The following is a 65,968-nucleotide window of genomic DNA, read 5'->3' on the forward strand; positions in this document are numbered from 1 at the left end:
TCTGTGTTTGGGCTGTTCCATTGCTGCCCAGGGGTGGGCGGGCAGGTGGGTCCTTCCAGCTGCTACAACCCTTCTCCAGTTGCCTGGGCAGATGGTGGGTGGTGAAGCAGACTGCCTCTTGCCAGCTTGCACTCTTTGTGCAACGGCAGGTCTGGGAGTGATGGGAATGTCGGGGCAGGCAGAGGTGGGTCTGCCCCCCCACCCAGCCAGTTCCCCAGAGCACGGGCTGGCAGGTGGTTGCTCCGCCAGCATTTCTGCTGGCTTTGTGGAGGCAGCACCCGTTCTCCTGCCCCGCAGAGCAGCAGATGCATCACTCTGGCTCTGGACGCTTACTTGGGCTGCCTTTGGCCCAGCGCTCCCTGTTGCTGACCTGGAGCCTAAGCTTGTTATAAGCCTCTGGAGATTTGGGGGGCTTTCTGGGCCAAACAGAAGTTGGGATGAAGAAGATGGAGCTTGTTCTCTTGTTCGTTATCTTCAGGATTGGGATCGGCGCTTGGTCTCCCTGTTCCCCGATTGTCAGGTCCTCCCCAGTGGCTCCTTCCTTCTGGATTCCCCTGCTCCTTGCAGTTCCTTGCCGTGCGGCTCTTCCTCACTTCTTCCCTCCCATTTTCTTTGCTCAGGACCACACTTTGTGGCTGTCAACAACAAGAATGAAATTGTGGTGACCGACTTCCACAACCACTCTGTGAAGGTGAGAGGGGCCGGGTCCTTTCCAGGTGATCTTGAGGTCTGGAAGGGGAACTATGCTATTGCCGTAAGGAAGGCTTGGTTGGGGCCCTCAGCTGCCCCTCCCCCCTCCAGAGCAATTCCCCTGCCTTGAGAAGCCTGGGGGAGAGGACCTTTGGGCCCCACCGGCTCTGGGGAGACACCCTGCCTGCCGGGAGGGGAAGCTTTCCTCCCAAAGCCAGGCACAAAGCCCCCTCCCACCTTTGGTTCCTTTGCAAGCCCCCCCCCAATTCCCCAGCAGGCAACTGGGGGCCGGGCCGGGCCAGGCAGTCCCTCTTGCAGTGCCATGGCGGGCCTGGGAAGCTCGGCCAAGCCATCTTCCTTCCTCTCCTCAGGTCTACAGCGCGGACGGCGAGTTTCTCTTCAAGTTTGGCTCCCATGGCGAGGGGAACGGGCAGTTCAATGCCCCAACGGGCGTGGCTGTGGATTCCAATGGGAACATCATTGTGGCCGACTGGGGGAACAGCCGGATCCAGGTGCTTGTTGGGAGCTGGGCAGCTCACTCTCTTCCTCATCCGCAGCCGGCCTGGGGGCCGAGGACACCTGAGGTGGCTCCAGGGCCAGGCAGGAAATCAGGGCTAAGCCCGTTAACTGAAGCGGAGGCTGCACTTGTCTCTTTTGGGGCCCTTCACGGGCTGCCGAGCAGGTGGTTCTAGTGATGCAGCAGCGTCTCTCAAGCTACAGGGAGGAAGGCAGTGGCTTGAACCCGTGGCTCTTGCTCCCGAGGAGAACGCAGCCACTGGCGCTCCTGCCGCTTGGCCCTTCGTGCCTGAGCGTGGCCAGTGTGTGTGGCATGGGGCTCTCCTTCTGCCACCACGCAGCGACACCTGACTCCTGCCAAATGGGCTGGAGCATGTTGCTCTGGGGGGTGGGGTGGGAGCGGAGGACCCCTCCTCTCAGGCCCAAGCCTGACTACCTTCCACTGGGTAGCCTTTCCTGCCCCACCCGAATGAGCCTCATTGCTTCTGAGATGTAGTGACCGCTGGGATCCATGGCCATCTCGTCCCGCGAGATCGGCTGTGTGGGTAGTGCCGTCTCCCGACAGGGTTCACAGCCCCCTGCTCTCTTCCAGGTCTTCGACAGCTCGGGCTCCTTCCTGTCCTACATCAACACCACGGCAGATCCGCTCTACGGGCCACAGGGCTTGGCGCTCACCTCGGACGGACACGTGGTGGTGGCTGACTCGGGCAACCACTGTTTCAAGGCTTACCGCTACTTGCAGTAACCCTGGCGGGGCAGGCTGGAAGAGGGGGGCTACCTGAGTTCCTTCTGGCCCGCCTGCTGGACTATGCGCTTGGGGGCGGGCTGGCCCTCCGAGGTCATTCTCCCCACACCAGATTGGGGGCTCTGCAGCTGTGTGTGAAGGTGCCAACAGCCACAATGGCAGCTATGCAGCACTGGGACAGCTTCCAGGGAGTTGGGGGGTGGTCCCATAGTTCCCCCAAAAGCTGACCTTTTCCCCCAGTGAGGGGGGGAGAGCCTCCCTTTGGGCAACCCACCGCTTGCTTTAATGGCTATGCGGGGCCTTGCCCAATGCCCCGAGTAGGAATCCCTTGGAATCTCCTGGCTCTCCCCCAGATTTCCCCCTCCCTTGTTTTTTTTCTGCACTTTATCATTGCCCAGAAAGGGGACCAAAACAGCTCCCCCTCCTCTTAGCAAAGGCTGGCCGGTCACCCAGACCAGCTGCAAGGACCGGGAGGCAGACGGATGACCCTTTGCCCGGCTCCAGAGACCATTTCTGCATGGCCTGCAGAGACCAGCGAAGCCAACAGAGGCTTCCAGTGGGGGACCCAGATGACCTCCTAGGAACTGGAAGTTGGAGCTCCACTGAGAAGGCCGGGCCCCACCCCAATGGCCATGGGGAGGGGGTGGCTTTACCCACCCACCACCCTGTCTCCATTTTCCCTTCTGGGTGAAGTTCTGGGCTAGCCGGGATTCTTGTTGCAAAAAAGCCCTTTGGCCAATCTGGCACCCCTCTCTACTTGGAGCTAAGGGGGGCAGGGGAGCAGCCAGAGGCCCCACAGGGCTCCTGTGCTTTGGGGGTCTGGGTGGGGGAGGAAGAGCTGTTCTGCACCGGGTTGAAGGGATGCAGCATCGGTTTCCCTGGCCCCCTTGGAAGTGCTGCCCGCCCCCACCCTGCCCTGCAGCTGAGCAGCCCAGCCTGGCTGAGGATGCCCGACCCAGCCCAGTTGGTCTCCCAGAGTGCCAGCTCTGCCCTCCTACCCCTGGCTTTCTACACGCCCCTCCCCACTGGCTGAGCAGAGGCAGCCACGTGCTAATGGAATTATGTACAAATAAAGTATTCTGAAAATAAACACCCTCTCTGTCAGCTCTGGGGCGGCGGCTGTTGGGGGGGAATAAGGGGGACTGCAGCTGCTGCTTGCCTAGGGCCAGTCTGCCCGCTGCTGCCAGAGCCAGTGGGGGGAAGGGCCGAAAGCCGCTTCCGCCTGAAGACCCCCTGGAACAAATCCTGCCCTGCTGGGATCCTAGGAGGATGCTCTCGCCCCCCGCCCCCCCCTGCCCGGGGGTTTCCCGCTCTGCACTGCCGGCTGCCTGCCACGAACAAGGCCCCAGCTGGACAACCTCCCGGGACGCGTCCTGATCTGAACCGGCGGCCCCCTCTGGAAGGCGGTGGGGCCTTCCCTGGCAGGCGGGGCCCTCCGGTGACGGCCAAGTATTCCGAGGGCGCCTGCACTCTTTGCTGTCCGGCTTATCGGCGGCTTCGACCCGCTCAGCGGCCAGGCCTGTCAGGGTTTGGGGGCTGCAGGCCCTCCTCGATCAACCACTCTGGCCACCAGCTCCGACGGCCGCCCCTCCCACCCCCAGAAGAGGGCCTGCCGCCCGGGTTCACAGTCCCGACATTCTTCGTGTCCACGTGCCCGCATTTTGCCCGCCGGGCAACCGGTCGGCGAGCACGGCCGCTCGCCGCCTCCCGGGTCACGTGGCTGCGGCCGCAGACCGGGGTCGCCCTCCGGACGCCCAGTGCGGACCGCGGGCTCGCTTTGACGGCCTCTGCAAGAGAGGCGGGAGAACCTGGCCGGCCATCCGGTGCTGACCTCGGGAACGGCCGTCATTCCGGGCTCCGTTACAGTCGTAAACCGGGGACCGGCTCTGCCCGGCCGCGCCGCTGACCCGGGGCTTCAGGGCCCGCCCGGAACGCCCCGCCCGGGTCCCCCATCGCCGCCCGGGACAAGCCGGCAGCGGCCGTGCCCGAGACGCGGCTGCCACGGGGGGGGGGCCGTCCAGGCACCGCGCGCGATCGGCCGGGCTGCCTCCCAATCACTCCCGCCCCTTCTCCCCGGGCCGCCTCGCCGCTCCCGGGCTCCGCTCCCGCCCTCGGGAAGGCCCGCCGAGCGGCCCCTCCCGAGCGCGGAGCCCCGCCGCCCCCGCCCGGCCACACCCGAGAGCGAGCTTGAGCGACGGTCGCCCCCGCCCAGTCTTAGGAGCGCCGCCCCCTCGGGGTCTGGGGAGGGAAGGGAAGGGAGCAACAGCGACTTGATTGGCCGCCGCCGCCTGACGCACGAGGGGGCGTCCCAAGCCGGGTGGGGCGGGAGGCTCCCGGGGAGTCGCGCAAGCGTTTCCGGGCTGTGGTTAAAAGGAGGAGCCTCGAATCCGCCACGTGGCTGGACCTTCAGAGGGCGGGGCCTGTGCTGCTCTCCTCGCGGATTCCGGCTCCTCCCCCAAGGCCGCTCCTCGACGGGGGGCGGGGCTCTGGGCAGACCGCTTCGGGGAAGGGGGAGGGGCGGCCTTCCCAGTGCGCTAGAGCCCCCCCTCGCTTCCCCTCCCCTTCGGAGCCCCGGAGAGACGCGGGGAGGGCGGGACCCCGAGCCAGGCCTTTCTGACGGGGAGCTGGTTTCACACGACCCGCTCGCCCTCCGTCCTGCTCCGGCAACCTGCTGTGGCGTGGAAAGAAGCCCACTCCGGGCTTCGTGAGAGGGAGGGGCTCGTGGCGCCCCCAGGCCCGTCCCCTCCCTGCCTTCCGTGGCTGCGGCTCCTTTTGAACCGTTGCATCTCCCCACCCCACCGGCCCCTTCGCCGCCTCCCGTTCCGGTCGGGCCAGAGTCCCCTCGGAGCCCCCGCTGCTCTCCCGCCCAAAGCACCGCCGGACCCCCCTGCGGCAAAGCCCCAAAGGCGGCACCGCGACCAGCCGAGAAGACCCCCCCCCCCGTCTCCCCGGGGAATCTGACGCGTGGCTCTGGGGGATGCGGCCCGATCTCCCCGGAACCCCGGGAGGGGCTGGCAGATCTGCCCCGGGGGGGGCGCAGGGCTGCCTTCTTGCACGGCTCTTTGTCAGACTCCGGCAGCCCCCGGTCCGCTACCCCAGCTGGTGTGGGCTCGGCGGAGCTTCGGTCTCGGCATAAAACGGGTTAGTCAGAAGTCGAGGCTGAGTTGGGTCTCCCTGAGAAGCAGCTGGGAAGGATCAGGCCCACCAATCGCTGCCTGGTGCCTCCTTCCCGGGGGAGGGGGAGGGGGGTTACGGGAATTCCTCCCGTTCCGTCCAGAGATCAGAGCAGTTCGTGCCGGAGGAAGGCAAATATCCTCCCTATTTGCCATAGTGGGGGAGGGGGGAATCTGGGGCAGCGCCAGCCTGACTCGGACTGGCAGGACTGGGGAGGGGGCGGCGGGGCCGACGGAGCGCCGGCCTCTCCTTAAAAGCTGGAACCTCTGAAAGGGTTTGAGAAATGGGGCCTTGCGTTCTGCTGGGGCCTGAAAGGTCACAGAACGGCAAGTGGGCTTTGGAGTCCTTTGGAATTTCCAAGGGATGTGGGTGTGCATTTGTGGATGTGGTGGTGTGTGCGATCTCCAGCCCCACTGCTGGAGTGGCCCAGGACACCCCCACGTGAGCCTGGCAAGGCTGGTGCTCCCCAAAGGAAATGGCACAGGTGGGCAGAGGTCTCCTTTCCTTGGGAATGGTAAATGAGCAGAGTGGGCAGTGGGGTTGGTATTGTTAAGGAATTTGTTGTGCAGAGGTCTCCTTGTGCTACCAAAGAGTTGCACAGACAAGGAAGGGCACTGAGAGCAGTAAAAGTCACACAAGAATACACTGAGTTATAAAAACAAAGTAGTTTACTTTTGAGGTGGTGTAAGAACAAAAATGCACAGTCAAAAATAAACAGTCCAGGTCATACACAATAGCAACAGTCCAAGGAGTAATCCAAACTACAAAGACTTCTTACCAGTCCAGAGGTCAATACACAGTTCAGGTTTACAACAGTAGTAAACCAACAGCAGAGCAAAAACAGTAATAGTAGAGATCAGTGAATTCAGAGAGAGAGAGAAGCTACGTTCCTAGCTTCCTCTTATGGCCATGAGCACACTTACACACCCATTGGCCAATTAACTTCTTAAAGTCATAGCATTATGGTTAATATATTTTCAACCCAACATTGTAGGCTAACACCATATGCCTAACATTCTCCCCTTTGGGTAGAATAATATATAACTCTTACAATCTTATGCACATTCTTTCACAATTAGCATTGTGTTTCACAGCACTTTGTACCTTTGTAAAATGGTCTGCAATATTTACATCAGATGAACAATACTCTAGCTGTATTAAATTATCTTTGACACATTGTCTGACATTTAAATAACGAAGATCAGTATGTTTAGATCTTGTTCTTACTGCAGCATTATTAGCCATCTTTATCGCAGCTTGATTGTCCTCATACACAATAAATGGATCATTTACATCTAAACCCATATCTAACAATAATTGTTTGTACACTAGCAGTTCTGTACATAACACTGATAGACATGAAAATTTAGCCTCCATTGTAGACAAGCTTATGTGTTTCTGTCTAAGACTTCAACTCCCTGTTTATTGCAGCTTTCCATGATGCCTGTTCCTTTTCAGGATACATCCTGATCTCATCATAGTTAGATGGCTCTACACTAACTTGACATATTATACTGGCTTCATAGCGATCAGGTGGATGTCTGATGCGCGTTGAACGCCAAGGAATTACAGGGTTTTGAGTTTCTGACTCCTTTCCTTCCTCTGATTCCTCTTTTATCTCCCCTATCTCCTCTTTATCTTTTATATTTACAGGAGATGCATTATCATTACTAGTTACGTTATCAGAGGAGTTCTCAAACACTAGAGGATCAGTATTAACAGTTACTTGCTCTAGTCTATCCCAACCAACGTGCTCAAGGAATTTTGCACATGCACTGTTATATACATTAGTTGTGCCTCGTTCCCAGAAACGATAGGATCTATGGTTAGCTTCGTAACCTACAAAGTATAATTGCCTAGCCCTATGTTGGCCTTTACTCCTGAGTTGTGCAGGAATGTGGACCCAAGCTGGGGTGCCAAACGTGTGCAGGTAATCAAGGTTTGGTTTTCTACCATGCCATATTGTATATGGTATTTTACCAGTAGAAGTATTAACAACTATATTCAGAACATGGTTTGCACATTTTGCTGCCTCCCCCCACAGTCTATCTGTTAAGCCTGAATCTCTTAACATGGTTCTAATCATGGCTTGTAACGTTTGCCCACGTCTCTCAACAAATGCATTATGTTGAGGCCTATAGGTGGCTGGACGTTTATGCTCAATGCCAGCTGATTCTAGCATATCAACAAAGCGCTTGTTTGTGAATTCAGTACCATTATCAGTAATTATACACTGAACCTTTCTCTTTGTTTTTCTCTCCACAAACTTCAGCCAGTTTGCAAATTGTTGGAAAGTGTCTGCCTTTGACTTAAGCAGATAACAAAATCCATATCGAGAGTAGTGGTCAAGGATACTCAAAATATAACATGACCCTCCTAAACTTGGCTTCATGGGTCCAATTAAATCAGCAAACACAACTTCCAAAGGAACAGTTGTTTTGAAGCCGTTTAACCTGTTTGCAGGAGTTGCCTCACTCTTTTCCTGACTACAGGCATTGCAATTCAAATACTTACTACATGGCTTCAGTTTAATTCCTTCTACTAACTCAACTGTTTTACATAGTGAGTTAAAGTTTACATGCCCTAACCGCCTATGCAATAAATGTATGCACTCATCATGTGGCTTCTTGTTCTCACATATCGAGTTAGCTTTAACTGTACTAACCTGGTTACTTGTGAGAACGAATAAACCATTTTTCAAATTAGCAGTTACACAGGTTCCATTCCTCTCAATAGTGCATTGCTCCCCTCTGAATGTTACCACAAACCCAACTTTAACCAATTCCCTTACAGATAACAGGTTGAATCTTAGCTTAGGTATATATAACATAGGTAACTGTTCATCAATGCATGGACAATAGGAATTACCTTCACCAGAGGCCTTCATCCTCCAACCGTTGGCCAGTGAAACATATTGGTTGCTGTTTTTCATATTAACAAACCTCTTTTTCTCTTTAGTAATGCATTGTGAAGCCCCACTATCAACAACCCACAATTCATTGTTTCTGGATGTTGGTTCACCAGAAATAGCCAAACCAATGCTCTTTTTAGCCTTCCCACTGCTATTCACATTCTGTTTTTTACCCTTTCTACAGAATTTGGCTATATGCCCTCTAGCCCCACAAGAATAACATTTCTTGACGTTGTAAGCAGTGGTAAATGGCTGCTCCTCTTGTGGCTGTGTCTCTCTCAGCTGGTCTCTGTCACGCCTCCTTCTGGACTCTTCAAGCAGTCTCCCAGTAATGTTAGTCAATGTCAGTTCCTCTCTGGTCAGGACTTCCAAAGAAGAAACATACTCATCATAACTCTCATCCAAAGATGACAGAATAATGTAGACCTGATGCAACTCTGAAAAAATTTATTTATTTATTTAATTAAATTTTTATACCGCCCTTCTCCCGAAGGACTCAGGGCGGTGAACAGGGCATATCTTAAAACTACAAAAGTACAAAAGTTAAAAAAGAATTAAATTATTGCCCACAATAAAAACAATAAAATATATATATAAATATTAAAACCCTAAGTAATTCCCCATCAGGCCAGGCCTGCTTGTTCAAATAAATGGGTCTTTAACCCGCGCCGGAAGGAGCGGAGATCCGGTGCCATCCGGAGCTCAACCGGCAGCTGATTCCACAAAGCCGGAGCGCCCACAGAGAAGGCCCTCCCCCTGGGGGCCACCAGTCGACATTCTCTGACTGGAGGCACCCTGAGGAGGCCCTCTCTGTGGGAACGCACGGGGCGGAGGGGAGTCGACGCCGGCAGCAGGTGGTCCCCGAGGTATTCCGGACCCATGCCATGTAAGGACTTAAAAACCATCACCAAATCAGCTCCTTTTCATGAAGCTCTTGAAAAGTTGCCTTCATGTAATTTAAATGGGTCAGCATATCTCCATTCTTCTGCAAACGAGCCCTAAACAACTTACGTGTAAGGTGTATATGTGCACCCACACTGTCACGAACATAAAGCCTTCGCAAAACGCCCCAACACCTAGCAGCAGACTCCTCACCACGAATATGGACAAGCTGCTGGTCATTCAGTGTTAGTCCAATAATGCAAAGTGCTTTCTCATTGTTTCGTTTAAAGTCGTCTATCTTCTTTGCATCCTCTTCGTCATCTGGATCCCAAGCAGTAGTATCTGGTGGGTTATTTACAACAGTCCATAGTCCTTCCTTGCGCAAAAGCAAGCAGCATTTCGTGGACCAGGAAACATAGTTTGTCCCATCCAACCGGGTTATCCAGGAGATGCCTGACAACAGTTCCTGTGCCATTTTACACCAAATAGCTAACACAAACTCAGCTAGGAATACTGTGTGTACTAACTCTCAGTACAGGCCTGGGCCCATAACCAGTGTTAAGGAATTTGTTGTGCAGAGGTCTCCTTGTGCTACCAAGGAGTTGCACAGACAAGGAAGGGTACTGAGAGCAGTAAAAGTCACACAAGAATACACTGAGTTATAAAAACAAAAAGTAGTTTACTTTTGAGGTGGTGTAAGAACAAAAATGCACAGTCAAAAATAAACAGTCCAGGTCATACACAATAGCAACAGTCCAAGGAGTAATCCAAACTACAAAGTCTTCTTACCAGTCCAGAGGTCAATACACAGTTCAGGTTTACAACAGTAGTAAACCAACAGCAGAGCAAAAACAGTAATAGTAGAGATCAGTGAATTCAGAGAGAGAGAGAAGCTACGTTCCTAGCTTCCTCTTATGGCCATGAGAACACTTACACACCCATTGGCCAATTAACTTCTTAAAGTCATAGCATTATGGTTAATATATTTTCAACCCAACATTGTAGGCTAACACCATATGCCTAACAGGTATCTTTGCAGGGAGGGGGCAGCAAAGGATCCTCTGTCCTTCCTCTTCCTCTTCCTCCCCACCCCACCCCCAGACCAGGGATGGGCACAGAGAGGCTTGCACAACCTGGGACAGTCCTGGGGATTTCCCCATACTTGGGAGCCGCGCTCAGCTCCTGCCTCCTCCATCCACTGACACCCCCAGCCGTGTTATTTTATTTGGCAGCTTCACTTTGTGTGTGCGTTTGTGTGTAACGCTATGTACTGTTTCCTCATTCTCCCTTCAGAGCTTCTGGGAACCCTGCTTATCATCTGTAAACAGGAATGTGTCTTACCTTTTAGCATTAGTCTGATCTGTGCATTTTGCAGAAATTGGATTAAAAAAACCCGCCGTCTTTAATTCCCCCCTCTAAATCTGCGGGTTTGGAGCAGCAGCGTCTCCAGAATTTGTGTGGTGTGTCTTTGCCCATTTTTCTAAACACAACAAATGTTTCACTGCATTTAAGACTGTAACAATTAGGGGGGAAATCCCCCATTCCTGCAGTGGAAGGTGGTCCTTGGATGTATTCCCCCCTCCCCCGGAAGAGGCTTTAGAAAAGTTGCTACGGAGAAACTATAAGTGCCCAGGAACCAGGAACGTTGCAGAGCGGCACACTCACATTACAGGCAGTTCTCAACTTAAAACAGGTCACTTAATGACCGTCCAAAGTTACAATGGCCTTGAAAAAAATGATTGCGACATCCACACGGTCACGTAATCAAAATTCAGATCCTTGGGAACCGCTTCATATGTATGACGGTGGCCACATCCTGGGGGGGGCACGTGATTCCCTTTGGTGACCTTCTGACTAGCAAGGTCAATGGGGAAGCCGGATTTACTTAACAACCGTGTGACTAACAACTGCAGTGATTCATTTAACAACTGTGGCAGGAAAGGGAATCTGCTTTTGTGGGTGCAGCACCACCCTGCGCCCCGCTTTTCTGCAGTCTTTTTCCCTTGTGCAGACCATTCTTCCTGGGCCAGAGGTGTCCCTGGTCTCTTCTCTCCCTGCTGAGGACCCCCACGCTTGTCCCTGCCCAAATTTCATTCTGCCCTCGCTCTTTGGCTTTCGCTTCCGTCTGGCAGGGCGTGCGCACTCCCACCCCAGCGCGTGGGTCGAGCCATTAATAATGATCCTGAGAACCCAGGACTGACCGTGAAGGGCTTGAGGAGGAGGATGGTTGGCAAAGTATAGATGGCCATCCTAATAAAGACATCACCTCCCGGGGTCTGAAAGGGTCTTTTTAGTAATTTTGGAGGCCAACATTTTGCCTGTCACTAAGGGGTCCCTTTAAATTTGGTTAGCTTTCGTCCAGTACTTCTTGTCTTGTTCTCCAAAGCGCTGGAGGGCAGGACAAGAAGTAACAAGTGGCAGATCAGCAAAGAGTAGAAGTAAGGAGGAATTTCCTGGCAGTGGGAACAATCCACCGGTGGAAGGCCTTCCCTCCAGATGCGGTGGGTGCTCCGTCACCGGAGGCCTTTAAGAAGAGACTGGGCAGCTATTTGTGCAGAATGGTGTGGGGTCTCCTGCTTGGGAGAAGTGGGTGGGTGGGGTGGGGTGGACTAGACTAGAGGACCTCTGACGGGCCCTTCTGTTATTCTGTAACAACTCTTCTGGCTTTGAAGAGATTTCTGGTTGAAAACTTGCAAGGTTTCGGCCACATGGCTGCTTTGGGCCTGAATCCTTCCCTGCTCTGAGCAGACAGCCAAACAACCCCCTCCAGGGAGGGTCCGCCATCCAGGGGTTGTGGGGGGGGCTCACTTTCTGGAAGCCTTCAGCTTGACAGCCAGCTTGAGAGGAGCAAGGGAGGGGGGGAACATTCCTGACCCTGAGCCCTTGTCTGCTGAGTACACAGAGCAGGTACACAGAGCCTGTCCCTCCGGCTCTTGCCCGGGCCCAGCTGGGGAAGGGACAGGCGGGCAGGATGTCTCTCCCCACTTCAGACCTGCCAGATTCCCACTCAACAGCCCAGCCCAAGCAAGCCCCTGGGCCTCCCCCCACAGCTGCTTCCCCCAAAGTTCCACATCTGCCCCTGTAGTAGCAGTGGGGTGTCTCTGAACAGGGGGGGGGGCTCAGTTTCACCCAGGCCATTGAGAGATTCCCAGCAGCCAGGTTGATCTTTTTCAGGGAGGGGGCGGGGGGGGGAGGAATGACTCCTGGGGGTGTGGCATTGATTTTAGCAGCAGATCAAACTCAACTCTTTAGCCTGGAGTGGCGGGAAGGTGTGGCGGGGCTGCCATGACGGGGTGCAAGGGGTTAAAGTGGGTGGTCCGGCTTAGGCAATGGGCTGGGTGGTTTCCTCAGTTGGGAAACGTCCAGCTGCCCCTATATAAGCGGTGGGCACCAGGCTGGGCTGGCAGCACAGCATCATGGGTGGCCTCTCTGCAGCTCTCTGCCTCAGCTGGGCCCTGGCACTGGTGGGCGCCCACCCCCTGTGAGTGGCTGTGGGCCAGGAGGGCACGGGGGAGGGGATAAGCCCAGTCCTTGGAAGGGGCCAGAGGCTGGGCTCTCTGCCTTGGTGCTGAACAATGGGATTTGTAGTGGGGCCCTTGAGCTAGGATCCTACCAGGGATCCCTTCTGGGTCTTGGGCTGTGGGAGGGCATGCCCTGAAAGACCAAACCCTAACAGGGATTTTTCTGGCAGGGGACACGGTGGCAACAGGACAGCTGGCACCTGGCATCATCTGGGCTCGGAGCCTGAAGCCAACAGCACTGGTGGGTGGGCTTCCCTCTGGGTGGAAGCAGACCCTGCAAGCTGCTCTTCCTTGGGGTCCCATCTGGGAAAGCCTGCTTCCCCCACTCTCTCTCCTTCCCTGGTGGGTGGGGGAAGGGCAGAGTTTTTCCCTGGGGACCCCACTGCACCCCCACCCTGAAGTCTGGGCCCACTTCAGCCAGGGGAGCACTAAGGGATGGCCAGAAGACCCGGGGGGGGGGGGCTAGGAGGAGGGCGCTTTAGTCACCTTCACCCTCAGCCAGGGGAGTCTTCCAGGCCTGCAGATGGGGGGGGAGGGCTGAGTGGGGGGGGACTGTTGTGGAAATGAGCCTTCTCTGCAGATTAGGAGGCGCTCTGGCTGGAGGGGACCCTCACTGCGGTGTGTGTGTGTGTGTGTGTGTGTCACTGACTGCCATCTCCATTGTTCCTCCCCAGAGATCCTACAGCGCTGTGCGGATGAGGAGGGCTTTGATGCCGTCACACTGGACGAGACGGGCACCATGATCTTCTTCAAAGGCTCTTTGGTCTGGAAGGGCTTCACGGGGGCTGCAGAGCCCATTGAGGACTCCTGGCCTGAGATCCAAGGCCCCATCGATGCTGCCCTCCGGATCCACTACCACGACCCCCAGGACGACATCCATGAGAACGTTTTGCTCTTCCAGGTGCTGCCAACCTGCAGGCAGGCTTGGGGGGAGCAGATGGAGCCACCAGGGAGGGAAGACAGTGGCAGGGAGGGGCTGGCAGGCTCGGGCAGAGGTGCATCCAGGGGCATGGACAGGCGGTCAGGAGGCTGTGTGAAATGGCAATCTTGCATCCCCTCGCAGGGCAAGAAGCTCTGGGCGTACCGCAAAGGGAAGCTTCGGTCCGGCTACCCCAGGCTGATTGAGGAGGTGTTCCCGGGCATCCCAGCCGATCTGGATGCAGCTGTGGAGTGCCATCCGAAGGAATGTCCGTCTGAGACCATCTTGTTCTTCAAGGGTGAGAAAGGCTCCCTCGCTTGATGGTCCAAGGGCAGGTCGGAAGCCTCTGTGCCTCGCCCAAGGGAGGGAGGTGTTTGCTCCTTTGCTCTGGCTGCTACCGCCTCCCTCCAGCACTGACCCCCCCTTTCCCTGCAGGCCCGAGGGTGTTCACCTATGACCTGCGGACGAAAGTGGTGAAGCCGCGTACTTGGCCGGCTGTCTCCAACTGCACCGCGGCTGTGCGCTGGCTGGAGCGCTACTACTGCTTCCAAGGCATCCGCTTCCTGCGCTTCGATCCTCTGCGGGGTGATGTGCCGCCCCACTACCCACGGGATGCCCGGGATTATTTCATGCGCTGCCCTGGCAGAGGTGGGTCTCCTCTCACCTGTGGCTGCCGGGAAAGATGCAGCTGAGCCCTGGGCGGGTGCCTGGCCAGCAACAGAGGGGACGCGGGAAATCTTTGGCCCTGGGTGCTGGGCAGGGAGAGGCCGTGGTGCTCAACCCTGCACCCTAAGGAGGCAAGGGGGGGGGCTCCTCCTGGCTGGGAACCAAGCAGTGTCCTCTACCTCACTGCCTTACCCTGTTACCCCTGCAGGCCATGGGGGGGAGTCCCGGAGGAACGCCACACTCTGGGGCATCCTCAACGCCTGCAGTGGGCGTCCTTTCCCGGCCTTCTCCTCTGATGACCCTGGGCGCATCTATGCCTTTCGTGGTAAGCAAGCTGGTTGGGGGTGGGTGGGCAGGGCAAACCTGGGCTGCCAGCACAGTTCAGTGAACCCACAATCGGGGAGTGTAGTGGGTCACGTGGGCTTCTTCCCTCATGCTTCCATGGGGCGGATTCACCCGTGATGAGGCCTAGCCCTGAATTTGCTCTAAGTCTAAGCTAAGTGGGATGAGATGTTAATAGCACCCTCTACACTGCACTGCTGTGCAGTGTGGCCACAGCATGTGAGGCAGCCCGTCTCTGCTTTTAGGGGTGGTTGGACTGGGCTGCCTCGTCCTGGGGGCACCTCAGCTGAGGGCTGGTGGGGCCTCCAACTGTTGCCGGCTCTCCTACTCCACTCAGGTGGCCACTACTTCCGGGTGGACTCTGTACGAGACGGGCTGCACGCGTGGCTTCTGAACCACACCTGGTCAGGGCTGGAGGGCGAGGTGGATGCCGCGTTCAGCTGGGCAGACAAGCTCTACTTCATCCAGGTGAGCTGCCGAGGGAGGCGGGCTCGTGCATCCTTCAAAGATCTGGGCCTCTGCCCCCATCGCAGGAGGGTCCTTTAGGGGTGGACAAGCCAGCTGTGGGTCACCGTCTCTGCTCCTGTCCCCTCGCCGTGGCTGGGTCAGAGCAGCCCCTCATTTTGTGAGGAAAGCTGGCAATGGGGGCATTCTTCTTGCAAGGGGGCTGCCTGAGCCGAACCCTCCTCAAGGCAGTTGCACCCGGCTGCTGCTGCACTGACACCCCACCCAGCACCCCGAGGCAGCCTCCAGCAAGATTGCCCTGCACGAAGGGGACTTTTTTTTTAAAATTCCATTTATATCCCACCCTTCTCCGAAGACTCAGGGCGGCTTACAAGCTTAGCAGACTTGCTGGCTCCGATGTGCTCCGCAGCTGAAAAGAGAGAGGTGCCAACCTGGGGCTTTGGCTGCCATTCAGTAAACTCTGCCCCTTCTACCTGGACCTCTCCCCCCCCAGCTCCCTTCAAGCGCTCCTGGGCCCTTGACTGCGTGTCTTCAGGCCAGAGGGCAGGCAACCCCCGGAGCCAGAGGTGTGCCCAGTAGAGCCGTGATCCCTTTAGAGGGCCCCAGAACAGGACCGAAACACGGGGCACCAACCAGGGCATCCTGGAAGTGGCAGCCTCGGAGGTCAATTGGGAGGGGCAGGGTGGGGGGCACCCGAGGCTCAGCAGCTGGCCATTCTCTCTCTCTCTGCCCCCTGCAGGACTCCCAGGTCACCATCTACAGATCTGAGCACGGCTACACCCGCGTGGAGGGCTATCCCCGGCCCCTGGTGGAGGAGCTGGGTGTGTCCCAGGCAGACGCTGCCTTCACTTGCCCTCACTCCTCGGTGCTATACATCATACAAGGTGGCAACCAAAGAGGGGGTGGACGGTCGCTTTTCTTGGGGGGCTCGGGGCTCAGAGGACAACCTCTCCCAAGGACGCCCCTTCTGGGTCTAGCTAGTCCCTGACCTCGCTTAAATTCCAAAGCAAATCACAGTTTTGTATTGCAAGTGGCTGAGATCTCTGATGGGCTAGAGTAGGGACACAAAACAACAGCAAAGCTTTCACCCCAGGTCTAACCCAAAGCGCAGGTGAAAAGCTCAACCACCCTTTCAGGGAGGCCCCTGCGAGGTTTTGTCCTGAAACTAGGCCTTTCACCTGGGAAACACCTGGCTCTGATGAGGAGGTGCAACCCCTGGAAATCCCCCCCCTCGCTGAGCAAGATCCCATCCCTGTTTTAGATGGGAATGTGTGTGTGTGTGTGCAATGAAGTTGCGAAGAAAGGAAGCAGAGGAGAGGAGGAGGGGCTTTGGAGACTTGGAATGGGGGGGGGAGCATGAGAGTCGGGGGGGGGGCGTTTCTGCTTGTGGCCAGCCCCCCAGCCTGGCATCTCAGATCAAGGCCAGTCTGACCAGATGCCCCTCCCTCCCTCCCTCCCAGGAAATCAACTTCTGCCGATCGACCTGCAGCAGAGTCCTCGTGGCCCCGGGGCAGCGCGGCTCCTCCTCCCCCATCCCCGCGTGGACAGCGCCATCTGCACCACCAAGGGGGTCTTCCTGTTCGTGGGGGCGGACTTCCACCAGTACCAGAACGTGGCCCAGCTCAGCACCGCCACCGTCCCCGCGCCAGCCCAGAACACGGCGGCCGTCCTTTTCCGCTGCTCTCCCCCGGGGGCTCCCCGGCATCCTCCCCCCGGAGGGCACCGCCCCCGAGACACCCCTCAATAAACCTCCTCTCAGCAATGCTGCGAATGCTGCGTTTGCTTGTGTGTGAGACGCCCACTCGGGAGGGACGCTGCAGACCAGCACAGGGTGTGTGTGTGGGGGGGGGGTTGACCCAGACAGCGCCGAATCCCCCCCGGGCGCAGCTGTCTCGGAAGGGACCTAGTCGCCCCGCGTACGGAGCGGGGACCGGGTGTGCAGGAAGGGCGATACGAGACGGGCTCGGTAGAACAGGTTTTTATTGCGGGCCGCTTAACTCAGCCGCTGGCAAGCGGGAGGCGGGGCCGCGGGAGGCGGCTGGCCTCGGGGGGCTTAGCCGAAAATGCAGACGGTGCCCGAGGCCAGGCGGTGGTGGTACTCGTGCAGGAGGCTGGCGGCCAGCGGGAAGCTGCTCTTTGTTTCCAGCTTCCCCGGCACCACCAGGACGGTGACGCCGGGCCCCAGCCCTTCGGCCAGCTTCTGCAGCATGCGGCGGGCGAGGTAGCCGCGAGCGCGGGCCGGCTCGGCCTCCAGGCTGGCGTAGACCTCGGGCGGCGGGTTGGGCAGCTTCCATTCCAGCTCGCCGATCAGCTGGTTAGTGCGCGCCCGGTCCAGGGCCGAGGGGCTCTCCCGGTAGCAGGCCAGCAGGCGGAGCCCCGCGGCGCCCCGGGCGGTGACGAAGTTGCCCTGGGCCAGCACCTCCCCGCCGCCCGCCTCGCCCTCCGCCTCGCCCTCCGCCCGCCAGGCCATCACGGCCCAGCACAGCCAGTCGTAGTTCTGCTCCAGCTTGCGCAGGACCGAGGCGGCCAGCTCGGCCGGGTCGGGGGCCGCCGCCTGCTCCAGGGCGCGCTCCACGTCCTCCCGGGCCTGGTCGCGGAAGTAGCCCTTGCACTGGCCCAGCGCCTCCTTCATGCGCCTGTGCAGCGCGGCCACGCGCTGGTCCCAGACGCCCAGCAGCAGGGCCGGGTCGCGCTTGGCCAGCGCCGCCTGGCACAGCAGGCAGAGCAGCCCGGCGCCCAGCACGGCGTTCAGCTTCTGGCAGAAGAGCGCCATCTGCGGGCGGCGCGGGCGGTGGCGCTGCACGGCCTGCTCCAGCAGGGGGCGCTGCAGGGTGAGCACGGCGTTGCCCTGCAGGCGGCGCCACAGGCCCAGCAGGCGGCGCTCCAGCTTGTCCCGCGCGCAGCCCTGAGCGAAGAGCTCCGTCTCCAGCGGCGCGGCCGGTGGCGCCGCTCGCACCGCCAGGCACAGCTGCCCGAAGGCGGCGGCCACGCAGTCCTCGCAGGCGTCCAGCCCGCCGTCCTCCAGCAGCCCCGGTCCCGCGGCCAGCTCGCGCTCCAACAGCTCCAGCTCCCTGCGCACGAAAGCTAGCTCCTCGGCGGTGGCCGAGCCCCCCTGCAGGTGGGACACGACCCCCAGGGCCAGCGAGCGCAGCGACTGCAGGAAGCCCACCGGCTCCAGGCACTGGGAGAAGAGCGCCATGCCGCGTCCTGCAAGGAGAGGCGGGGGGGGGGGGCTCAGGGTGCTTGCCCGCCGCCAGACGAGCGGCCGGAGTCCGGGACCCCCGCGCTCTGCCCGAGGCGGCGTTGCTGGCCCTCCGGCCAGGCAGTCAGCGTTGCGGGTTTCGTCCCTTCCCGCAGGAGCTGAGCGACCGGATGCCGCTTCCGCCCGGCCTCCGTGGGGGCAGCGAGGTGGGCTGCTCACTGGAAGCCCACGGAGGAATTTTCTTGGCCTCCTTGGTTGGCTGTGGAAGGCCTGGGCCAAGGGGCTTTGGAGGGGTCCGTGGCAGCAAAGTAGCCCCCGACCCTCCCCAGGTCACTTAAGAGAAAGGGGCAGAGACTAGTTGAAAGACCCTTTTAGGGACACAGCCGCTGAGTCCTTGGAGGTTTGACCCCCCCCAGGGCAGAAAGGGAAGAGGCAGGTAAGTCCCCCCCCATCCTTTGTGGTGACATGTCTCCAAAAACGTTTCAATTTTTCAGCATTCAACCTGAGGGGAAGACCCCAGCAACTTCCCCATGCCTAAATGGAGGCAGGTGGCTAGCTATTACTACTTAATTGATGACAAACCCCCCCCCCCAGCACAAGCCACAGGCAAGTCCAGCTGAACCAAGCTCCTTCTGGGGATGACCCAGGCTGGTGGGGCCCACAGCAGCTCTGCCTTCTCCAGGGCCACCGAGGAGGGGGCAGGGGCCCTGCTTCCCTAGCTCTGGCCCAGGCTGGTGGCTCCGGAGAGGCTGGGCAGGACTCGCCCTCAGGGCTCTCTCTGCCCTTGAGCTGCCCTCCAGGGGAGGGGCAGGAAGCCCCAGGAGGAGGAGGAGGAGGGGCCCGCCCTCCAGCCTGTGCGGTGAGATGGCCAAGGGCACGGCTCACCTCTTGCATCCTTGGCCAAGCACTGCCAAGGGGGCTGCTGGGCACACTGGGGGCAGGGAGGGCAGCCTGTTCCCAGGGAAGGGTCAAGGTGGCTCAGAAGAACCGGCCGTTTCATCTTGGTCAGTTTCCACAGCAGGTGCCCCCACAGGCATGCAGTCTCCTGGATGCATAGTCTGGCCTGGTGGGGGGCAAGAACTTGCTTATAACCCAAAGCCCTCTCCTCAAGGACAAGGGAAGCCCAAGGAGCCCAGTGCGGATCCCCTTGCAGCAGGGACCCTCCCCTTTCTGACGTTCCCTGCCTCAGGTCTTTCCCTGGGATTCTCTCTGCCCAGTTCCCTACTCAGGGCCTCAGCTGGGGGCCGGGAGGGGTCTGGTTTAGCCTTACCTGATGGCCTGGCTCTTGCAAACTTCCACCGGGACTGGACACCTGCTGGTACCTGCTGCCTCCTGATAAACCCCCAACTTATCTCTGCCCCGCCCAGCTGAGCCACGTGCTCACAGGTTTTGCCTTGGGCCTCCTCCAGCTGGAGCCCCTCCAGAAGCTCTGTGGAGGTGTTGGGGTGGGTGGATAGATAGAATTCCCTGGAGAGAAGGGGGGGGGGAAGGGTGACTTCATGCCTTTGCTGTTTCTCACCTGGTTTTCTGCCAGTTGATGGTTTTTCAGGAGCTGGCAGGTTGAGGCGGGTTGAACCCCAAGTCTTCCAACAGCCTCTGCTCAATGGGCCTCTGTCCCCTCTGGCCTGCTCTCCCTTGCTGGGAGGGAGGAGTCTTGTTCATGAGGGGGGGGGCGGCTGCAGGCCAGTTTTCAAACCTCTGAAGGCTTTGCTGATTAGTGCCCAGATGCTTGGCTCGTTTGGCCTCATTGAAAGGAGGTGCCCGCCCTGCCTTGCGGCCTTGGCCCTGGCCTGAGCAGAGCCCCAGAGGCAGCCCCGGCTGAGCAGCCCCTCTGCTCTGGGGCAGGTTGTGACTTCCATGTCCCCTCCTTGGCATCTTCAAGGCAGCCCCCGCTTCTCTTTCACTGGACTAGGAGACACCCAGCCGGAAGGGCGAGGGTTAAGTGTGCAAGGGAGGGGGGGGTCAGTTGCTGGCAGGTATGGACTCTGGTGCAGGAGCCTATGGGTGCTGGAGAAGATTGGCAGCTGCACCGGACCTCAGCCCTTTTGCCAGTGCTGGGGAAAGAGGGCGCAGCTGCAGGTTGGGAGGACCTAGCTGTGCCCTGGGGGGGGCACCCGTCTCCCTCCTAGTGCTGTCCTACACCTGTCATCGTGCTTGCACCATCTTGGGGAGAGGTGTGGAAAATTGATGGTGCACAGTGGCAGAAGATGGGGGCTGTTGCATTGCTTCTCTTGTTGGTGCCCTGTCCCTGCCCGCCTGTTGAGTCTCTTCCTGGCCGCACTTGGCATCCAGGGCGTTTTGATGCTCACCCTTGTAGACCCTGAGCTTCAGAGCATCGTGGCAGTTGTGGCTGCACAGGACTCTGCCTGAGTGGCGCTGAGGGCTGCCTTCTCATGCTGTCCCAGGAGACCAGAGGCCAACCACCCGGTTGCCCAGCCTGGCATGCAGACCTCCAAGATACGGCACGCCCAAGCCCTCCTGCCCAGGCCAGAGCCTGGCATCCAAGGCAGAACCCCCGCTCTCTGCTGCTTCTCTCCTGCGTCCCCTTGCAGGACTAAGTGAAGGACCAACTTCATGGGCCTTGTATGGATTTTTTATTCAAACATGGTTTCATTCCAAGTGTATAAAATATTACCAGTGCTAACAATTTTGTTTTATAATTTGCAATATGCCCTTAGCAACACTTGGAAAGATAGACTCAAGATTCAGAAGGATCTTGACAGACCTAACCAACAAGATACAGAGTCAGTAGTGAGAAAAGTACAGCCTGCACTTAGGGAAAACAAACAGCCCCCCCCAAAACAAAACAAAACCCCCCCACAGGCACAGCAGTGCCTGGCTCAAGAGAGATCTAAGGAGTCCTAGCACACCGCCATTTAAATAGGAGCCAGCCATGTGCTGCAGCTGCCAAAAAAGCCAGTGCAATCCTGGGCTGCATCAACAGGGACAGCGTCAAGTTCGTGTAAGTTCCTCTTTCTACTGCACTGGTGAGGCCACACTTGGAATTCTGCATCCAGTTCTGGTCACCAGGACAGAAAAAAGATCCTAGAAAGTGCAGAGAACTAGGATGGCTGTCTTCCAGTACTTGAGGGGCTATCACAGCGAAGAGGGGGTCTACCTGTTCTCCAAAGCACCTGAGGGCAGGACAAGGAGCAACGGGTGGAAGGTGTTCAAAGAGAAATCCAACCTAGAACTAAGGAATTTCCTGACAATAAGAACAATTAATTAGCTTGCCTCCCTAATTGCTGGAGGTTTTTAAGATTCAATATTCATTTGACTAGGATGTTACGGGTATAAGGACTCCTGCTTGGCAAGGGGGATGGACTAGAAGACCTCCAAGGTCCCTTTTTGACCTATGATTCTAAGCCCAGAAGATGCCCCGCCCCCCACCGCTCCCCTGTCCAGCACTTGCTTTCGTGCGGCCCCAGAGGTCCTTCGACAGCCCCCGTTTGATATCCACGGCGCACCCCTCCAAACCAGCGCCCCGCCGGGTGCCTGAGCATCTGGGCCCTCCGAACTGCAGGCTGGCTGCATTTTCGAGATTCCGCACCTGCCCTGCGGAGAACCGGATCCAAGGAGAACTGGCAGCCGGGGGAACCAGGGCGATGAGAAGCTGGGTTGAGGTTTGTTTATGCGGGCACAAAAAGAAGGCGCCCCTCAACGCGTTTGCCTCCGGGGAGGCATCTGGGGCCTGGGTCGCAGCAGGCGCTCTCTCAGGCCCGACACCGAACCGGCCTCAGCGCCCGTCCTGGGCTGGAGAGCGCGCCTTCGGGCGCCCGCGCGATGCCTGGTCCCGGTCCGCAGCCGCCGCCCTGGCTCGCTTCTCGCTGGCGCCGTGACCGCCGCCCGCTCTCCGGCCGCCCCTGGGCGCAGGGCTCTGCGGGGACGGGCGAGGGGCGCCCACCCAGCCCCGGGCGGCCGCGGCGGCGAAAGGGGCGGGGGCCAGTGGCGCTCCCGGTGGCTGCCGCCGCCCCCTCGCTCCGCCAGCCGTCCGTCGACCCCCCCCCGGGAGGGGCTCGTCGGTCTCGGAAGCGGAAACGACGCCTCCCCCCTCCGATCCCCCCCGCCCGCCCGCCCGCCGCCGCCATCTCCCTCCTTACGGAAGCGTCGCTGCAGCTGCAGGTACCCAGCGCGGGCGGGCGGGCGAGGTGGCGGGGGCCGCTGCCGCTGCTGAGCCTTCTGGGCGGCCGCCGAGCCGGAGGCGCCGGTGCTGCGCCTGGATTCCGTCGGGGCGCGGGAGGGGCCGAGCGCCGCCGTCCTCCCCGCCGGAGCAGGCGAGCCGCGGCCGGATTCTCCTGGGTGCCTCCCGCCCCCCCGCCCCCCCGCAGCAGGAGGGGCCTGGCCGGGAGGGGCGCCTGCCCGACGCGATGCCCGCGCCGGCTCGGGTTGGCAAGGCAAGGCGGCCGGGCAGCGACTAGCGGCTGCGCTCCGGGCGAGGCCGTCAGCGGGGTGGGGGTGGGGGGCTGGCTGGCTGGCTGGGACCGGCGAGCGCCCCAGGCCCGCCCAGATGGCCTCTCTGACCCCCGCGGCCGATGGAGAAAAGGAGCCGGGCCGAGGGCCGCCCCTCCGGCTGGGCAGGCGAGAGTTCCGAGAGGAACGCCGGAGCTCTTTCTGGAGGAGGGGGCTGCGCCCCCCCCGGGGCTCAAGGAAATGGCAGCCACCGCCTGCTGGCTCCGGGGCCTTCAAGGGGCCGGTGGGGGTCATTGAGCCTGGTCCTGCTTGGCGCATCTGGAGAAGCTTGTGAGGGAGCGGAAGGAAGCCGAGGGGCATCAGCTCCCTCGGTGGGGCAGAGACTGCCGCGGGGGTCCGGCTCCAAGGCCCCCTGCTGCCTCTGGGTCAGAGAGGGAAGCCGGCTTCGGCTTGGCCCCTGGGAGGAGGCCCCAGCCACTGACCTGGATGGCTCACCAGGGGAATGGGCCCAGGCAGGACGCCGGCTCCCCGCTGCTTCTGGGCGGGGGCTCCATTCCCAGCTGAAGGGGAGAAAGGCACGGCCAGAGCAGCCTTCTTGTCCTACCCCGGCCTCCTGTGGGCCACGGCAAGAGGCAAAACGGGTCTCATCCGCACCGGGCAGGGCTGTCCTTAAGGCCTGGTGCTGACCTTGATTTGGATGGCCTTGCGTGGGATTGAGTCCATCCAGGGAGCACTGTCCACCGTTGGCCGAAGGTCCCAAAGAGCTTCCCTCCAAATGCCAGGGGAGGGGAACAAACAAGCCCCCCCCCCAGCCCCAGCGATCTCTAACTGCTCAGAGGAGACTCAGCAGACCAGACGGCCCCCGGCCTGCTCCAGCTGAGCCCCTCTGCCCGGGGTTGCTGGGGTGGACTGACTGCCTGCCTGCCTGCCTCTCCCCGTTGCCCCCAGGAGCTGAATGCTGCCCAGCCTTCCTTGGACTGCTCCCCAGGATTCCCCCGAGGCATGTAGCTGCGGTTCTCTCCCTCCGGCCCAGGATCGGTAAGCCCCAGCGAGGCCTTGCAGGAGTCGGCGCTGAACTTGGGGGCGGGGGGGGGCATGCAAAGAGCAGTTCAGGGCTTTTGCCCACCTAGCTCGGGGAATGGGTGGAGGGAGGGAGGTTTTCTGGGGCCCAGGACGGTTCCTGCCCCTGATCTTCGACCCGCTCTCAACATCCATCTCCGGCTTTCATTCCCGCAGCCAAAGGCCAGGCTGGGTCCACTGGACGAGTTTAACGGGGTGACCAAATTAGCTGGTGTCTGTGCACAGCAGGCGATGCTTACCAATCAAAGCTAATCCTAACCAGGGCCCTGCTGGACTGGGGGGGGCTCTTCCAAGGAGAGTGGCACGGGGTGCGTGGAGGTGGGGGCTCGGGAGGGGTGTCCCTGCATTGGGATTGCTCCCTCAGAGCTGTAACCGGTCGCTTTCTCACCAGTCTTCCCCAGCGCCCAGCATCATGTCCAGCTCACTGAGCAAGCGGAGCAGCCTGGCCAACGACAACGGCTGCCTCGGCCTCAGCCTGGCCTTGGTGGCCCCGCCGGGCGGGGCGGTCCTACCACACAAGGGGCGCTGCGCCTACAGCTGCGGGGAGCTGCAGAGCCTCCTGGGGCTGCCGCCTTCTGTAGAGGAGCCCTCTAACCGCAAGTGGGTGAAGGAGGGGCAGAACCAGCTGCGGCAGGCAGCGGAGCGTGGCCGCGACCAGAACCGCAACGAAGTGAGCCTTCCCAGCAAGGAGCTGAGCGCGCTGCTGGTCCCACTGACGGGGCAGGAGGTCCAGGGCCGGGCGGAGGACCCCGAGGACCAGGAGGAGGAGGAAGATGAAGAGGAAGAGGAGGAAGAGGAGGAGGAAGGCTTCACCCCAGTCCAGAGTGAGCCCGTGACTGAGTCGGAGCAGAGCTCGGAGCGGGCTCTGCCTCGGGGGGAGCAAGGTCGCAGCGCCAGCCTCCTCTTTGCCACCCGCAACAGCACCGCCAGCGATGAAGACTCCAGCTGGGCCACGCTCAGCCAGGGCAGTCCAACCGGCAGCTCCCCGGATGAAGCCGGTAAATCATTTGGGGGGGGGCACGGCAGAGGGCAGGAGGGACCATCAACGGCTTGCTGGAGGGGAGCCCAAAGGCAGAGAGGGACACTGCCACATGCCTGTGCCAGGCAGAGCCAGGTGGCTTGGACAAGCGAGCCAAGTCACACAAGAGGAGGGAATGCAATGGGGGGCAGGATTCTCTTGGCCCCCTCTTCCCTGCATGTTAAAACTGATCTTTCAGAAGTTTTAAGAGGGCAACTGCAAAAGTTCTGGGTTGGGGTGTGTGCTGGGCAGCTTGGGGCTGCTTTCTAGGATGCCCCCCCCTTGTTGGTTGGCAGTATTGCTCTTGCGCCTCCGAAGGCCCCTGGGGGAGCAGTGATGTCAGCAGGTGCCTGGCACAGCCCCCCCTCCCGGGACTGCCTAGTGCCCAGCAACCAGCCCTGGGATGCTCCTCTGATCCTGCCCGCTGCAGCTGTGGCTGTCTCCAGCAGCCTCCCACAGGCAGGGCAGGCTTTCCATACCGCCCCCCCCCCTCGTTCCTCATCCCTGGGGGAGCCAGGTTGCGGCTCCTTGCCTGGCGAGATGCACGTTGCCTGGGAAGAAGAAGGGGGGCTTTCGTGGGCTGAGCGACATGGACTGGCAAGAGGCTGGTGGGCCCTGGGGCTACAAGGGGTGGGGGAGGGCAAAGGCTGGGGGGCTATTTAAATTATTCTGGGTTTTGGTCTGTGGAACATTTATGCCAGGCTGCAAGACCCCGAGGAGGAGAAGGGATCCTTGGCTGTTCTGCAGCTGGCCTTATTCCAGGCTGGGGGGTGGGAGAAGCTGCGGAGTAGTGAGGGGGGCTAAGGTGGAGCAGGGGAGCCAGTGGAAGGAGGCAGGGTGGGGTCAGCAAAGCGGCAGGGAGCACAGTGGCTGGGGGAGGGGGGGGAAGGCAAAACTAAGGACGTCTTAATTCTCTCTCTCTCTCTCTCTCTCTCTCTCTCTCTCTCTCTCTCTCTCTCTCTCTCTCCCCCCCCCAGGGGGCAGGGGCTGTGAGGGGAGGTCCCAGGGAGAGGTGCTTAGGGGGCAAAATCCCTCCCTCCTTCCCTTTCCTGTGACTCTGCTGCAACCCAGCCCCTCTTGCCTTGGCTTTGCCCCTCCCCTAGGGAAACTGGGCCACCAGGCTGCCTTTGCGCTGGTGGGGAAGGGAATCCTGGCTGGGGAGGGGAGGGGTGCGACTAAGGAGGCTGGGGGGGTCTCATCTGCCTGCCCCACTGCAGGCAAGAGTTGCTGAAGAGGCAGCGTGTAACAGCCCTGGGGCTGGGGCAGGGGGGATTGGCACGCATTCAGGCCCCCTTTGGGGGTCAGGACGGAGGGCTGGGCAAGAGCCAGGGGCCCCTCTGGTGGCTGCGGAGACGGAGCAGGACTGGCAGGGGGAGCCCTGCCTGGCTCCTCCCCAGCTGCTCTGGCTGACGGACGGTTTGGGGTCCAGTCAGGCTGGGAGGGGCGGGTTGGGGCAAGGGGCACTGTGCCCATGATGCCCAGCCCTCCGGGGCTGGAGTGCCTGGGGTGGCAGCGCTCAGAGCCCGCGGTGACCCTGCCGGCACAAGGAGAGCCTTGTGCAAGCCCTGCCTTGGCACAGTTGCACGGGCACGCAGACACCCGCCCCGGGAGGTGCCTGTGTGCCAGCACAGCTGGGCCAAGGGAAGGAGCAAGACCGGCCCGCTTCTAGGAAGGCTCTTCCCTGTCGGGCGCGGAGTCAACGCAGAGTCTTCCGGCCTCCTTCATGGGGGCTCCTTGAGGCCCAACGCCTCTTTCGGGGGTTTCTTGGCAGGCTGGGCTGAGTGGTGCTTTGGAGCAGAGCTGCCCAGAGACTCTCTCGCCTTCCCTCCCTCGATCGTGTGCAGCTGCTCCTTTCCTCCGCCAGCCTCACCACCCTTTGCCCCTCCCCCTCCCCCCTGGGGTGGCAGGAGTGGCAGAGAGCCACGGATGGTTGCTTCCCGCTTTATCGGGGCTGCCCACGGCAGCCGGACCCCCACTCCGGGCCCCCAACCTGGCTGACCTCGCTCCTTCTTTTGGCAGACTCCTTCTGGCTGTGCAACTCCCTGGAGACAGACTCTGACCTCCCAGCAGGATGGATGCGGGTTCAAGATACGTCCGGCACCTACTACTGGCACATTCCGACAGGCACCACCCAATGGGAGCCTCCCCTGTGCGGTGGGAGGGGCGACTCGGCAGGAAACACCCCCACCCGGGAGACTCAGGTGAAAGGCTGGGGGGCTTGGCCCTGGAGTTGGGTGGCCGACGGGCTGAGCCAGCTTGGAGCTGAGGATTTGCTTATTTATTTAGTATTTATTTTTCTCCTGCCTTTATTATACGTTTTGCGTAACTCGATGCAACAAACACAGCTAATACTTCCTCCTCCTCTCATTTCCCCACAACAACAATAACCTTGTGAGGTGCATTGGGAGAGACTGGCCCAAAGTCACCCAGCTGGCTAGCTTTCATGGCTAAGGCGGGACTAGAATTCCCAGTCTCCTGGTGATTGGTCCAGAGTCACCCAGATGGCTTTCATGGCTAAGGCGGGACTAGAACTCCCAGTCTCCTGGTTTCTTGCCGTGTACCTTAACCACTAGACCGAACTGGTGATTGGATCATAGCAGCACCCTCCAGGAGCTGAAAGGCCACACCAAGACTGGTGCTCCAGAGGGCAGGCCCAGGCCTGGGTGCCAGATGCAGGATGGCAGGGGCCGGCTGCCCTGGAGGAAAGAGGGGGCAACTCCAAAAGCAGCTGGGGGGGGGGCTCCTTCAAGCAGGGCTACCTGTGAGGTCTCCTGCCTTAACGCGGGGGGGGGGGGGGCTTTGGGCAGGCCTGGACCTGGGATCGCCTCCTGTGGCAGCAACTCCTCCTCTGCCCACCCAGCTCTGCCGGGCGCAGGAAGATGGGTCCTTTCTAGACTAGGGTTAGTTAGGAACCCTTCCCCTCTCGCTGCAGTTCAGTAGCCAGGCTGGTCTAGTGATTCAGGCACCCGGCTAGAAACCAGGAGACAGTGAGTTCTAGTCCTGCCTTAGGCGTGAAAGCTGGCCGTGTGGCTGCTGACCAGTCCCCTTCTCTCAGCCCAGCCCACCTCACAGGGTGGTGGTTGTGGGGAAAACAGGAGGAGGAAGGAGCGCCAGGAACGTCTGCTGTGTTCACTTATTTGTAATCTCTTTATAATAACTCATAATAAGGCAGGGTAAATACGAGTGAATGAAATAATAAAATATAAAATAAGGGGTTTTTATGCCAGCTGCTCCAAAGCCCTCAGGGCAAAGCAGAGCAGGAGGGGGTGGCTGCCAGCAGGGCTTCTTGGCAAGCCTGGGAGGGCTTGGGGGCAGCTGTTGCACGGCAGCCACTCCTCCCTTGGAACAGATGTGGGGAGCCAGCGTGCTCTGAGCTGGGCTGCTGGGTCCTTCACCCCCCTCCTTCCCTGCAGCTCACCTGGATGGACTTTGGGCAAACGGACGCAACCCCCAATCCTGACTTCTGGAAGGTGAGTGGCTGCCTGGGCTGGGGGGGGAGGGGCAAGAGGGGGGGCGCTTGACTGCTCCTCACGGCTTTCCTCCCCCAGGAGATTCCACCGGAGGGGGGGACCCCTGAGCCTCAGTCAGAGGAGGGCCAGCCCAGCTCAGCCTTGGGATCCCCTGGCATCCGGTGAGTGCCTGTGTGTGTGGGGGGGGTTGCGTGGCCTCGGTCCGGGGAGAGGCTCCCCCTCGGGGATCCCGCATAGCTCAAAGACCCTGTGGAGCCCCAGGGTGGGCTGGCCCCCACCCGCCAGTAGCCTCGCATCGATGCCCAGAAATTGCCCGGCACCTTCCTGCCAAATCGTGGCAGCCTCAGAGGGAGGGTGAAAGAGAGTGAAGAATGGTTCTGGGCACTGCCAGGCTGGTGGGCCAGGGAGGGTCCTTTGCTGGGGGCCGTGGGGGGTGGGGGTGGCAGAGAGCCATCCTGCCTCCAGTTCTCTCTGTGTCCGCAAGGCCGCAGCATGTGGGGGTCTGCCCTTCCTTCAGGAGCCTGAGGGGGGTGTCTCTGGGTGCCACGGGTGCATTTTGAAGAGGCAGCCCGCTGGGGCTGGGGGGGGGACCCAGCTGACACCACCCTGGGCCGTTTGTCTTCCAGGTCTTCCCTGGAAGCAGGAGGGGAGGAAGCAGCCGGGTTGCTGGGCCTTTCCCCGGGATCGAAGGTAACGCTGCCCGAGGCCGGGAGCATGGCAGGCTGGCCTCTGACCCCCCTTGCAGGAGGGATCCCCCCTCAGTGCCCCCCAACGACAGGCAGGATCCTCCAGCTTCCGTGAACAGCCCAGCTGCCTGGCAGAAGGTCCTGAGAAGGGACCCCCGGTGCCCCCTCTAAGGCATTGCCTGGGGCTGCCCCTGGGCTCCCTCCGCTGCCACTTTCACCCGGGGGGGGGCAGATTTTCTGTTTGGGAAGCCCCACATCCCCGGACACGCCTGTCTCTGCTGCTTCCCGCAGTGCTTCTCCGTCCACTCGCTGGGCTGGGTGGCGGTGGCCGAGGAGGAGCTGGCGCCGGGCAGGAGCGGGGTGGCCGTCAACAACTGCATCCGGCAGCTGGCCGGGCAGGAGCCGGCCCTGGGGGGCTCCTGGGTGGAGGTAAGCGGCCGAGGGGGTGGGCAGCTGGCTGTGTGGAGGGGGGAGGCTCCTGGGGACTCTGGGCCAGCCCTGGAGGGCCTGTGGAAGGGCCCGTGGCAGCCGTGCCCCCTCCCCTGCAGGGCAAGGCCATGCTGCTGGTCCTGGAGGAGGAGCTGCTGAAGCTGCTGGACCCCCAGAAGCGGACGGAGCTGCACTGCCTGCCCATCGCGGCCATCCGGGTCTGGGGTGTCGGGCGGGACAGCGGAAGGTAGGCGGCCCCCGGACAGCAGAAGGGAGGTGGCCGTGGTGCCTGGGGGCTGCTGGGTGGGTGGGCTTCCCTGGAGGATCCTCTGCCCTCCAGGCTGTGGTTGCTCCTTGGGGGCCGGCGGCGGCTGAGCCCCCGGGGGAAAGTGGGGCCTTTGCACACTTATGTCCCCTGCTGGGAGGGGCATCGGAATGGCCCGCCGGAGGGGCTTTGCCAGGCCCACCTCTGACCTGGCATCCTGTGCCTCGCTTCCCGACCCTGTGCCTCGCCCGCAGGGAGTTTGCGTACGTGGCACAGGACCAGCTGGCTCAGATGCTGAAGTGCCACGTCTTCCGGTGTGAAGCTCCCGCCAAGCATATCGCCAGCAGACTCCGTGAAATCTGCTCCAAGGTCAGGTCCTGCCCCCTCCCCACCGCCTTCCCGCTTCCTTGGGGGTCTCCGGTTGCCTGCCTTGCTGGGCCTTGCCCCTCCCTCCCATCTCCCTGGGGGGTGTCCCAAGCAGCTCCTGGGAAGATGGGCACAAGAGAGGGCCTCACGCTGGGGCCGGGCACCGTCCTCAGACCCACCCCTGCCTCCCCCCCCCTCAGTTCTAATGCCGTGGGGCAGGACGTGCAGGATTGTGGCAGCCAGCCTGATGGCCGTTGGGGTGATTGCTCCTCTCCTCCAGATTGTGACAGAGCGGCGGAGCGTGCAAAGCTCACTCAACGGGCTCTCCCTGGATACGTCCAAGATGGTGGAAATCCCCTTCCAAGGTGGCTGGGAGATGGGTAGGGGGGGGCTGGGGGTCGGGGGCTTGGGAGGGGGCTCCTTGTCTCCAATCCCGATTCGGCTTCCCCCCTCGCCTGGGCTGCCGGGGGAGGTTGCAGGAAGCCCCCGTGTGGAGGGGGGCCATCGGAGGGTCACTCGGGGCCTCCATCCACCCTGGGGGTGCTGGTGGGGGGGCAGCCAGGCAGAATGGGGAGCACTTGACTTACGACCCTTATTGAGCTTGGCAATTAAGGTTGTGACAAACATAAAATCAGTCATCGCACAAGTGACCTGATTTTATGCCACTTATTGTGGCAGTTGTAAAATGACCGCAGGGGGTCATTCAGTGAGTCCATTGGTCACCGTGCCCAGTTTTTCCAGAAAATGGAAATAAGTGCCAGTTTCTGGCAAAATCATCTTAAAATGGGGTCATGTGACTGAGGGGTGCGCTGAGTGCCCCAAATATGGTCATGTGACCAGGGGGGGTGACGTCGGAACTTTGAAACGGGGTCATAAGTAGCTTTCGGGGGGAGACTCATAATTTTGAGTGGTTGATGAGCAACCAGTTGTAAGTCAAGGCTGCCGCTGCTCTCGGCCCTCCCTTTCTTTTCTCCAGCTGAGTTTCCGGCACCCAAAAGCGAATCGGTCCAGAAATTCCAGGTTTACTACTTGGGGAGCGTTTCTGTGGCCAAGCCTGTGGGTAAGAGAGGCGTGGGCAGAGGTGGGGCAGAGGCTTCTGCTGAGACTCCGAGAGGCGGCAGAAGGTGGGCGGCTACCAGTCCCAGGGGACCTGCAGTGGAAAGCCAGAGGGGACAACCATGACCTTTCCATCCCAACCACCTCCTCCCGAGACCACTCATGCAGCCGTCCCCAGCCTTTCCAGCTCCAAGGACCGGACACAGCGGTGGGCGGCGGGGGGGGGATGGTTTCACGTGTGCAAATTTAGCTTTGCCCGCTTGCCTGCCACTTTGGTGGCCAGGTCCCCAACAGGCCACGGACCAGTACTGATCCATGGCCCAGGGGTTGGGGACCCCTGCTCTAAAGGATTGTCCTTTCTGTGGCAGTGTGACCAAGAAAACCATCCTCAGCTTCCTCTGGGTGGGTGTCTGGGTGCTCCTCAACCCCTTGGTTGCATCTCCCTTCCTGCAACCATCCCTTTGCATCCTTCTGCTGAATGGCGTCCCTTGTCAGGACCTCTGACCTCTTTAAGTCAGCTTCCCCAAAGGCTGCGCCCTCTGCTTGCGTGACTCCTTGTTGGGGGTGGGGGGTCAAGGCCAGGAGATCAGATCTCCCAGGTTTTCCATTCTCCCTTTGAGATTGGGACTCATCCATGTGCAGGTCAGGAACTTGACGGACCCCATGCGAGGACCCTTCCTCCCATCCCCCAGATCAGGGGCAGATCAGTGCCAGCAAAGGGCCCAGGCCACCTTCGGCCTGGGTGGTGGTACTCTGCTTCTCCCTCGCCCCCATCCCATCCCAGAAACTGGAACCATCGTCCTGGCTTAGCTGCTTTCCTTGCTGTGCTGCCCACCGGGGCGGGCTTAATTGCAAGCTTTGGCCCCTCGTCTGCCCCAGTGAGGCCATCACTGCTTTTGCTTTGCTAGGCATGGAGGTCATCAACAGCGCCCTGGAGGCAGCCCTGACATCTGGCAGCAAGGAGCAGTGGGCACCTGCTCAATTCAGCGTGGCACCGGCCACTCTTACCCTCACGCATCAGCAGGTAAGAGTGCCTGGCGTCTTTGGCAAGAGCAGCCAGGGAAGAGCCCTCGAGAGTTGGGGAAGCCCTGGGAGGGCAAGAGCAGGCACCCCTCCACTATGGGTGGGTCTGCCCTGATGCCCGCCTTCCCCGCAGACCGACACCGTGCTGTGTGAGTGCCGCGTGCGCTTCCTCTCCTTCATGGGCATTGGGCAGGACGTCCGCTCCTTTGCCTTCATCATGGCTGCTGCCGCTGGCAACTTCCGCTGCCACATGATCTGGTGTGAGCCCAATGCTGCGGGGCTGAGCGAAGCCGTTCAGGCCGCTTGCATGGTGAGTTTGAGGCACTCCTCTTGCCTGCCCGCCGGTTGGCAGAGGCTCTGCCACGTGGCCAAAAGGGCGGCGGGGCTCCTGTGCCAGCTCTGTACAATCTGTGGGCGGCTGTGACTGGCCAATCCTGCTCTCCCCACTGAGCAGCCCCTCCCTCCCACCGGTGCCTAATGGCAGTCCATCCGTGCCCTGCTATAGAAGCCCAGATCGCAGGGCACGGCTGGGAGGATCCTGTGCCCCAGGTGCCTGTACCAGCACCGATGCCCTGTCACCGCCTCGCCCCTCCTTTTCAGCTCCGCTACCAGAAATGCTTGGATGCGCGGCCCCAATCCACCAGCAGCTCCTGTCTCCCGGCCCCTCCTGCTGACTCCGTGGCTCGCCGTGTGGGCTGCACAGTTAGGAAGGGCATCCAGGCCCTGCTGGGGACCCTCCAACCCAAACGCCAGGGGTCCCAGACGCCGTGAGCTCCAGGCAGGAGAGGGGCACCTGCCCACCCACCTTGACCCTCCGGGCTAGCAGTGCCACTGGCCTCTTGCCATCAGCCTCGTAGCGCTTTGCCTGCCACGGTGCGCGGTGTCTTCTGCATGAGTGCAAGGTGTCTATTTATGAGGGATGCGTGGATCTGCACAGAAGTGTGACTTTCGTGCCAGTGGGGGAAGGGAGGGGTGGGCTCCTCTTCGGGCAGCTGAGCCGTGGCCGCCAAACCTGATCCCTGTCCCCACTGGCCTCTGCCCACCCACCCCTGCAGGTATGGTAGGCCCTGGGATTAGCTGGAGCTGCTGCAGAGGCCTCGCTGGTGTCTGGCCACACACTGGGGAGGGGCCACGGTCTCAGCAGCCCCCCCCCATTTGCCCAGGAGCAGAGGGGGTGGGGGGAGAGCTGCTGCCTCTGCTGTTGCAACAACTCTTTGTCTTGTACTAACCCAGAAATAAACTCTGTTCCAACGTCCCCATCCATCTCTGGTGTGGTGCTGTGATGGGGGAGGGATCTGCCAATGTCTGTCTCCCCGCCCCAGAAGCAGCTGGGGGCCAGTTCAGGGATGATGGGTGCCTGGAAGGGCTAAGGAGCGCACTGATGATTTGATGAGTACAGGACACCCTCCTCCCCGCCCAGGATATGGGGCAGGAAAGGCAGGCCTTGGCTTCTCCCCATGAGCTGCCATCAGGGCAGAAGGGGTTGAACCCCACCTTCCCCCCCTCCTGCCTGGGTGCAGTGTGCCCCTCCCCGGTTGTGCCCATGTGTCTCTGCACTCTGGCCTTGGGGGCAGCTGGCTGGTCACACATAGGAGAGGGAGCCTGGAGGATCTAGGCGAGGGGCTGACCCCAGGTCAGTGGGCACTGGGTGAAAGAGGCGTCTTCTGCCAGTGGAGGAGACACAGAAACTGTTTATTGCTGGGGAGGGAGGAACAAAAGAGAAGGGGGGGCGCCCCTCCCCTGCAGAGGAATCCCGTGGCAGAAGAGTCTGAGAATGGATCCTGCCAGGTTTTGCCTGGCGCCACAGCCAGCCCTGCGGAGGAGCCCTGGCAACAAAACTCCCAGCGCCCACGGCTGCCCAGGGCTCTGCTCCTCCTTTGCTGATGGCACCTCAAACATGGGGACAGCAGGGTGGGCATGTCTTGCAGGCCTGCTTTCCATGCCCACACGAAAGGGGTGGAGCCGGGGTGGAAGAGGAGGCACTGCTGAGCAATGGAGGGGAGCTGCAGGGACAGAGGCCAAGAGCAGCCAGGGCAACCCACCCTCTGCTAAGGGTCTTAGGGCCACCACTGGGTCCTTTCTGCATCTCAGGGGCACGATTTGAAGGGCTGTGGTGCTTGTCTGGAACTTGAGCCCAGTGGAGTGCCCGAGAGAAGGGGTGCCGTGTTGTGCCCACACCCACCAAGCCTGCTGGAGGACAGGGCTCCCTTGGCACTCCTAGGCCTCATCTCGGCTCCCAGCTAGCAAAATTGGTGCTGCCGCTGCCAGGCCTGGATTTCTGAAAAGGGCAGCTTAAGGTTCTGGCAGAGTTTGGGATCGGCCGCCCGGCCGGTGCGGAGAGCACAGAGTGTGGCCTTCTTGCAGGCGTCGCCACAGGGCATGGTGGGCGGGTGGCCTTTGAACCTCAGGTACCAGAAATGCTGGAAGAGCCGCTCGTCGGCCTGCAGGCGGTCCAGGAGTTGGTTCCAGTCCTCTGGGAAGGCCACGGGCAGCCCGTACGTCTCCCGGGCCCCGTAAAGGCGTTGCCACTGAGCCACGGCACCGGGCTGGTTTGCCTGCGTCAAGTTCAAGATGAACGTCTCGTGGTCAAGGACCATGTAGGAGCTGCCAGAGCGGATCCCGTCCACGTGGTAGATCCGATACCCTGGAAGGAAGGCAGGAGGGGTTACTGGCTCAGTTCAGGCCCTCTGCCAGGAGGGGGGGAGAGGTCAGCACCTCACCTGGGTTGAGTTTGATGTAGGTGGTAACGCTGGGAGCCAGGAAGGCAATGCCCACCGGCCGGGAGATGGTCTCCTCGTCGTAAAAAAGCTCAAACCCGTCCAAGTGGGTGTGGCCAAAGAACTGCCCAGCGACTGTGCCCTCAAACCTGCAGGGAGGGAGAGACAGGCCTGAGCAGGGCCTCCCCAGACCTTTGTCGTGGCTGGACAGCCAAAACAGGCTGAGCAGGAATCTGGCCTTGCATCTGCTGCCCTGAAGAGGGGGGGCGGGGAGAATAGGGGCATCCCCAGGAACACGAGCACCGTGAGAACCAGGTCTACCAGACTGGCCAGGAGGAGCCAAGTCTCAGCACGGGCCCTGAAGGGGACGTCCAGGAGGTCGGCAGAGACCCCCAGACGGGGAGGTCCTTCCCCATTCAAGAGTGCAGCGGGGTCCATGGAAAGCGAGATGCTCCCTTGGCGTCCACCTTCAGGGGAGAGGTGGGTGAATGTGCAACACTCTCGCTGCCCAGGGATTGACCAGCCTGGCAATACGGCCTTCTAAAGGGTGGGACGCGAAAGGGGGCTGGACAGAGCTGACCTTGCCCCACCTCGAAAGGCTAAGCACAGCTGGACATGGTGATGACCAGACTGGAGACGCGCCAGGAGTCCCCAAATTTGTAGGGTGGACTACAGAATTCAAAGCCTCTCCAGAAAGCAGCAATGAAGTGCTAACATCCGGGCGATGGCAAAGAGAGACGGCCGCCATTTGACCAGGATGGTATAAGACTCCTGCCTTGAGCAGGGAGTTGGACTAGATAACCTCCAGGGTCCCTTCCAGCCCTAGGATTCTATGTTTTATGTGCTCAGGAAGTCAGCAGGAGCTGGCCTGGGGAGTGGGAAGGCCCACAGGCAGACCCTGCCGGGGGTTATGGAGTACGCACCCCAAGGAAGAGGGTCTGCAGACCCTCCCCCCAAAGCCGTGAGAAATCAAACCACAGCTGGCAAAGGCCGCGGCTCAGCCATTGCCTCAGCTGCTAAGGTTCAAATTCCAGCTACCAAAATAATTCCCCAGAAGCAAAGTGTTTTCTCACTAGCTTTGGGAATGGGAGCCCCCCCCCCCCCCGATGACTGCTGCCCCCCTTCAGGAGCCGTCTAGGAAACCTGGGGGATGTGAAGGGCTGCTCCCCCCACCAATTCAGAGCAGCAGCAACTGTGACCCATGACCGAGCCGGGGCAGCTGAAGCGAAGTTAATGATTGGGGGGGGGAACTGCAGGCACCTGAGCGATGGGGAGAAAGGAGCCTTCAGCAACAACTCCCCCCCCACAGCCCCACAGCGCCTCCTCAGTCGGCGGCTGTCCTTGGAGGGAGGACCCACATCCGGGCTGGGACGGGCGAGGGGTGCCGGCTTGCAGGAGGCTCTGCAGTCAGCCTGGCACAAGCACTTGCTGGGGACGCCCCTTCCTGGGTGCCAGGCTGGGCAGGGCAGGCACTGGCGCTTCGTACCTGTTGATGATGTGGTAGTAATTCCAGCCCCAGCTCGGCATGCAGTGGGAGGGCGGGATGTGCCCGATGATGTGGACCTGCAGGGGACGAGGGGTGTCAGTGGGGGCAGCAGCACAGGGCACCCTCCCCCCTGTGCCCTGCTTCCGAGTAGGCCACCTCATGCTCTGGGAGTGACCCGGCTCCAGCCCAGCGCCACCCCTGCCCGCCCCAGCTCACCTTCTCTCCACTTTCCTCCGCCCTCTGCAAGACGCCCACCAGCCACTGGAGCTGCCCAGCCGGGTCAGTGGAGTTGATCAGGAGCCAGAAGTTGGCCTCGGAGCAGAAATTCATGTTGAGGGAAACCAGTCGGAGGCCCTGCCAGATGGGGAGGGTGTAGAAGCCTCCCAGCCTGCCAGAGAGGAGGAGGAAAGTCTCAGGGATGGAAGGACTTGTGGAACCCCCCCTCCTGCCAATGGGGGGGGTTTCCTTCCTTCCATCGCCATCAACCAAACTTCAAAACCTCCAGTGATGGAGTCCCCATGCCTCCAGAGCAGGCATGGGCACCTATGGCAACTTTACCAGCTGTGGACTTCAACTCCCAGAATTCCTGGGCCAGCACAGCATAGCATAGCATTCTGGGAGTTGAAGTCCAGTTTGTGGAGTTGCCATAATCACCCAGCCCTGCTCCAGAGGGAAGCGACTGCCCTGGGCAGAGGCAGCCTGACTGGCGCCATGGGGCTCTACCACTCGCCCATGCCCAGGCCGAAAAACTCTTAACCACGCAAAGAAAGCGGCCTACTCTCCGAGGAGGCATGGCTCCCTTCCCACAAGCAAGGAGAGACTTTACGACGGACACATGGCAGAATTAAGCCCCATCCGGACCCCCTCCCCAAACAAAGCTGCCCCCCAAGGATGAGGTTGCCTAGTTTGGGTAAGGAAATGGCTGCAAGAACACAATCCAGCTCAGAGAGGACCAAGGACCCTTCAAAGCCGGCTTTGCACGCAGAAAAGTTTGTAATCACATCAACAGAATGGCCACAAAAGCAGTCCAAGCTGCCTTACAGGGCTGTTGCTGTTGTGGGGAAAATAGGCAGCGATATTCCTGGCGCGGCCGGCTGAGGAATTCTGGGAGTTGAAGTCCATGGGCCTTAAGGTGGCCAAGGTTGGGCACACCTGATTTAAAACCTCTCCTGAGCCTGGCCACAGAAAGGGAGCAGCAGCAGTGAGGCTCTACCTGGTGAATCCTAATTCTCATGCCTGGCAAAGCCCAGATATTTTGCTGAGCAGAAAGGAGGGCAACTGCTGCGGCAGCCGGTTGCTTTGCCAACAAGATGGAGAGAAGCAAGAACCAGGAGAGCAGGTTGCACCATCCCGGTCGGGAAGCAAAACTTTCTTGCTTAATTAATTCACTTGATTTCTATAGCCACCCAGCTTAGCCAAGCAACTCGGTTACAGGCAGCAGCCACAGCCCAGGAAAAGCAGACCAGCCCATCTGGAGCCCTTGGCCCGAGCCCACGGGGTGCTGCTCTTTCTGCAGGCCTGTCCTGGGGGGCAAGGGTCCAGCTCCCAGTGGCTGGAGGCTGCCAGAGGCTGGAAGGCCTCTCCCTGGCCCGGGATTATTTATGAAAAATAAGGAAGGGTATAATGAACACATTTGGGTCAGAGCTGCCGGGAGGAGAGGAAGAAGGCCAGTGGAGTGGGAGGGGGGGAGCTGAATTTTATTTATTGTTATTATTGGGAGATTTGTTGATGATGCCCAGGGCAGGTCCCTGCCGAGGCCACCTGGGGAATGGGGAAGGGGGGAGTGAGGCTCTGCTCCCCAGGGAAGGCGGGGGAGTGCCCAGCCTGGACCTCCACCCAGCCTTGACTCCCAGGCGGGCAAATGGCCTGGGTCTGCAGGGCAGAGGCCACTCTCCGCGGGGGCCGCCTCCTGACGTCCCTCAGGCAGCCTTCCCTTCCCCCCACCCCCTTGCCTTCCCAGTGCCCTGGCCCACCAGTCCCTCGCTCCTGCCTTAGGGTTTGCAGGGCTTCTGGGGGCAGCCACTGCTGCCAGGCGTCGGCCATGGCATCGTACAGCCAGGCGGAGGACTGGTTCCCAGGCACGTAAGGCGGGGGGAAGGAGTTCACCGGCACAGACTCGTGGTTGCCCACCGCCGGGTAGACGGGCAACGGCCCCAGGTACTTCTGGATGAGGCTGGTGATGGTGGTGAGGGCGTGCAGCTGGTCCTGGCGCGTCTGCTGCCAGACGTTGTGAGCCGGGATGTCGCCCGTCCAGTAAGCGGCATCGTAGGGCCCTGCCGACGCCAAGTGCTGCAGCAGGTTCTCCAGGGTGTGGAGGGGCAGGTCGCACTTGCTGTAGGAGCCCCAGTAGCCGGCCCCGGGCCCCTGCGGCTGCCCCCCCCGGCAGCAGAGCGGGTCCTTGCAGTTGGGGTCGCTGCCCGGCGTGTACTGCTGGTCCCAGTGCAGGTCAGTCAGGAAGAGCAGGCGTGCCGTGGGGGCGCTGGGCGGAGGGGGCACCGGAGGGCGCACGGGGGGCTTGGGTGTCTTGGGCAGGGTGACGTTCCAGCTGGAGTAGATGTCCCAGTGGCCGCACTGGGCGCCCACCAGCAGGCCGCAGATCTCAGCCGGGCGCAGGACAGAGCGGACCCAGGTGGTCACCACGTCTTGCCCAAAGAGACGGACGATCTCCTTACACACTTTGGGGGGCGCCAGGCTCAGTGTCACGCAGACCTTGGTAGCCAGCTGCTGCATGTGCTCCACGCTGGTCTCCAGCTGGGAAGCAGAGGGGCAACATTAGCACTGGGGGGGGGGGTCTGGAGAAGCAGCCCTGAAATGTCCTGGCACAAAACAGGTGCTGGAAGCATCTCCCCGCCTGCCTCCTTAGCCAAGCCATCCCTCCCCTCCTACAGTCCTGTCAGGAGTCCCTGGGGGGGGGACAGGCTCTGGTGTGGGGAGACCCACTGCCCCTGCAGTCCACTTCAACGACCAATAAGCACAGGAGCAGCCCCCCCTGGGTGGTCAGAAAAGCCTCCGATAGGCCAGCTGGCTCTTCCCTGCACCTAGCCACGTGCCCTGCCCCACAGAGGCCAGAGGTGAGGTGGGGGGCTGTCCCCATGGCCTCAGCTGGTGCCCCTGGGCTGCCCAGGCTTCCCCCATGGCCCCCAGCCCCTCTCGGCCCTCTCAGCAGAAGAGCAGGCTGTCCACAGGGGCCGCCATTCTCCCGCCCCCCTGAACAACACAGCCCCGAACTCAGCCCTGGCCCTGATGTCTGCACGGACCCTGGAGAGAGGCTGGCTGGAAGGGGGGGGCAGCTTGGGAGGGGCCCAAAGCCTGCCTACCAGCTGGGGAGGAGGGAAGGTGCCACCTGGCCTGCCACCACTTGCCTCGGAGTCCACAGCCGGTGCTGTGCAACTGGGCAGCATGGGGCAGCCGGGCTGCTGAGAGGACCCCAGCAGGTCCTCTGGCTCTCCTCTGGGTCTCCTCTCCCTGCAGCAGAGGGAGGGGGAACCAGCTGGATAAGCCCTGCAAGAGGAGAGGTCTGGAGAAGCCCCCTCCCCCATTCCTCCCCCCTCCTCGCTGGGTCTCCCTCCCAATGTGGGGCTGCGAAAATATTGCATGTAAGAGTTGGCAATTATTTATCTGTATCCCACCCTTATTATTTTTACAAGTAACTCAAAGTGGAGAGCATCTCCAACCCACCTCCCCCCTCCTACATTCCCCACTACAACAACCCTGAAAGGTGTGTGGGACTAAGAGACGGTGACCGGCCCAAAGTCACCCAGCCAGCTTTCATGACTAGGGTGGAACTAGAATTCACCACGTCCGTCACTCTAACCAGGTGCCTTCACCACTAGGTCCTCCGAGTCGCCATTGTCTTGAACACCCTTTCTTGAATTTCTGTCTCCCCTCAGCAGAGCGCCTGTCAAGGATCCCGCCAGACCCCCAAAGCCAGTGATTTGGGGTGGGGGGGCGTGTGGCTTCTAAGCCTGGGATCTGAAGGACGAGAGGCCCACAGGAGCTGCACCCCTTGAGGCGAGGCTTCTCAGGGCCCAGTTTGCCCCCCTGCAGGAGCCCTCGACTGAGCTTATCCCACCAATCTCAGCCTGGGAGTTGGACCACCAACCCTGAAGCCAGGAGAAACTGAGGGGGGGAGGGGGCTTTGGGAGAAGAGGAGGGCAGCTCGGGGGGGGGGGGCTCTTCCTCTACCCCAAGGCCTTCAGGTTCTGCACACACACACACAAACCCAGGCTGATGGGGAAGCCTCTGGGCTGTGTGGACTCAGAAGCTTCCTGGCTGGGCCCCCTCCCTCTGCCCTTGCCCAGCGCCTGGCTGGCTTCTGCAGAGCTCGTGACCCACTGGAGGTTGGGAATTAGGCTACCAACAAAAGGAGGGGCGTGGTCCCAAGGGCAGCCCCCCCAAGCAGCTGCTCTGGCTGACTTCAGGAAAGAAGGAGGCAAGTCGGGGGTCCACAAGACCCCACAGGGGGAGGTGGTGACTCTCACGGGGGGGGGGAAGGGGGACAGGAGGGAAAGGCTCTGTCTTTTGCCTTGCAGCCCTTTTGACTCCTTCCAGAAGATTGGGGGGGGGACGGAAAAGGCTGTGCCGGACATCCTGGGAAGGGGGGGGGGGGGGAGAGAGGGTTTCGTATCCAAGGACTGCATGTCTCTTCAGGATCCCAACACTTCTAAAACCTTGAGGGGGGGGGAGGCATCTCCCCAGCTTGTCAGAGGTGTCCCCGGCTCTCAGCGCTGGGCTTCCTCCGGGCAGGGCCCCATCGGGGCTGCTGCGTCTGGGGCAGAAGAGGCAACGCGGCAAGGCCGGTGGAGTTCAGAGGGCAAATCGGGGGGGGGGGGGCGCAGTGGGTGAACCGGCGCGAGCTCAGCCCGAGCCCAGAGACTCGAGTCCTTCTCAGCGAGGCTGGGATTCGGGACAGGGTCTGCCCGGTCCTCGCCCTCCTCGCCCTCTCGGGGGTCCCAGGGCAGCCGGCTCTCAGCCTCAAAAGGCGGCGGGGGGGCAAGGGCCCCCATCGGGCTCTGCCAACTTCCTTTGCGAGAGTCTTCCCTACGGCCAGCGGGTGCCCTCCCCTCCTTCTGGCAAACGCTTACAAGGGGCCGCCGGGGCCTTCTCCACCCCGGCCCCGGAGGGCACCGCGGGCAGGAGAGGGCGCCCCGGCTGCCACCAGGAAGCCAGCCGGGAAACGGCCTCAGCGAGTCGCGGAAAGGGACCAGCCGGCCCCGCCGTTCCGGTCTGCCGCGGGAGGGGCCCGAAGAGGCGGGGAGCGGCCGGCGGAGGGAGCGGGGCGCTCACCTGCATGCTGGCGTCCAGGGCCGTGAAGATCAGCCGGCAGACGGGGCAGCTGAGGTTCCTCCACCCGAAGCGCGCTCCGGCCGCGGGCAGCAGCCTCTCCAGGGCCGCCCGCCTCTCCCGGGGCAAGGCCGGCCCCGCCGCCAGCGCCAGCGCCAGCGCCAGCGCCCCGGCCAGCGCCAGGTGGACCGCCGCCGCCCGCATCGCCCGGCTCGGTTCGGCTGCAAAGGACGCAAAACGGGCCGCCGCCAGCCGCGCTCCGCCTGGCCTAGGCTCGCCACTGCCGCCCGGCCGGGCGCCCAGCAGGGAAGCGGCTGCGGCGGGCGGGGCGAGGGCCGGAGCCGGGAGGAGCGATGCGAGCGCCCGCCCCGCAAGATGGCCTCCGCCCGGCTGGCCCCGGGGGCTTGCCGGGTCCGGCGCCCTCCCCGCGCCGCGCGGCTCCCTCCTGCCGCCACGTGCGGCCCGGGGAGGGGGAAAGTCCTCCGGCGGCGCGGATCGGGCCGAGGGTCCGGGGAACGGGAAGGGCCGCGTCGGCCCCGAGTGGCAACAGAAGTCCGAGCCGCCCCGGGCTGGCCGCGATCTTGCCCGGGAGGCAGGCAGGAAGCCAGAAGCATCCCGCCCGCCCCCCGCTTGCCCCCGCGCCTGCCGTCCAGGACGGCCCTTGCTATCCGGAGGACTGCCCCGCCCCCGCCCCCCCATCCCCGGGGCCCCTCGCGGCGCGCCCTTCGCCCGGCTGTCTCCTTCGACAGGATTCCTCCCAAGTGACCCAGAATCTGAGCGTTTCTCCCCTGCGGGGGTGCCGGGGGCGCTCGGAGCTCGGCGGTCCCTTGGACGTTTCATTCGGAGAGCGGCTGGTCTGGTTTCTGGTGAGCGGGCTCTGCTCCCTGCCCGTATGCGGTAGCTTGGCCCGACGCTGTTGGCGGCGGTGTGGGCTTCCTCTCTGGAAGTTCCTCGGTTGGACGGTGGGATTGTCTGGCGCTTGGTGGCCGAGGGGGAGGGATGCACTCTGCATTTCCTGCTGCTTTCTTTTCTCCTTTGAATGGTAGGTACGTTTGTCCCCTTGTGGAGTGATTTACCTGAATGCTGGGCTCCTGGGCTTGGCTTGGTCAAGGATGCTCCCAGTTTCCCAGCTGAAAGTATTTATTTATTTATTTATTTATTTATTTATTTATTTACTTACTTACTTACTTACTTACTTACTTACTTACTTACTTACTTATTTATTTAGATTAGTATTTAGTATGGCTGAGTCTCTTCAGGTATTGTGTGATTAAGGGATTTCCGTTGTCTTCTGACTGCTGCTTGGTGTTCGTGGATGCACTCTGCTAGTCGGAGATGTTTTTCATGTAGCAGCAGTGTTACATTTCGTAGCTTGTGTTGGCTGTGCTGTAGCACAGGGGTCCTCAACCTTGGCAATTTTAAGACTTGTGGACTTCAACTCCCAGAATTTGGGAGTTGAAGTCCACAAGTCTTAAAGTTGCCAAGGTTGAAGACCTCTGCTGTAGCAGGTTGAGTGGTGAGGCACCTTCTGATAAAGTTGTGTGGGTGTAAGGAGCCACTTCAACTAACTCCTGAAACAGGCATCGTCTCAAAAGGAAACTTTTTTTAGGGGTCAGTGACAGGAGGGAAGTCAAGGCGAGAGCTGGGGAAACTCCCGCTCAAATGGTATAGTTAAACCAGTAGTATTCCTCCTCCCACCAGGGTCGTAGTGTCCGTTTGAAATTCAGCCGATTCACAAGTGGCACAGTTGGCGCGCATCTCAAGGTCTTCTCCAGCTTTCCTTTCTCTGTGTCAGGGAGACGCGTTGTCTTCCCCAGGATAGAGGCGGGAGAGGGAAAGCAGGAAACGGAAGTCACCCCAAGCTCCCCCTCTCCCCGGCAGAATGGCAGGCCCCACGCTAGAACATATCCGCAAGGAAAAACACGGAGGTTTTGGGGACCTGACGGTGGGTTTCCGTTTTCCTGGAACATGTGCAGGCAGTCTTTTTTCCCCTTTGCTGGTGTTGTGGGTTGCTGCTGCAGTGCGTTTGTGCTGATCTGGATAATGTCCTCACACATTTCCTCTTGTGGGTGGTTGAGTGATGGAGCCCTTGGTTAGCGTGGGTGGTTTTTCAATAGGCCTCTGCCTTTCCAATTTGTTCCCTCTGCTGATGAGGACATCCAGGAAGGGCTGTCTGTTCTTGTGTCCTTGTGAGTGTTCTTCCCGTGAAGATGCTCTTGACTGGTCCACGCGTCTCCTTCAGTTGTTCTTTTTCATTAGGATGAAGGTGCCATCTGCATCCTGACCTGCATGACTGCTTGTTTTTGTTTGCATGGACGGGAGAGCCGAGCCGAGGTTTCTGGAGGCTGAGAGTGGGTGACCCTCTAACCTGTCCATCCATCAGAAAGCAGGTAGCGAGGCAGAGGTTGACCTCAGGATACTTAATGGGGTCAGGTGTGGCTCTATGCAGGTAAAGAGGGCCGTGACCTCATCATCTCAGGGTTTTATTTTCCGGAGGCGTTGTGGATAGAGGTGTCCAAGGTTTTGCTCAGTTCCCTGGCTGTGTTGTGCATTGGGGTGGCCGGGATCCATACAGTTGGATGAAAACGTATGTCAGGTTTGTGTTTTGGGGGCATCCATCAAACCTGGCTCGACTCCATAGTTGCCCGTACCTGCTTTTTCTCCTGGCAGCTTTGCCAAACGGTGGCGGGAAGAGGGTGGGGAACTCCTAAGGGTGGGGGGAGGCTGTGGAATGCAAGGGAACCCCCCCCATCTGTCCGTTGCGGGGGAGAGGTGATCTAACAAGGCCGAGTGGTGAGGAATGTTTTGACCAAAGCAGACGGATTTTCCCAAAGCAAAAGCACTGAACTCAATTGGTGAACCGTGAACTATGGACGCCGGGTGAGGAAAAGGGAGTCAGCCCTTTTGTCCTGCTTAGATGGATTTTTCAATGAAGCCGCACTCTTGCTTAGTCTAAAGAGCCCGGAGTTTCTTTTGCTGAATGTGCCAAATGGGACGGTTGACGGTGGGAAGATGAAGCCGCTGCTTGTCTCTGTGGCTGTTCCTCTTCTAGGCTGAGGCTCTGGAGGGTTCTCTGGATCGGGCTGTTCAGCTTCTGCCTTGGGTTGGCATTGACTTGGACGAGGGTCTCTTTGTCCTCCAGTCGTTCTTTGGCCTTCTGCAAGCAGTGTGTCCTCTTCACCTTGACCAGGGTTCGGCCTTGGTTTGCTGGGAGGATGTGGGTGGCTGGCTCCTCCTCGAGGCTTTTGAGGGCTGCCCCATCCTCTGCTTCTGCCTTCTTCTGGTCTGAGGTCTGCTCGCCTCCCGGTCTCTTCCTGGGTCCCTCTGCCAGGTCCGGTGGTTTCAAAGGCTGCCTCTAAGGCTGCAAGGGGGGCCAAGGGACTGGCGTCACCGCCAGCTCTGAGGCCTCTCTGGGGGACCCTGTGTTGTGCGGGAGACAGAGAGTGTCTGGACGTGTGGAACCCCCCCCCCCTTTTGGATTCAGTTCTCTCTCTGCTTGGTTGTCGGCTTGGAGTTTTCTTTTCATCGGCTTGTCTTGGAGATGTAGCCTCGAATGCCGGCTGTCAGCATTTTTGTGTGTCTTAAGGTCATTGTTTGTTCCAATTGCTCCCTGGGGTTATCTGTGGGGTGTTGGATTTGTTTAGTCCGAGGTGAGCATACACGATCCTTGGCCATTTCATTTTTCAGCCACTTCGTTGAGCTATTTCCCATCCAGTTGTGCGGTTTATTGGGGGTTTGTATCTGACCCTGGCGGGCAGGCCACGTTGCCCCAGGCATTTCTGCAGAAAGACTGTTGGCCTTTGATGGAGCTTTGCTTGCAGGCAGGTTTCTTCCACCGCGGTGCTTTCTGAGGCCTTTGAGGCCCGTCTGAGGCTCCCAGAGCAGAGAATCGATCGGTGTAGCCCAGGCTTGGGCTGGTGCTCTCTGAGCTGGGTGGTTTTCTGGCAGAGGTTAATTCCCATCGTGTGAGGAACGTGGGGTTTGCTGCCCACTTCTGTACGGTGGCTTGCCCTGCCAGTGTGCGTGGGGTTGTGGGTCTCCCTTTAGTAACTTCTTGATTAGGGGGTTGCTTTTCTACACTGTGTCTGCGCTGCACGGAGCCCCCAACCACCCAGCGAAGGAAGACTTTCTGTAGCCTGAGGACCCCGAGTGTTTGAAGACCCGTTTCCCACTGATCAATAGATAATTGGGCTTCCTTTACTTCGTATGGAAGGTGCTCTCCCTAGACCAGAGGTAGGCAACCTTGGCTCTTTTATGACTCGTGGCCTTCAACTCCCAGAATTCCTGAGCCAGCACGGTCCACGAGTCATAAAAGAGCCAAGGTTGCCTACCCCTGCCCTAGACGCTGCCTGCCTTTGTTGAAATGCAGGCTGGACCCTTTCCTGCCTCTGTTCTCTGCTGCCCCACCAGGCCCTGGACTCTTTGTCCATCGCAGGGCAAAGGCTGATAGCCACGATTAGCTGCCACCGAGTCGAGATCAGCTCTTGGGGGCCACATGGATGGACTTTCCTCAGGACCCAACCTGGTCCCGTCACCCCCCTGTAACTGCACCCGTCCATCTTCTTGAGGTTTTTTTTTTTAACCCTGGCTTTATTATAAAGGCAGTTATTATAAATAACTCCAGTCAGCGGATTAAACTAATACTCCTTCTTACGAGGTCCCTCCTAACTCTGTTGTTTTGTATTCCTCCTCCTCTTTTTTCCACAGCAACCACCACCCTGCGAGGTGGGCTGGGCTGAGAGAGCGATTGGCCCAAAGTCGCCCAGCCGGCTTTTGTGTCTCAGGACGGAGCAATGATTTACAGTACCGTGCAAAAGTTATGCAAAAGGGCTGTAAATTAAGGACGCTTTCAGAAATAGAAGTGGTAATAGTTTATTTTTATCAATTGGTGGCTGAAGGATTTGAGGCAGCCCACATCCACAGGGGACCTTACTCCGAGAAGTTTGGAGCAAGTTTGAAGGAACTCGGCAAGGTTCCTTCAAAAACTGTGTGCAAGTGTGCCCCAAAGAATTGATTCTGCTTGGAAGGAGAAGGGTGGGCACACCAGATATTGATTTGATCTGGAGCTCTATTCATTTACTTTCCATTTCATCAATTGATAAAAATAAACAGTAATTATCACTTGTATTTCTGAAAGCATTCTTAATTTGCAGCATTTTCGCACAACTCTCTAAATCTTTTGCACAGTACTGTGTGTCCAGCCTGCTCTCCCAACGGTGCGTCTTTCTCAGCATCAAAACCTTCTCCAAGGAGCCGAGTCTTCGCATCGAGTGTCCAAAGTAGGAGAATTTGAGCCTGGTCACTTGTGCCTGGAATGAGGAGGAAAGGGGGGGAGCTGTCTGAGGCATTTCTATAAACCACATTTTTGGCCTTGGCTGGGACTTTATCTGATCGTTCCCTTGACAGTAGACCTTCCCTCTGCCCCTCAAGGCCGTCCACTCGCTACGTGGCAGGTTCTACTCTGAGGTACCTTTGCCGATTCCTTTCCTGTCGAAGGTCAGTCCTAAAAAGCAGAAGTTCACCACCACTTCGGTAGCGCTGGTTTGAAGGCCGGTTGCTGTACCGGTTCTCATTCTGAATATTTAATCATTTTTCCCCCCACTGTGTTCCTTAGTTTACCCTGGTAGAGTTTGCAGATCCTTTACAACAGAGTTCCCCAACCTTTCCGTCTCAGCGGAGACGGCAGTGGCGACATTGGGGCGGGGAGAGGGGCTGGTTTTACACATGCGCGTGCCACTTTCACAAATACAACTGCGCACAGTGCAGGCGCTTGCCCACCACTTCTGCGGCCCGGTTCCAAACAGACTGTGGACCGGGCCTCGGGGACCCCTGCTTTACAGTCACTCTGTTGCATTCGAGACCCACTTGATGCTCCCAGGTGATCTTCAAGAACAGCCCCACAGAGAGCACATTGCAGTGACCAAGGCCTGAGTGGGACCGAGCCTCCTCCTCAATAAACTCAGCGTATCGACTGAATGAAAAGGGAGAGGCTGAACGGCCTGGTCTCGCCACTTTGCCAACCTGGAGCCGGTCTGTGTTGCCGTCTTCCGCCCACAGAGGAACTCCCTCATCCCTGGACAACGGGCATGTGGGCAACCAGGCCTTCCGCGATCCCCATTTCTCTGAGCACTTTCCCTCCACAGGTTGGCAGGATTTGCACAACTGAAGGCCTCTCTGTAATCGGGACCACACACTCAACACATAGGGCGGGTGGCTGCAACTTGCAGCTCAGTGCTCCACTTTCGGCTTCATGTTTCGGAAGCTACACACACTCGAGTCATCCCATACAGACGCTTTTCAGGATTTGAAGATGATCTTATTAATAATCCCCTCTATGCTTCTTCCGGAAATCCCAAAGTCACCCAAAGTAGAGCTACTGCAGAGTTCCCCAAACTTTCGGGGTTGGCGGCCCGGAGCCGGGGGGGGGGGAGGGGAGGAAACAAGGGATGGTTTTGTGGTAAGGTGAACCTGTGCACGCACACATACATGCACACCCATGGCTCACGTGAGGAGCTGCGAACGTGACACAAGTGGGGCCAAGAACGCCTATGGCGCTCACGGCAATGCTTGCAGGAGTGTGGCTGTGCATGCGTGCAGCGGCCTGCCATTCACACGGCCCAGAGGCCAGCAAGTTGCGGCCTGGCAGGGCCCATGGCCCACAGGTTGGGGACTCCTGAGCTACTGGATCTGGGCTGCATAAAAAGAATCATAGGATTAACATATGGAAACCACGAGTTTTCAGTTACTGCCCTTTCATGTTTCACCAAATCTAACCATCCAAGGTTGCTCTTAAAATATCAGATGATGTTTTCTGCCTGAGACATTAGTTATGTGTTTGTTTTTTTGCCTAACCTGTTGCAATCCAAAGTACTTTTAGTTCTAGGAAACTGACAGCTGAGCTTCTGCCTGTATCCAGGTGCCCTGCTTGCTCCTGCTTCCGTTTCACACCCCGCCCCCCAACCCACATTGTTTCGCAATCCCCCACGGCTCTACTTTACAGTAAGAGCTGGTCTTCCTTCTTCCTCCCACTCTTCATTCTCAGCCGCAGCCCTGCAAACACAAACCCACAGCTGGCTTTGCACAACAAGCCCAACCTGCTCCTAACCCGCTTCCTGGTTGTGCTCTGAATCCCAGGGCTGAAACCAAAGCAGAGCCCCACACACCTAGACACGCTCAGCCACGTAAATAGCCATGCTGAAGACACTTCCTGTTTGAGTCAAAGGGAAATTAACACCGTGTTCATGGTTAAAGGATGAAATATTTAATTGCGCATGGCTTTGATCTGAGGGGATGGGAGAGAAGAAGTTTACATTTGAATGTAAAATAAAAGAGATACATTTAAAAATTATGTCGGAGTCCGTGGCAGATGTTTGGTGCAAGAGTCTTGATGTGGGTGGCCATGATAAACAAATAATAAAACATTCAGTTTAAGTATCAACCTGTGTGATGCAAACAAGCTGAAACGGGGCGAAGAGAACCTGTTTAAGTCTTGGTGAAAGAGTGTTGCGCTTACAGCTTTGGTGTGGTGGGCAAACAGTACACCAAGAAATGCCCAGCGGCCGGAGTGGCTACAAAGGGCTCTGTATTAATTCCAAAGCCAGCAGGCCCCAGTGAATCTCTGCTCTCGAACCCAAATGGGCAGAGCAGGAGCCTCTGAGCTTGATGGGGGCCCCGAGAGACAAGGACCCATCACGGCAGATAGGAAAATGGCCACAGGCAGGATAAGGTTACCAAGACAATCCGGGAAAGGCAGCGTTCTGACAAGCAGTTTGTTTATTCGGTGCTGCTAAGAGAAGTGGAGACATTTAGCAGTAGCCATACTGCCCTTTTCTCAAGGTGTAAATGCTGTAACCAATCAGTTACTAACAGGTGCAAATGGGCAAAGTCAAGAAAATTTCATTGTTAAGAATGTTATACGAGAGACAGAAGACACACACACAAACACACAGAAAGAGTATGTGTACTCCTAAGAGGCGGTGGTCTGCCTCCTCCACAGGAAGCCATCACTAAATCCAGCTGTGGTGGACAATTTCCACCCAGTCTCCCTCCCCCCCCCCGGTTAACATCTAATATGAAGCTGGGGGACGAGGACATCCAAGACGCGGGGTGAGGAATCAACAGAATGATGATGACACCCCCTTTATATCTCCACCCGGGGCTGTGAAGGTCGACATAGGGCTGCCCTTGAAGAGCATCCAGAGGTGTCAACTGGTAGAGAAGGGCAGCCATGGGTGCTCCTCATTGGCCACATTACACCTCTGCTCCGTGAGTTGCATTGGCTGCCAATGTCCTCCTGGAGCCAATTCAAGGTGCCGTGTGGCCCGGGACCCGCAAAGCCCTGTGTGGCCCGGGACCCGCTTCCATGGGCCCCGGCCTCCCTCTGCTCACCTCTTCTCATCCTACCAGGTCTGGCAGAAGAAGGGACCCAGGAGACCAGCCTTTTCTGCCAGGGTGCCTGCCCTTGGTAACATCATTCCCCTGCCCCCCCCCAGGTGAGGTTAGCCCTGACCCCGTTGTTCCTCTGCGAGGCCTAAGGACACGGCTGGGCTGCTGGAGGTCTCCTGGAGACCATAGGAGGTTTATGCTGAAAAGCACAGTGGATTTGTCAATTGTATTGGTTTTATCCTTTTTTTGTACATATGGTTTGATTGTTTTGGTAGCTTTCAAATTGTAGACTCACGCATTTGAGATGACTAAGTATATAAATCAAATAAATAAATAAAATTAAACAAAAGTAAAGAGACATAATTACACAAATGAATCGGCTCGAGTCCTCCGCATTCGGCAACGTTCAAGTGGTGCCAGCTTCCTCTGTGTGGAGCAGCCCAGCCTTCCTACAGAGGTTGTCGTGCGCTGGCAGCTCCCTAAATAATCAGGCTGCGATCCCTCCTCGACCACCTGCCGCCTTTTACTGGTTCCGCCTCGGATCCTGAGGTCTAGCACCATGGCTGCTTTGCTTGCGGAGCCGCAATCAAGGAAGCAGGTTGGCAACGGCAAGAAAGACAAACACTTCGAGAAGGAATTTCACAGAGTTTTAGAGAGCGCTTAGAGGAGTCTGGAAGCAGGGTTACAATATTATTGGTAGAGACACTGAAGATGGAAATGGATGTGGAAAAGCAATGAAAGTCTTCCAAAAGATCTCCAAATTCAGAAGGAAGTTCCACTGTTGACAATTAACCAATGGAACGATTTGCCTCCAGAGGTTATGGGTGCTTCATCGCTGGAGGTTTTCAAGAAAAGATTGGACAGACATTTGTCTATGATAGAATAGAATAGAATAGAATAGAATAGAATAGAATAGAATAGAATAGAATAGAATAGAATAGAATAGAATAGAAGAATAGAAAAGATGGAGAGGAATGGAATGGAATCGAACGGAACAGAACAGAACAATAGAATAGAATAGAATAGAATAGAATAGAATAGAAAAGAATTGGAAAGGATCTTGGAGGTCTTCTAGTCCAGCCCACTGCTCAAGCAGGAGAACCTATACAAGTGACTGTGTAGTCTCTTCTTAAAAACCTCCAGTGATGGAGCGCCCGCGATTTTTGGTGGCAAGCTGTTCCATTGGCTAATTGTTCTGTCAGGAAGTTTCTCCTTAATTCCAGGTTGCTTCTCTCCTTGGTCAGTTTCCATCCATTGTTTCTCATCCTTCCCTCTGGTGCTTTGGAGAATAGTTTGACCCCCTCTTCTTTGTGGCAGCCCCTCAAATACTGGAACGCTGCTATCATGTCACCCGTGTTTCTTCTTTTCTTTAGACTACCCAAACTCAAGTCCCACAGCCGTTCTTCGTATGTTTTAGTCTCCAGGCCTTGGATCATCTTAGTTGCTCTTCTCTGAACTTTTTCCAAACTCTCAACATCTTTTTTACATTGTGGTTACCAAAACTGGATGCAGTATTCCAAGTATGGCCTTACCAAGGCATTGTAAAGTGGTATTAGTACTTCACGTGATCTTGATTCTATCCCCCTGTTAATGCAGCCTAGCACTGTGTTGGCTTTTTTGGCAGCTGCAGCACACGGCTGGCTCATATTGAAGTGATTGTCCACTAGGACTCCGAGATCCTTCTCACAGTTACTACTATCGAGCAAGGTACCCCCTATACTACACCTGTACATTTGGTTTTTCCTGCCTAAATGTAGAACCTTACTTTTTTCACCATTGAATTTCATTTTGTTAGATAGCGCCCAGTGTTCAAGTCTGTCCAGATCCTCCTGTACCTTAAGCCTAACTTCTGAAGTGTTGGCTATCACCTGCAAATTTGATGAGTACCCCATCTATCCCCTCATCCAAATTGTTGATGAAGATGTTGAAGAGCACTGGGCCCAGAACAAAGCCCTGGGGCACCCCATTACACACTTCCCTCCATATAGATGCGGTTCCATTGAGGACCACATGCTGAGTACGGCCAGTCAGCCAGCTACAAGTCCATCTGGTGGTGATGCTGTCTAACCCATATTTTTCTATCTTCTAAAGAAATAGGTTGTGATCTACTTTATCAAATGCCTTACTGGTCAAAGTAAACTATGTCCCCAGCATTCCTCTGGTCCACTAATTTTGTCACCTGGTCAAAGAATGCAATAAGATTTGTCTGGCATGACCTGGTTTTGACAAACCCATGTTGGCTTTTGGTAATGACTTAGTTTTCCTCTAAGTGCTCGCTGATTCATTGCTTCATTATCTTTTCCAGAATCTTCCCAGGTATTGAGGTCAGGCTGATAGGTCTGTCGTTTCCTGGATCCATTTTTTCCCCTTTTTTGAAGATGGGAACTACATCAGCTCTCTTCCAGTCCTCTGGTAGTTCCCCAGTGCTCCAGGGTCTCCTGTTTGACTAGGGGATTGGACTAGAAGACCTCCAAGGTCCCTTCCAACTCTGTAATTCTGTAATTCTCATGTTCTAAAGGACACCAATGGACAGATAATAATGGATTCAGAGGAGATCAAATTAAGATGGAATAAGTCTACTAAAATGCAGTACACTAGCAATGTCAATATCTAAGTTACCTTGGAAGATATTTCACACCTCAAGAACTTCTAGTGCTAGAAAATGAGGTTAGATCAGCACTCTGGCCATTACCAAGTCAGGAGGATGCAGGAACTGAGGAAGATCCACAAGAAACAGAACAAGCTGCAGCCCATGAATCAATCCAGCTTCTAATCAAGCATTGCCAGCAAAACTGGGGAACAACACAATGGTCAGCAGATTGGAAGAAGCCAGTCTGTATTGCAATAACAAAAAATAGACTTAACAAAGTGTGTGAACTATTGTACAATACTGATAGAAAAGAGTAGTTGTAGCTCAGAGTTAAACTCTGGGGTCCTTGGTACGTTTTGAACTGGGTGGTTTTCTTGCAGACATTTCGTGATACAACAAGGGAACATCATCAGTGCTAGAAGGGAGGAGGAGGAGGAGGAGGAGGTGGTGGAGGAGGAGTGTTCTTCTTTCCCTCTCTTTGCTTCTGACTTGGAGGCAGGAGTGGAAGCAGAGGCTCTGCCCATGTTGTGTAAGCGAGACCAGCGTCTTCAAGGCTTCTCATTTGAGCAGAGATGCTGGTCCTGTGCACCCCTGCAATACCTGGCATCTCCACAGGAGGGCAGGGCAGGACAGGATCCTGCTGTTTTGGGAGGCTGGGCCCTCAGTTCCCTGAATAGAATAGAATAGAATAGAATAGAATAGAATAGAATAGAATAGAATAGAATAGAATAGAATAGAATAGAATAGAATCTGGAAGGGACCTTGGAGATCTTCTAGTCCAGCCCTCTGCTGAGGCAGGAGAACCTAAACCATCTCAGAAAGGTTAATGACTAACCTTTTCTTAAAAACCTCCAGTGATGGAGTGCCCATGATTTCTGGTGGCAGGTTGTTCCACTGGTTAATTGTCCTCCCTGTCAGGAAGTTTCTCCTTAATTCCAGGTTGCTTCTCTCTTTGATCAGTTTCCAACCGTTGTTTCTTGTCCTGCCCTCTGGTGCCTTGGAGAATAATGTGACCCCCTCTTCTTTGTGGCAGCCCCTCAGATACTGGAACGCTACTATCAGGTCTCCCCTATTTCTTCTTTTCTTTAGACTAATCACACCCAAGTCCCACAGCCGTTCTTTGTATGTTTTAGTCTCCAGCCCTTTGATCATCTGAGTTGCTCTTCTCTGAATTTTTTCAAAACTTTGGCTTCCCTGTACTGGACAGACAGGTTTGAGAGCTCTGTCTCTGTCTCTCTCTCTCTCTCTCTCTGTGTGTGTGTGTGTGTGTGTAAGGAGTGTTTGCACATAGACAGGGAGTTGTGTATCCCTTGTAGTACTTTTGATCTGACTGGGGTCAGCTGCCCAGAGTCATTGGGAGTTGAAAAGCCAACCAGTTATAAAATATTACTTCAATTACTAATCGCAGCTGTCTGTCATTCTTTAGCTGGCGTTCGCCTTTCCTTGTATCAAATTCCTTCCAACAACGGGAGAGGCCGTAACGGATTGGCAAAGTCTGTGTGTGGATCCAAGCAGGGGCCCTTTTCAAACTGACAGATGGAAAGTTTGTCAGTGCCCAGATTTTCTAAGTGCTGTCTAAGAGTTTTTGGTATGGGATCCAATATGCTGATGACCACCAGGACAACCACAGGTACTTCGTGCCATAAGCGCTCCACTTCAATGTTCAGAGTTTGATACTTTGTGATAGTCTCTGCAATTCTTTGTCGTCCATGATCCTCTGCTGTTGCCACATCAATTATCCACACTTTCCACTTTTCAAACACAGTTAAACTTGGAGCGTTATGAGCCAAGATTATTATAAGTTTGCATTCAGAAATCCCACAATATTTTAATCTGCTAATTTTCAACTGGTTTTTCAACTCTATGTTCCCACCAATTTTTATTATTGGCATATGATATTGTAGATATCCCAGTGAATCATTTTGGTGACTGTGTTAGGTCATTCTTTACAATCAGTTTGCACACTCTTTTTACGCAAGCAGAATTTACGATCTGCTGTTTTTTCTGCTTCTTTGCACAATGTACACATTAAATCATTAGATGATTTTTTGGGGTTCTGGCCTTGATTAGCTAAGTTTGAATAACTTGCAGCCAAAACCAAGCCTTCTTTTTTTTTTAGTGTTCCATTTGTAAAACATTGCCAAGTTTTATCTTTACCCTTTTGTAGAAATTGATCGTGTAATGCTTTTCCTTGCCAGCATTCTGTTCAGGTTTTGCTTACATTCTTTTGATATTCAAGTTTCCTGAGCATTCAGAAGGTCCCAGTTTCTCACTTGCATCTGTGCTTTTTCTTGGCTGTCTTTTACGCAGTTATCCTAAGCATGCTCTTCTTCCACCATGGTTTCTTTGATGCGAAACACGCTCCTGTCTGCGTTCCTGCGGGGCTGGTGTGGTCTATCCATACCCTACCAGGATGTAATGCACAGCGAATCGCCAGCAGTTTTCTGGTTCTTTGGTTTGGTTCAGCTTCTGTCGTATCTCAGATACGGCCCAAGTGTTGACAGTTTTGATGGCGCTTCCACCGTTCATCTCTGTCTTCAGCGCTTTTCTCGCTCTTTAGATGCATCTTTTACCAACCACACTTTAAAGCTGTCCGTGCTTGATGCTGCCCAACTGCAAAATGCCCAGATACTCGTAGCTTCATCCTGATGGCTCATGACGGTGTTATTAGAGGCAGTAAGAGACCGGGGGGGGAGGCCCCCATTCTGTCAGTCACTGATGCTGCTTTTCCGTTTGAAGATCATTGTCAAGAATTGAAATGCAATTGGAAAATTTGGGGAGAACCAAATGAAACACAGCAACGGAATGATGAAACGCTGAGGTTGAGGAAGTTCTGCCGAGGAGGCCAGATGAGGCAGGGAGGACCGAGAAGGTCCAAGGCACAGCTGGATAAGTTCTTCAGATGTTTCCCGAATGGAACCAATGCCAGGGAAGGGACGAGGCCTCTGATCTTCTCCGCTTCAGCAAGAATTGCAGGCAGCCTGCGGGCCCTGGAAGGCTCTTCCGTGAATGGCTGGATGTGGCCAGAATACCTCCCCCCCCAAGACAGGAGCCTGGAGATCAGGCGAAGGAGCCACAGCTCCTCCTGCGGACCATCTCTCCTTGGCGGGAGCAGCAGAAAGGCCTTGGCTGCTCCTGATTTCCATTCAGGGGCATTTTGCTGGAAGACCTTCCCTCTGATGGTTCCAGGCGATGGGGGATCCTGCAGCCAGGGTCCCTGAAGGAAGCAAAGAGCTCCCGATCCACTTCCCCTCGGCGCGAGGGACCAGCCGGGGTGCCCCTCAGTGGCGGCTTCTGGGCTTCCCCCCAGCCGCTGACTGCCAACCGAGCTGGTGACAGGTGCCCACCTGTTGGCCCCACGAGGAGCAAGAGAAAATGGCTTGAAGAAGGAAGGGCTCCCCAGGCCTTGAGTCACCCCTGCCCTCCAGGGCCAGGGAGGCCGATCAAAGTGACCCAGACTGCAGATGGGCCTGGGTCCCCTGGGGGGGGGAGAAGAGCTTCTCCTCCACCACCACAGTCAGGATGTAGAGCTTACGGGGACCCCAAGGTCGGTGCATGAAGGCACCACGGCTACCATCCCGGCACTATGGCAAACGGCGGCCAGATAAAGGCAACCTTAGGAAGGAGGGACGAAGGCGGTGAGGTGCTCAGGGAGGACACAGGTGACCCCCTGCTGCTCCAGTCGCCTTCCAGGCCTAGATAGTCTGCTTGGGGGTGCAACTCCGTGGCTCGCTCTCAGTGGGATGGGTTGCAGGACCAGGCTGCCTCAGGCAGACGGCAGCTGGAGCTGACCAGAGTGGAGTCTTCTTCAGTAGTCCCGCATCTGCTCCAGGACCAGCAGTGGAGCTGGCCTCAGGACCTCTTGCTCGGGCTGGGCTGTGGTCTTCTCCAGCCCCATTGGTTGAGGCCAGCAGGGCTTGTGGTGGGGGGCAGCCGGGGTGTTAATGATACCATCAGAGTCAGGTGAGGCCCTGCAGGCATTGAATGGATGGGCTTATTGAACCTGGGGAGGGGGCATCAGCCAGCTGTGCCGGCTCAAACAGCTGGAGCTGTTTCTGGCCAGAGGTGGCCTGGCCCACAGTAAATCAAGGCAGGCACACTGGGCACCAGGAACTCCGCAGGCACATTCGGTGGCAATCCACTTGCCACACCTTATACAGCAGTGGTCCCCAACCTTTCCACCTTGGTGGCTTGTCCCGGAGCAGGGGGAGGGGTATGTGAGTGGCAGGTGCATGTGCATGTGCACAGCTCCATTGGTGCGAGTGAGGGGCGCACGCACCCTCCACCCGTGTGAGTGGAGCTTCGCAAGCGAGCACAAGCACCCTCCATTCAAGGGGCCTCTGCTCATGCGAGTGGAGCTTCTTGCACGCTCACAGCTGCCCATCACTCAAACAGGCTGCAGGCTGGTAGTGGGCCTGGCCCAGCGGGTTGGGGACCCCCGTTATACAGTAACTGTCAGACCAGGGAATTAACTCCACAGAAGCTGCTTTTATTGAGATTGCTTCTAATAACAGAATCCTCTGATTATGCTGGGCTTCCTCCTCCTCCTCCTCCTCCATCATCAGTGAATTGGGGAGTTGCCTCCCTGAGCTGCTTCCCAACATTATCTGATGTTCTGCTTCCAAACCTCTTCAGCCCCTTTGCCTGAGCAACAGTCGCTGCCTGGCTGGGTCGAGGCCACCCTTCTCCCTCTCAGACGTGGATGGTTGACTTCTATTCTCAGTAGCCCAGCAAAGAAAACAAGAAACGGATCCTTTCCGTGCAGATATTAATATTAATATTCAGCCATGTAACCCGAGCAACAAACAAGGAGTGCAGAATGTTTTCTGACCCTGTTAATGCACCACAGTGACTGTGAGACAAGAAGGGAACATAAGATGCGAAACTAAATCTGCACAGCCAGGAGAAGCGTGGGGGAACCGGTCGGCTGCCCCAGCGCAGCCAGCAGCATGCCCAGGCTGGAGCAAACCAGAGGCTGCCCTGTGGGGCAGATGGGCGAAAGAGGAAAGCCCCCCGTGAGGAGCCTCGCTGTTTGGGTCCACTTCTTTGCCCCACGGAGTGATGTAAGACCGGGGGGTGGGGCAATGAATTACGCATGGTGGGATAAAGCACATTTTCTCTCTGTTTCTAGATAATCCTCACGGACCTCAGGCTTGGAGCTTCGAATTCACTTTGGGGTTTGGTGATCATTGCAAAGGAATCTTAATCAGAAAAATCAAACTCAGATCTCCGTTGGGCCTTTCCCCAGAACTTCACTCTCTATCTTGGTTTTTGTCAACTTTAAAATGTGTGGACTTTAAAATGTGTGCACAATGGCTGGGGAATTCTTGGAGCTGAAGTCCACACATCTTAAAATGGCCAAAGCTGGAAACATTATTCTTCATTCATTCATTCATTCATTCATTCATTCATTCATTCATTCATTCATTCATTCATTCATTCTCCTTTAAGGAGAAGACATAACCCAAAGAGCAGGATTCTGACTGATTCAAGTCAGTGTGGAGTGTGGAGAGGGAGCAGATTAAGTTCTACAGAAACTGGGAAACTGACAAAGCTTCCCTGGTCTTCCTTTACCAATCAGGGGATGGCAGTGGCGGGATTCAAATAGGTGAACAACCGGTTCGCTGTGTGGATGACGCTTCCGGAAGTCCATTCTGGGCCTGGACAACAAAAAATCTGCCGAACTGGTGCGAACTGGCTGAATCCCACCACTGGATGATGGGACTTCCCTACTGACTTTTTTTAATTGAGTGTTGATTTAATAAGGGGCTTTTGATTACTTTCTTAATACCACTAACACAGACATGTCAGACACAAGGCCCGGGGGCCAGATCCGGCCCGTGAAGTGGTTTCATGTGGCCCACGAAGCCATCCTGGAAACAGTGAGGGAACGGCCCCCACTGCCTTGGCCCTGGCCCAGAGACCCTCCTTCTGCCAGAGACCCTTAGATCTGTCCCACTCCTGCCCAGGCCCCCATAGGCACCCTTGATGCGAACGATGTAGAGCTGGCCACGCCCACCCAGTAGGCCATATGCACTCTAGCCACGCCCACCCAGTAGGCCACGCCCACCCAGGCCATACCCACCCAGGCCCCTGAGGGCAACCACAATGCTGATGCGGCCCTCAATGAAATTGAATTTGATACCCCTGCACTAACATGTCAATTTGTTCTTGTTTTGCAATACTTTGGAAAATGCATTTTCATTCCCAGGCACAGAGAATTGATTTATTTAAACAGTTTATGTAACCACCGCTCCCACGACAGTGGCTCAGCTTGGAGCACAGAGAATCAAAGCCAACAGAATAGAATTTAAAAGATTAGAAATCTAAATTAAGGATAATGCACAATTCTATGGCAAAGGCTTTTAAAGAGGAGAGCAACAGGGGGCGCAGCTGCCCTTGAGCGCCCGCCTTGTGCTCCTCCCTCTGGAGATCTCGGGCCTTGGAGGGAGCCTGGCTTGGACCCTCCGCCAGCAACTTCTTGGGACTAAGAAACAAGCCAGAGTTTCTGCTCCTGGTAAACGTCTGCTGGGCTGCTTTTGGGAGGAGACGGAGAAAGGTGAGCAAGGAAGCAGATGGTAGAAGATAGATGATAGACAGATAGAGACAGAGATAGATAGAGAGATAAGGTTATAGATGATAGAGAGGGATATAGTAGATAGGATAGAGAGATAGAGATAGAAAGATAGAGAGATAGATGTTTATGTTTATGTATGTTTATGTTTATTGGACTTATATACCGCCCTTCTCCCGTAGGACTCAGGGCGGTTCACAAGGAATTTAAAATAACAATAGAAATTACAAAAGTTAGGAACAATTAAAATAATTAAATTTAGTCCTTGAATAAAATAAAACCCCTGTTAAACTCCAATTAAAACCCAATTAAAATAAAATTACAATTAAAATTCTCAGTCCTGGCCGGAAAGCTCAAAGAGCCAGGTCTTCAGGCCCCGGCGGAATGAGCGGAGGTCAGGGGCAGTCCTGAGCTCTACGGGCAGCTGGTTCCAAAGGGCAGGAGCCCCCACAGAGAAGGCCCTCCCCCTGGGTGTTACCCGCTGGCAATCTTTTGCCGGCGGTACCCTGAGAAGGCCCTCCCTGTGGGAGCGCACAGGACGAAGGGAGCTTGATGCCGGCAGCAGGTGTTCCCTCAAATATCCCGGACCCAAGCCATTTAGGGATTTATAGGTCATCACCAGCACCTTGAATAGGGTTATAGATGATAGATAGATAGATAGATAGATAGATAGATAGATAGATAGATAGATAGATAGATAGATAGATAGATATAGAGAGATGGGGAGATAGATGATGATAAATAGATAGAGACATACAGATAGACAGACAGACAGACGGATGACTTGCCTTGAGGAATGAAAGAGAGAAGCGTAAGGGGGTTTTGGATTGCAGGTGGCCCCTTCTTTTCCAGATTGGGGAAGGGGCCTCTGATGTCGCAATGGCTCTGCCCCCCTCCCCCCGGTGGAGCCTCCTTTGGAGAGGTGACCCTTCTGTTGTCCCCTCTACTCTTTGAGGTTTTCTGGAAGCCGCAGAGGGAGAGCCCTGGGCTGGATCTACCTTTGCGACTCTTCCCATCCCCAGCTGGATGGCGTTGGAGAACAAAGAGCCGGAGAGTTACCCAGACAAGGTGGAGATACGCTGGGCGAGAATCTCCTCCAGCTTTCACGGAAGAGCCTGGGGGGTGGGGGTCCTTGGACCAAGAGCTCCGGGGTGTCTGGGCTGGGCTCTCTTATGAGCTCTCGGGGTTGCTGGTTGCAAAGGCAGGTGGACATTAAAGGTGATGCTTTAAAGGTGACTCCCCTGTTACTTTCTTTCGGGATCAGACCTCTTACACACACGTTTTGCACATGCCATCTCCTTGCTGCTCCTCTCCTCGTGCAGACGTTGGTCACCCAGTCGTGGTCTGTGGTCATCCTCCGTCCTTGGCCTTTACGCAGAGGCTCTGCGGTTGGTGGGCAGAGGGGGACATTTCTCTCAGGTTCCGCATCTTGCCTGCCCACCTGGGTCACCAGGAAAGGTCACCCCTGTCCACGGTGCTGAAGTCGGGGCAGGGGCGGCAAAAGAGCCCTGTCCGTGGTGCTGAATGCCGAAGCATCGGTTTCCATTTTTCCCCTTCTTCGCTCCATTCATGGAGCAGGAGGAGATTGTGTAGCAGGCAGCTCTAGTGCCTTACTCTGATAAGTGGTCTCATAATGACCCCAAGGCTTTTTTCCTTCCTTCCTTCCTTCCTTCCTTCCTTCCTTCTTTCCTTCCTTCCTTCCTCTTTATAACACTTAGATAGTTGCCCATCTTATACCAAACTCTGAGCAGCTCCCAATTTATCACACTCCTGGCTTATTTTGGCAAGCAGTGTTGCTTCTCCCCACCCCTCACTCCACCCTGCGTGGCAATTGCTTTTTGCACTGACTAGAATGGGGTGTGTGTGGGGGGGGGGAGCAGCAGGTCCATTGCACCAGCCGGGGGACCTGAGAGGCTCTCAGCAGGCCTCCTAATTAAAACCAGCTCTTGCTTTTTTCCACTCTGGTGGAGACCTTGGAAATCATGTTTGTTTTGTTTTAAAAAGATGGAAAATCTTTTTAAAAGAGAACTTGGGAAATATTCCTTGGAGGAAAATCCTAAAGAGGAAAACAACTTAAGAAGCTTGGAAAACACTGAAAAATATTATCATAAAAGCCGAGCACAAAACCTCTGAAAAAGAAAAACAAGAAATCCAGGAAGAAACCAGATTGATTGTGCAAAGACCTCTCTGATAAATTGAAAGACAAAAAGGATAAGTACAAAAAATGGACACATAACTAAGGCCGAATATCAGCAATTGGCCAGAATCTGCAAACTCATTCTTTGCATTGGTCTTCAGGCAAAAAGAGACTATAGCCCAACTTACCAAAAAACATAACTGCAAAAAACAGACTAGAAATAAAAATTAAAATAAGCAAGAAAATAGTAAGAGAACACCTGTCTGATCTTGAGTATAAATCACTGGGAACTGATGAAAATAATAAAAATACTAATGCTAATAATGATAGTAATAGAGTTGGAAGGGACCTTGGAGGTCATCTAGTCCAACCCCCTGCTCAGGCAGGAAACCCTATGCCATTTCAGACAAATGGCTGTCCGGTCTCTTCTTAAACACTTCCAGTGTTGGAGCATCCACAGCTTCTGGAGGCAAGGAGTTCCACGGGTTAATTGTTCCAACTGCCGGGAAATTCCTCCTTAGTTCCAGGTTGCTTCCTGCCAGCCACCAGGAGCAAACTTTCCCCACGTGCCCCTTACTCAAGGGCCCCATGGTAACTGGGTGGTGTGATGGGATGGTGAACCTATGACACGCCTGTCCATGGTTTGGTAACATGCCTGCATCCACCAACAGCCAACAACTCCTCTTGAAAGCATGATGCTTGGAAGCTGCATGGGGGGGGCTTTCGGGGGGCCCCTCCGGATCCTCTTACAGTTGTGCAAGAGCAACCCTGCATGCTTCTGCATAGTATTTTTATGGGGGGTGGTGCAGAAGAACCTTTTCCAAAGCTGCTTCAAGTCTTTGTGCAACCCGGAGCCGCCTCGGGTGGCCCGCAGAGGCCGGTCAGCGGAGACAGGAGGCACGCCGCACACAGTTCTTGGGGCTGACGTGCACGACTGGGCTGTGTTTTTAAAAAATGAATGAATATGTAAAGAATGTTTTGCCTTTTGTTCAGGGGCCCGGGATGACAGACCAGAGGAATGGAGTTAAGCGTTTTCCAAGTGTTTGAACCGCAGAGCCCAAAAGATTCACTGAGAAGAATGACTTGATTTACGAAGTGTTTGCTTCCAGAGCCTCCCCCTGTAGAAACGGCATCTTTTTCTTCCTCTTTATTTCATTTTGGACCAATATTTCATCATCTACATTTCTACCTTCCTTCTGCAAGGACTGAAGTGGGTGTTGCAGACACAGCGTTCACACCACGGCTGCTCCACGGGAATTGAACAGGGCTGGCTGAGGTGAAAAGACACAGCCGTTGCGTTCAGGAAAGCTGCAGTGCCTAATCCAGCTGAAGAGGAGGGGGGCTCATGCAGAGCCCGGACCCCCACCCCACAGTAGCCCCGTCCTCTGGCAGCCTAAATCGGGGGAAGCCAGGGAGAAGCCTCTCCTTCCTCTGACCTCCTTTGCTCCATGGGGCAGAGGCAGGAAGCCCCCTCCTCCCCCTGACCCATTTCCACCTCCAGTGACAGGGCAGAGTCTTCAGTTGAAGCAGAGCGACAAAGTCAAGAAAGAAGGAAAGCAAGAATAAATTCAGGACTACAAAAACAAGCAGGCATACAAGGAAAGGGATTCAAATTTTGCAGGAGACACAGAAAACTCTCCTAACTTTGCTGACAAAATGTCACCTTTCCTTTACATCCCAAGTGATTTTCTCAGCTAGAAGTGAGCATTGGATATCTATCTACCAAAACAGCCACTTTATGGCTGCTTTATTGACAAAAGGCTCTTAAGCGCTCAATTGGCTGCCTTCGCACAACCTACTTAAGCTGATTACTGACACGGCTCATTTCAGCGGTTGCACAATACATGGTCTCATCTAACTGGTTGGATTCAGAGGCTGCTCGTCTGGCCACGAGGCCTTTGCCTCATCGAGTTAAGTGCATTGCAAGAAGCCAGCTCTGGGGAGGCAGGAGTGACCGCCTGGGTCAGACCCCGGGGGGGGGGGCAATTGGAGACAGCCGGTAGCCGATACCACAGAAGACAATAGTAGTGAGATCAGGGGAAAACTGCAGAGACGGAGTAGTCCAGCTGGACCCAATGGAAGAGGAGGGGGGAAGGTCTTGGGAGGGTGGCACTAGACACGCGTATCCCCCCAAGCACCTGCTTGGACCTTTCCGAGGCTCCGTTCTGCAGGAGGGCCCGGCTGTGTGACAGGCCAGGAACGGGAGCCAATGATTCTGGACTTCTCTGAGGAGGATCCTCTGGAGATGATCGGCAGAGCGGCAGCCGGCATCCCCTGGAGCGGCCACTGTCGCCTGGGTTGGTCTTTTCCTAAAGCCGAAGAGGTCCCACCTGTTCTGGGTAACCCCCCGAGCCCCTCTCTGCGCCCTGTCCTGTCCTGGGTGAATATGGCGTTAGTTTCTCCTTTCACTTCCCCACCTGGACCTTTTTAATGAATAGGGCAACTCTAGTTGGCTAACAAGAAATTGAAGCCCCAAACCAACAAAACTGCTCACTTAATGAAAAAGGAGCCACAGCCACAACCCAGCATGTGCCGGGGGTCCAAATGGCCTGTTTGCAACAACAGCAGACCAACCCATCAGCCGGGCCCACCCAATCCTGCAGCCCAAAGGCCTGATGGACCACCAGGTCATCATCGCCTCACGAAAGGCCGGCAAGTCAGGGCCGTCTGGATATTTGGGGAAATGCCTCAGGGCTCCCCTGCACAGGAATCGGTCCTGGCGTCTGAGAGACGCGGGGCTTCATAGGCGTTCCAGGGAAGGCCGGACGGGTCATATCTGGCTCTGGCCAGGACGGCATCGAGCCCGTGCTGCCCTCTGCCAGCCAGCAGGGGGAGCACCTGCGTTTGATATGATAGGTCATAGCTGCTCCGGGGAGATGTCCAGGGTCAGCCCCCTGTGGAGCGAATGGCCGCCAGGAGTGAGGATCACTGACATACCCAGGAAAGTGGCCAAAGGCCCCCTAACCAATTCTATAATATTCTATTCTATTCTCTACATCTATTCTCTACTTTACATCTATTCTACTCTATTCTAATATTATATTCTATTCTCTACATCTATTCTACTCTATTTTAATATTATTCTATACTATTCTCTACTTCTATTTTAATACTATTCTATTCTATTCTATTCTATTCTATTCTATTCTATTCTATTCTATTCTACATTCTGTTCTATTTCTATTCCTAGTCCTTGACTTATGACCGCAGCTGAGCCCAAAATTTCTCTTGCTATGCAAAACATGGCAAAGTTAGGCACACGGTTGTTAAGTGAATCCGGCTTGCCCACTGGCTTGGCTTGTCAGAAGGAGGCACATTTCACACTTGCAGCACCCCCGTGGTTGGACGCGTGGCCACTGGTTCATATTTATGATGGTCGCAGTGTCCTGGGGCCACGTGATCCCCTTTTGCGACCTTACGGCCAGCAAAGTCAGTGTGGACCATGTCGCTAACTTCACTACTGTGCCAAGAAAAGTCGTACAATGGAGCAAAACTCACTTAACAAATGTTTCATTTAGCAACATAAATTTAGGGCTCAGTTGTGGCCGTAACTTGAGGACTGCCTGTGTTCTGAGATGGAAGTTTACGGTTACTGCAAAGGGAAGAGGCCTTAGGAGGCGACGCAGGGCTGCTGGCTGTGTTGGAGGGGGTGAGCCAGGCTGATAAGGGCAGCCAGTCCCTGGCATCGCCCACTTAGAGCACCAGGCCCAGGTCTGCAAGCGCCTGACAAGCCCCAGAGGGCCTGGGGGAGGGGGAGCCAGGCAGCGAGCCCTTCCCCGAGCGAGCCTTGCCCCCAGAGGGGCAGGCCGAGATACCAGGGACAGAGCCCCGGGGTGGGGGGTGGTTTCTTGCTATGGCATCCCCATCCGGTTCTGCCGCTCTGCCCGGATGCTGGGGGCGGGGGGGCGGGGGGGAGTAGGGAAGGCAGAGGAAAGAGGGCCAGCCCACCCTCCTCAGCCTCCTGCCAGCAAGCCCCACAGAACTCGGCTGGAGCAGCTGAGTGAAGTGGGCCCCTGCAGATGTTCCGGCCCCGGACCGGGGTGAGACTAGACGACCTCCGAGGTCCCTTCTGCAGCTCGGGGGGAATTATCAGAGGGAGCCGAAAGCGGGAAGCAGTCAGGCGAGGTCCGCGGCGAGCCCGACGCAGGCCCGGAGGCTTCTCCTGGGCAGCAAGAGAACCGGGGCCGGGTCTGTCTCGCCGCCTCTCCCGGTCCTTTCGCCCCTTCCCGGCCCGAGCAGCGCAACCGTCGCCCCGCCTGGACCCCCCGCGGCCCCCTGCAAGCCCCACCGGAGCACGCGAGACCCCCGCTCGGCCGAAGGAGGAGTCCGGAGGCCCCAGGGCGATCTCCGCGTGGTCCCCTCTTCTCGCCGGAGGAGCCCGAACGTGAGCGCGGCCAAGGCAGAGACCCCCGAAGCGCCCCTCCCCCCGCCCCAAAGCTCCGCCCACCGCCGAGGGCCCCTCCCCGCGGTCTTCCGCCCACCCCCCCCTCCCACGGGCGCCCCGGGCGGGGGGGGCCCTCCCCGTGGAAAGCGCGGCTGGGCGGCGCGAGGGGCGTGGCCTCGCGGGAGGAGCAGGAGGAGGAGCCGCGCGGGCGGCTCTCGGCCACGCCCCTCTCCCCCGCGCGGCGGCGGGCCGCCTCCCGATTGGCCGAGCGGGCGCGCGCCAGGTTTTAACGGCCGCCGGCCCCGCGAGCTCCGCTTCCGCCATGGCGCCCGGCAAGAAGAGGGCGACGGCCCGGGGCGCCCCGAAGACCTCGGCCCGGGACAAGCGGATAGACGCCTTCCTGAAGGACTTCGACCGCGAGGGTGAGGCGGGGGGCCGGGGCCGGGGCCGGGGGGGCGGGAGGGGGGCCGGCGTGAGCGGGGCGCCTGTCTTGCAGTGAAGGCCCGGGTGGCGCGGGTGCGGGCGGAGGGCGAGAGCCTGAAGAAGGAAGTGGAGGACATGTTCAACATGGAGCTG

At 57.4% G+C, this 65,968-nt stretch overlaps 6 protein-coding genes across 17 annotated transcripts in view; 4 read left to right on the forward strand and 2 right to left on the reverse strand.

Annotated features, from left to right (window-relative positions):
* The window catches only part of TRIM3 (tripartite motif containing 3), an 18,693-nt gene extending 15,617 nt beyond the window's left edge, over window positions 1–3,076 (forward strand). For 4 of the 7 annotated variants that reach the window (XM_081328107.1, XM_081328108.1, XM_081328105.1 and 1 more), the window contains 3 exons: window positions 621–691; window positions 1,062–1,202; window positions 1,799–3,076. In XM_081328107.1, the coding sequence (XP_081184233.1) occupies window positions 621–691; window positions 1,062–1,202; window positions 1,799–1,951 (365 nt within the window). In that variant the 3' untranslated portion in view covers window positions 1,952–3,076. The remainder of the gene's footprint in view (window positions 1–620; window positions 692–1,061; window positions 1,203–1,798) is intronic. The other 3 variants (XM_081328110.1, XM_081328106.1, XM_081328111.1) reach the window with 2 other exon arrangements.
* Window positions 3,077–5,437: 2,361 nt separating this feature from the next.
* HPX (hemopexin) lies at window positions 5,438–16,585 on the forward strand (the record flags this gene model as incomplete). 3 transcript variants are annotated; one of them, XM_081328070.1, is made up of 9 exons in its annotated part: window positions 5,438–5,609; window positions 12,610–12,680; window positions 13,114–13,340; window positions 13,503–13,656; window positions 13,794–14,006; window positions 14,233–14,349; window positions 14,704–14,834; window positions 15,571–15,715; window positions 16,292–16,585. In XM_081328070.1, 9 exons carry the CDS (start codon window positions 5,509–5,511, stop codon window positions 16,576–16,578), a joined length of 1,446 nt encoding a protein of 481 aa, XP_081184196.1. In that variant the 3' UTR covers window positions 16,579–16,585. The 3 variants fall into 3 exon arrangements, with proteins under 3 accessions (XP_081184196.1, XP_081184198.1, XP_081184197.1); XM_081328071.1 differs by lacking the exon at window positions 5,438–5,609 and adding an exon at window positions 12,335–12,399; XM_081328072.1 differs by lacking the exon at window positions 12,610–12,680.
* Window positions 16,586–16,776: 191 nt separating this feature from the next.
* Window positions 16,777–19,319, reverse strand: LOC308667158 (uncharacterized protein). Its single transcript, XM_081326285.1, has 2 exons — window positions 19,304–19,319; window positions 16,777–18,038 (listed from the first exon to the last, which is right to left on the reverse strand). Exon 2 carries the CDS (start codon window positions 18,028–18,030, stop codon window positions 16,885–16,887), a length of 1,146 nt encoding a protein of 381 aa, XP_081182411.1. The 5' UTR covers window positions 18,031–18,038; window positions 19,304–19,319; the 3' UTR covers window positions 16,777–16,884.
* A 1,300-nt stretch (window positions 19,320–20,619) lies between these two features.
* Window positions 20,620–33,194, forward strand: APBB1 (amyloid beta precursor protein binding family B member 1). Of its 4 annotated transcripts, none has more exons than XM_081327167.1 (15): window positions 20,620–21,656; window positions 23,392–23,481; window positions 23,915–24,521; window positions 26,561–26,742; window positions 27,955–28,011; window positions 28,090–28,172; window positions 28,638–28,701; window positions 28,989–29,126; window positions 29,246–29,373; window positions 29,646–29,760; window positions 30,038–30,122; window positions 30,734–30,817; window positions 31,722–31,837; window positions 31,970–32,146; window positions 32,437–33,088. In XM_081327167.1, exons 3-15 carry the CDS (start codon window positions 23,936–23,938, stop codon window positions 32,605–32,607), a joined length of 1,986 nt encoding a protein of 661 aa, XP_081183293.1. In that variant the 5' UTR covers window positions 20,620–21,656; window positions 23,392–23,481; window positions 23,915–23,935; the 3' UTR covers window positions 32,608–33,088. The 4 variants fall into 4 exon arrangements, with proteins under 4 accessions (XP_081183293.1, XP_081183291.1, XP_081183294.1 ...); XM_081327165.1 differs by lacking the exon at window positions 20,620–21,656 and adding an exon at window positions 22,101–22,155; XM_081327166.1 differs by lacking the exon at window positions 20,620–21,656 and having other exon boundaries at window positions 23,192–23,481.
* Window positions 33,195–33,509: 315 nt separating this feature from the next.
* On the reverse strand, window positions 33,510–41,617 carry SMPD1 (sphingomyelin phosphodiesterase 1). The gene is made up of 6 exons (XM_081327232.1): window positions 41,326–41,617; window positions 38,030–38,790; window positions 36,256–36,427; window positions 36,040–36,116; window positions 34,557–34,702; window positions 33,510–34,480 (listed from the first exon to the last, which is right to left on the reverse strand). Exons 1-6 carry the CDS (start codon window positions 41,524–41,526, stop codon window positions 34,077–34,079), a joined length of 1,761 nt encoding a protein of 586 aa, XP_081183358.1. The 5' UTR covers window positions 41,527–41,617; the 3' UTR covers window positions 33,510–34,076.
* A 23,288-nt stretch (window positions 41,618–64,905) lies between these two features.
* LOC308667564 (borealin-like) overlaps window positions 64,906–65,968 on the forward strand; it is a 7,506-nt gene continuing 6,443 nt past the window's right edge. The window contains exons 1-2 of the mRNA XM_081326866.1: window positions 64,906–65,814; window positions 65,889–65,968. The exon at window positions 65,889–65,968 is cut by the window's right edge and continues 49 nt beyond it. Coding sequence (XP_081182992.1) covers window positions 65,715–65,814; window positions 65,889–65,968 — 180 coding nt within the window. The 5' untranslated portion in view covers window positions 64,906–65,714. The remainder of the gene's footprint in view (window positions 65,815–65,888) is intronic.

This window comes from Vipera berus (genome assembly GCF_964194415.1).
Source record: "Vipera berus genome assembly, chromosome: 4".
In the NCBI taxonomy this organism is placed as follows: domain Eukaryota; kingdom Metazoa; phylum Chordata; class Lepidosauria; order Squamata; family Viperidae; genus Vipera; species Vipera berus.

What these genes read in the sequence shown, in the direction of transcription:
- LOC308667158 (XM_081326285.1), bottom strand. Translation starts at nt 18,030, where the DNA reads ATGGCGCTCTTCTCCCAGTGCCTGGAGCCGGTGGGCTTCCTGCAGTCG.
- APBB1 (XM_081327167.1), top strand. Translation starts at nt 23,936, where the DNA reads ATGTCCAGCTCACTGAGCAAGCGGAGCAGCCTGGCCAACGACAACGGC. An exon ending in TTACCCTCACGCATCAGCAG is followed by an intron (nt 31,838 to 31,969) that starts GTAAGAGTGCCT and finishes CCTTCCCCGCAG; the next exon opens with ACCGACACCGTGCTGTGTGA. An exon ending in CCGTTCAGGCCGCTTGCATG is followed by an intron (nt 32,147 to 32,436) that starts GTGAGTTTGAGG and finishes CCTCCTTTTCAG; the next exon opens with CTCCGCTACCAGAAATGCTT.
- SMPD1 (XM_081327232.1), bottom strand. Translation starts at nt 41,526, where the DNA reads ATGCGGGCGGCGGCGGTCCACCTGGCGCTGGCCGGGGCGCTGGCGCTG. An exon ending in GAAGCCCTGCAAACCCTAAG is followed by an intron (nt 36,428 to 38,029) that starts GCAGGAGCGAGG and finishes CCTCTCTGGCAG; the next exon opens with GCTGGGAGGCTTCTACACCC. An exon ending in CGGAGGAAAGTGGAGAGAAG is followed by an intron (nt 36,117 to 36,255) that starts GTGAGCTGGGGC and finishes CGTCCCCTGCAG; the next exon opens with GTCCACATCATCGGGCACAT.